Source organism: Staurois parvus, unplaced genomic scaffold, assembly GCF_062004578.1.
Source record: "Staurois parvus isolate SC_StPar_1 unplaced genomic scaffold, SC_StPar_1.0 ptg000449l, whole genome shotgun sequence".
Lineage (NCBI taxonomy): Eukaryota > Metazoa > Chordata > Amphibia > Anura > Ranidae > Staurois > Staurois parvus.
The window spans coordinates 2243307-2304254 of NW_028318245.1; the positions used below are offsets into that span (position 1 = coordinate 2243307).

Below are 60948 nucleotides of genomic sequence, written 5' to 3' on the forward strand. Positions count from 1 at the left end.
GAGCACACCTGTCAGTGGTAGGGGTGTTCGCCAGGGGCTCCAACCAGGGAGAGCCAGATGTGAGGAGGTCGGGTGACCCCGATGGGATGGCTGAGCAAGTGCGAAGTCAGACGGGCCGAGTTGGTAACGTAGAGGACGGTATGGTACAAGGGAGCGGACAGAGAATAGTCGGGTCACACGCCAGGTCAGAAACAGCAGGTCAGATCTAATGAGGGGCATTCAGAAGAGAGGTCAGGCAAAGCAAGGGTCTGGGCAGGAGAAATCAGCAGGTCAAGAGCAATCCGGGTCAAATAACTTACTAGGCACAGGTTCAGATTCGCAGGATACAGGTAGGACCAGAAGGCACTGAATGACAGCTCAGGGACATTTAAATATCCCGCCCTGCGCTGCCATTGGTGCCCAGCGGGTGGCCGCGACTTCTACTGCGCATGCGTGAACTCGAACGCCGCGGCCGGCCCGGACCTAGTGCCCGTGTCCCTGCACAGGGCGGTGCACTGCGCCTGCGCCGGGACCATTGCGGCGGGGATCGAGGGGATCCCTGACAGATGTATAAACAAAGATAAGGTGTCCCTGAGTTTTCTGTGTTCAGCCGATTCTCAGAAAGCTAGCAGAAACAGTTTATACTAGGAAATGTATATGTCATGTTTCATGTAGTCAGCTCACGATTGAAACGTACAAAGTTGCAGTTTTGAAACTCGCTCCTCCCCCTTTTTAATTCTGTTCTGTACTCTATATAACCTAAGTAATGTCTAATAAACTTTGAACATCTTTGAACAAAAGCTGCCTGCTATTATTCTGTGTTCATAGCGTGTTCCCAGAACTCTGCTGATAACCAAGAATCTCTCCACAGGTCGGGGGTCTCTGAGGGGCAGGGGCGGACTGACAACTCATGGGGCCCCCGGGCAATAGGGGATCATGGGGCCCCTGTGTCCTTGCCCAAACTCAAAAAAGCCTATGAAAAAGGTACCAGGGGCATCTCATGGGGCCCCCTACTGACCCCGGGCCTCGGGCAGTGCCCAAGTTTCCAAATGGTCAGTCCGCCCCTGCTGAGGGGATAAAGAAAATCGATCCTTTCACCTAGATACTCAATGACATCATGGCTCTGGAGGCTCTAGTAGCAGAAAACAGCGCTGATCCTGAAAAAGTTCGCACGACTTGAAATTATTGGTGGGCTATTGGCCTAACGCATCAACCGCAACCTGCATAGACGTGAACCTAAAGAGATATTCGACTGAAAAATTCAATCAATGATTCTGTATGTATTTATAATCATAAATCCCCAACGCCAAAGAAATATGTGTACCCAATTAATAAAATTAAATGCTGCTGCACATAAGTGCAAAATACACAAAAAAATATATGAACATCATAAACTGCGCAAATAATTAAATCATATAAAAATCATCTAAAAATTAAATGTATATATAAACAAATAGCCCCACGCCAAAACTTGTGTACAATTATAAAAAATATAAAGTGCCAAAAAATATATAAACAGGAAAAGACCTTGTTCCAAAGAAGTGTACTTCCACCATAACACAGTGCTTCAACCAACATATACTGCACTCACCAGATTCAGGTGAAATATACGTCTTTTAGGTATTTTAGGGATCCCAGACCCTGCTGATCAGCCTCCAGACCTCCACTCCACCACATGGGACCTTTATTCAAACTTTCAACTTCTCCACTAGGTCCCACGTGGTGGAGTGGAGGTCTGGAGGCTGATCAGCAGGGTCTAGGATCCCTAAAAGGCGTCTATTTCACCAGGATCTGGTGAGTGCAGTATATGTTGGTTGAAGCACTGTGTTATGGTGGAAGCGCACTTCTTTGGAACAAGGACTTTTTTTGTTTATATATTTTTTGGTACTTTATATTTTTTTATAATTTTACACGAGTTTTGGAGTGGGACTATTTGTTTATATATATATATATTTAATTTTGATATGATTTAATTATTTGCGCCGTTTATGATGTTTATAAATGATTCTGTATGAACTGAACGCATTCCAATCACCAATCATCTACAACGCTGTAACAATTATTACAAAAAAAAAAAAAAAGAAAAAGAAAAAAGAAAAAGGGACTCAACAGAATACTGTCAGACGTAGAGCTTTCTTTTTTATTTTAGAGATGCGGACTGATTGACATACAACAAAACAGGCCAAGTTGAAATCAAATCTTGTACAAAAAGGACATCAAATTTATTATACATTGGCTGGACCAATGAAAACCCAGCAGAACAAAAATATATATAAATAAAATAAGAACAATGACATGCAGCAACTTATAAAAAAAATGTTCATTGTTTAAAGACAATTCCTGATTGGATTGGATATTCCACAATTTTCTTGACTAGGCAATCCTGCCACTGCATGTTGGTACGGTTGTCCATGTATTGTCATGACAACTAGCATGCTACCGATCTTCGATGGACACCTCCACAGTTTAGTGCGGTTGTCTTACTAACATTTCATCCCAAGTGGCCCATAACATGCTCTAAAAAATGTCAATTTTTTTTCACACCCCTAATACCCCGGAGGTAGTAAGCACACCATCAGGGTCTATCCTCCCCCCTAGAGGATCTGAGGATTGTGGGATTACAAAGGTTCCCTGGTATCCTATCTCCAGAGTTCCTGGCTCTACAATGTTGGCAGATATAAAGATGGGAACTGTAGTAGACAGATGTCACCAACGGAATCTCCAAGAAGAAAAAAAAAGGATCTAGCAGGAAACTCCTACCTCCAGGGTTCTTGGGGGCTACATACCCATATGAGGGCTACCGCCTCCAGCAGAAGACTCACCCCAAAGGATGCCAATTGTAGCCAGCGCGAGGCTCAACCCAATGGACTCCACCTGTAACCAGCACGAGGCTCAACCCACTGGGCTCCACCTGTAGCCAGCACGAGGCTCCACCTGTAGCCAGCACAAGACTCAACCCAATGGACTCCACCTGTAGCCAGCACGAGACTCAACCCAATGGACTCCACCTGTAGCCAGCACGAGACTCATCCCAATGGACTCCACCTGTAGCCAGCACGAGACTCAACCCAATGGACTCCACCTGTAGCCAGCACGAGACTCAACCCAATGGACTCCACCTGTAGCCAGCACGAGACTCAACCCAATGGACTCCACCTGTAGCCAGCACGAGGCTCAACCCAATGGACTCCACCTGTAGCCAGCACGAGATGCAACCCACTGGGCTCCACCTGTAGCCATCAGGAGACTCAACCCACTGGGCTCCACCTGTAGCCAGCACGAGGCTCAACCCAATGGACTCCACCTGTAGCCAGCACGAGATGCAACCCACTGGGCTCCACCTGTAGCCAGCACGAGATGCAACCCACTGGGCTCCATCTGTAGCCATCAGGAGACTCAACCCACTGGGCTCCATCTGTAGCCATCAGGAGACTCAACCCACTGGGCTCCACCTGTAGCCATCAGGAGACTCAACCCAATGGACTCCACCTGTAGCCAGCACGAGATGCAACCCACTGGGCTCCATCTGTAGCCATCAGGAGACTCAACCCACTGGGCTCCACCTGTAGCCATCAGGAGACTCAACCCAATGGACTCCACCTGTAGCCAGCAGAAGACTGAACCCACTGCAGGACCTCACCTGTAGCCATCAGGAAACTGAACCCAATGGACTCCACCTGCAGTCAGCATGAAACTCAACCCAATGGACTCTACCTGTAGCCATCAGGAGACTCAACCCAATGGGCTCCACCTGTATCCATCAGGAGTCTCAACCAAATGGACTCTACCTGTAACCAGCAGGAGACTCAACCCAATGGACTCTACCTGTAGTCAGCAGGAGACTCAACCCAATGGACTCCACCTGTAGCCATCAGGAGTCTCAACCCAATGGACTCCACCTGTAACCAGCACGAGGCTCAACCCAATGGACTCCACCTGTAGCCAGCACGAGATGTAACCCACTGGGCTCCACCTGTAGCCATCAGGAGACTCAACCCACTGGGCTCCACCTGTAGCCAGCACGAGGCTCAACCCAATGGACTCCACCTGTAGCCAGCACGAGGCTCAACCCAATGGACTCCACTTGTAGCCAGCACGAGATGCATCCCACTGGGCTCCACCTGTAGCCATCAGGAGACTCAACCCAATGGACTCCACCTGTAGCCAGCAGAAGACTGAACCCACTGCAGGACCTCACCTGTAGCCATCAGGAAACTGAACCCAATGGACTCCGCCTGCAGTCAGCATGAAACTCAACCCAATGGACTCCACCTGTAGCCATCAGGAGTCTCAACCCAATGGACTCCACCTGTAGCCAGCAGAAGACTGAACCCACTACAGGACCTCACCTGTAGCCATCAGGAAACTGAACTCAATGGACTCCACCTGCAGTCAGCATGAAACTCAACCCAATGGACTCCACCTGTAGCCATCAGGAGTCTCAACCCAATGGACTCCACCTGTAGCCAGCAGAAGACTGAACCCACTGCAGGACCTCACCTGTAGCCATCAGGAAACTGAACCCAATGGACTCCACCTGCAGTCAGCATGAAACTCAACCCAATGGACTCCACCTGTAGCCATCAGGAGTCTCAACCCAATGGACTCCACCTGTAGCCATCAGGAGTCTCAACCCAATGGACTCCACCTGTAGCCATCAGGAGTCTCAACCCAATGGACTCCACCTGTAGCCATCAGGAGTCTCAACCCAATGGACTCCACCTGTAGCCAGCAGAAGACTGAACCCACTACAGGACCTCACCTGTAGCCATCAGGAAACTGAACCCAATGGACTCCACCTGCAGTCAGCATGAAACTCAACCCAATGGACTCCACCTGTAGCCATCAGGAGTCTCAACCCAATGGACTCCACCTGTAGCCAGCAGAAGACTGAACCCACTGCAGGACCTCACCTGTAGCCATCAGGAAACTGAACCCAATGGACTCCACCTGCAGTCAGCATGAAACTCAACCCAATGGACTCCACCTGTAGCCATCAGGAGTCTCAACCCAATGGACTCCACCTGTAGCCATCAGGAGTCTCAACCCAATGGACTCCACCTGTAGCCATCAGGAGTCTCAACCCAATGGGCTCCACCTGTAGCCATCAGGAGTCTCAACCCAATGGGCTCCACCTGTAGCCATCAGGAGTCTCAACCCAATGGACTCTACTTGTAACCAGCAGGAGACTCAACCCAAAGGACTCCACCTGCAGTCAGCATAAAACTCAACCCAATGGACTCCACCTGCAGTCAGCATGAAACTCAACCCAATGGACTCTACCTGTAGCCAGCAGAAGACACCACCCACTGCAGGACCTCACCTGTAGCCATCAGGAGACTGAACCCAATGGACTCCACCTGCAGTCAGCATGAAACTCAACCCAATGGACTCCACCTGTAGCCAGCAAGAGACTCATCCCACTGCAGAACTCCACCTATAGTTCTCTGATGTCTAAGTAGATTTCTTTCAGGTGTAACACATTTCCCACACTCTGAACTAAAAGCTCTTTCCTTGGTGTCCAACAAGGCTTTCTTTCAAGTCAAATCTTTTCCACACTCGGAACATGGAAAATGGCGTTAGCCAGTGTTAATGATCTCATATTTATGAAGAGGAAGGACGCTCCTCCATGCGACTTCTCTACTGCAACAAGTGTATTTTCATAGAGAGACACTTCCCACACTCTGAACATAAATAATTACACTCACCAGCAGGAATTTTCAGGTTTGTAAAAAGTTTACTTTTCTGGTTAAACATTTCAAACACTCTGGACATGAATAAGGACGCTGACCTGTATTAACCCTCAGGTGTGTATAAAAGTCTTCTTTGGAAATAGAACATTTCCCGCACATGAGAATGCATGCACACCTGTGTGACTTGAAGTAACACTTGTTTCCTATAGATCGACATTTCCCACACTCTAAAGATGCTCGCCCTTATGAATTTCCTGGTGTACAAGTAACTGTTGTTTATAAATGAAACATTTCCCACACCCTGACCACGAATAAGGTCTGTCGCCCATGTGAATTTTCTGTTCGTGAAGTTCTGTCTGAACAATATATTCCCTTCATCCTTCAAACGAATTAGGATTCTCACCCAAGTGAATTTTCCGGTGTTTAACTAGATTTCTTTTATCAGTGAAACCTTTCCCGCACTCTGAACAAGGAAAAGGACGCTCGCCCATGTGACTTCTCTGGTGTCTAAGAAGGTTCGATTTCTGAGTGAAACGTTTCCCGCACTCCGGGCACGAATAAGGATGTTCACCCGTGTGAATTCTCTCATGGGTAATTAAGTGTTGTTTCATAGTGAAAGATTTCCCGCACACTAAACATGAAAAAGGACGCTCACGCGTGTGAATTTTCTGGTGGGTTAGAAGGTCTTCTTGCTGAACGAAACATTTCTCACACTCTGAGCACGAATATGGTTTTTCGCCAGTGTGAATATTCTGGTGTAGGAGGAGTCCTTCTTTGTGACTGAAAAATTTCCCACACTCTGAGCATGAATAAGGATACTCCCCCGTGTGAGTTTTTTGGTGCTTAAGAAGATTTCTTTTATCGGTGAAACGTTTCCCGCACTCTGAACACGAGAAAGGGCGCACGCCCAGGTGACTTCTCTGGTGTCTATAAAGGTTCGATTTCTGATTGAAACGTTTCCCGCACTCTGGGCATGAATAAGGATGCTCCCCCGTGTGAATTATCTCATGTGTAAGTAAGTGTTGCTTCATGGTGAAAGTTTTCCCGCACTCTGAACACGAAAAAGGACGCACGCCCGTGTGGATTCTCTGGTGGGTAATAAGGTCTCCCTTCTGAATGAAACTTTTCTCGCACTCCGAGCACGGATAAGGCCTGTCCCCTGTGTGAATTTTCTGGTGTATAAGAAGCCCTTCTTTCTGACTGAAACGTTTCCCGCACTCTGAGCAGGAATAGGGACTCTCCCCTGTGTGAAGTTTCTGATGCTTCTGAAGTTGTTTTAGCCGAACAAAACATTTCCCGCACTCTGAACATAAATAAGGACGCTCGCCCGTGTGGATCCTCAGGTGATTAAGAAGGCTTGTTTTCTGAGTGAAACATTTCCCGCACTCTGAACACGAAAAAGGGCGCTCACCCGTGTGAACTCTCTGGTGTGAAAGAAGGTGTGAATTCTTCGTAAAACTTTTTCCGCACACCGAACACGAAAAGGGACGCTCGCCTGTGTGAATTCTCTGGTGTTTATGAAGTTCTTCTATCCGAGGAAAACATTTCCCGCACTCCGAACATGAATACGGACGCTCCCCAGTATGAACTTTTTGGTGTTTAAGGAGACTTCTTTTATTAGTGAAACATTTCTCGCACTGTGAACACGAAAAAGGGCGCAAACCTGCGTGACTTCTCTGGTGTCTAAGGAGGTTCGATTTCTGAGTGAAACGTTTCCCGCACTCTGGGCACGAGTAAGGATGCTCACCCGTGTGAATCCTCTCGTGGATAGTTAAGTGTTGTTTCGTCGCAAAACCTTTCCCGCACACTGAACATGAAAAAGGACGAGGACCTTTGTGACTTTTTTGGTGGGCAAGAAATTTTCTTTTCTTGATAAAAGTTTTCCCGCACTCCAAGCACGAATAAACCACTTCGGCTTTGTGAATTTTCTGGTGCGTAAGGAGGTTTTCTTTCTGGCGGAAACCTTTCCCGCACTCCGAGCATGAAAAAGGACGCTTGGCCGTGTGAATTTTCTGGTGTGTGAGAAGGTGCGCCTTCTGAGTGAAACATTTCCCGCACATTGAACACGAAAAGGGGCGTTCGCCCCTGTGGGTTCTGTGATGTTTGAGAAGGTCTTGGTTTTTAGCAAAACATTTCCCGCACATTGAACAAGACAATGAACTCTCTCCGGTTTCATGGCCTAGGGAAGAATCCTGGGGATTCGGCGGATCTGTTGAGGTCTCCGTGCAGGACTCTGGAGTTACCGTATGCGATTTATCAGGCGACTCCTGACGCTTGGCGGGATCTGTAGATCTCTGTGTATTCTGAATGATGAAATTGACCCCTGGAACAGGTTTTGTGAGGTTCCTATAATTCGCATTGGAATCAACTGAAATAGGACGATCCTCCGAGACGTAGCGACCACCTGGAGGGGAACAACGTTACACTGAATAGTACAGAAATCAGATGACAACACAACTAAACGGTGTCATGGAACAATCATACCACACACACACACTTTACTGCCCGAAGTATTGGCCCCGCCCTCCATATCATGTGATTCCGGTGTGCCAATCCCCTCCATATCATGTGATTCAGGTGTTCCAATCCCCTCCATATGTATTTTTTTATTTCAGGCACTTATATAGCGCTGTCAATTTATGCAGTGCTTTACATATATATTGTACATTCACATCAGTCCCTAACCCTCAAGGGGCGTACAATCTAAGGTCCCTAACTCACACTTATACATACACATACTAGGGCCAATTTAGACAGGAGCCAATTCACCTACCAGCATGTGGAAGGAAACCAGAGTACCCGGAGGAAACCCACGCAGGCACAGGGAGCACATGCAAACTCCATGCAGGAGGCGCCATGGTCGGGAATCGAACCCATGACCCATTTACTGTAAGGCAGACGTGCTAACCAGGTGTATACAATCAAGCCCCTAGGCATGCAGACTGCTTCTACAAACATTGGTGAAAGAATGGGTCGCTCTCAGGAGCTCAGTGACTCCAAGCGTGGTCCCGTGATAGGTGGCCACCTGTGCAATAAGTCCATCCGTGACATTTCCTGGCTACTAAATATTCCACGCTCAACTGTTAGTGGGATTATAACAAAGTGGAAGCAACTGGGAACAACAGCCACTCAGCCACCAAGTGGTAGGCCACGTCACATGACAGAGCGGGGTCAGCGCATGCTGAAGCGCACAGTGCGCAGAAGTCGGCAACTGTCTGCAGAGTCAATAGCTAAAGACCTCCAAACTTGGTGTGGCCTTCAGATGAGCCCAACATCAGTGCATAGAGAGCTTCATGGAATGGGTTTCCATGGCCGAGCAGCTGCATCCAAGCCTTACATCACCAAGTGCAATGCAAAGCGTTGGATGCCGTGGTGTATGGGGTGGTTTTTTCTGGAGAAGGTAGGATATACTATAGATTATGTATATTGGGATGGAGAGTATCCAGGACCAGGGCCAGAAAAGGGCTGCTTAGACAGTCTCCTTACGGCACTAGGATAGGGGAAACGATAAAATCTGAATCTCCAGCCACTTGCTGGGGACTCAGATTTTTACTGTCTTACCTGTCTTCCATTCCCAAATGCTGCACCCTCCTCCTCATTTGTTGGGAACATGACGTTATATTGAGGAATGGAGATGGACCTTTCATATGGTGTCCAGTATCTCCTCCTCATTTGTTGGGAACATGACGTTATATTGAGGAATGGAGATGGACCTTTCATATGGTGTCCAGTATCTCCTCCTCATTTGTTGGGAACATGACGTTATATTGAGGAATGGAGATGGACCTTTCATATGGTGTCCAGTATCTCCTCCTCATTTGTTGGGAACATGACGTTATATTGAGGAATGGAGATGGACCTTTCATATGGTGTCCAGTATCTCCTCCTCATTTGTTGGGGACAGGACGTTATATTGAGAAATGGAGATGGACCTTCCATATGGTGTCCAGTATCTCCTCATTTGTTGGGAACATGACGTTATATTGAGGAATGGAGATGGACCTTTCATATGGTGTCCAGTATCTCCTCCTCATTTGTTGGGAACATGACGTTATATTGAGGAATGGAGATGGACCTTTCATATGGTGTCCAGTATCTCCTCCTCATTTGTTGGGAACATGATGTTATATTGAGGAATGGAGATGGACCTTTCATATGGTGTCCAGTATCTCCTCATTTGTTGGGAACATGACGTTATATTGAGGAATGGAGATTTCATATGCTGTGGAGATGGATATTTCATATACCATAAGGCATACTTTTCCTCCACTTCATTTGTTGGGAAAGATGGTGGAGTAGTTATATTGATGATGATCTTGCTACCAATGGTCAGGGGTACTGATTCTTTCTCACACGTGGAGATCTCTATCTTGAACAAAGACAGCACATGTTTTAGCTGATTGGAAGATCATTTACTACTTGTAGGAAGAATCATTGTAGAATTATGATCTGGAGAGTTATCCGATTCTTTGAATTCCTGTAAAAAACTGGATCAAACTTTATGTTGCTTTTCTGCCCTTATCTAGATGAACTACCACTTTGGATTTTATAGGCGACCTCAATGGGCATATCTCATATTTTAACCCATGTAACAATGTAAATACATACTTTATCTTTATAGACGTTATATGGAAATGTGAACCATTTTTGTATTTAGTATTTTTGTACTCACTTGTATCAATATAAAGAGAAGAATCGTCCTTTTTACTTCCATTATTCATCTCCTCCTCCTCCGCAGACTCTTCATCTTCACTCACCGATGTCTCTTCTTCTTCCTCTTTATCCTCAACTTTAATGTCTTTTATATCTTCACCCTAAGCCCAAAAGATGGCAGAATAGATTTGTATAAAGGAACAAGAGATTACATAGAAGAATGTCCTTTTCATAGCTTAGAAGACATTTTTAGGTCTACATGTTCCGTCCCACCTACCGAATGATGATGAGGGATGGTGTGATCTTCCTGTGTGGAATCCCGGGAATACAGAGGACGGGGGCATGTCTCTGGTGGGTTCCCATGACTGGATCCATCTACCTGATGATGGTGAGGGATGGTGTGATCTTCCTGTGTGGAATCCCGGGAATACAGAGGACAGGGGCATGTCTCTGGTGGGTTCCCATGACTGGATCCATCTGTAGGAAACACACACACTGACTGAATCCATTGTTGCTATGTGTTTATCAGATGATGGGGATCTAGGTCAATAGGGGATCCCTCATCACCGGGTAAGTCTCCTCTTACCCGGTGATGTGGGGTTTTTAGACATTTGTCTTTTTTACAACTCAAACAACAATGTAAAGACATACTTTATAGTCACGGAAGTAAAAGTAAATTGTGAACTGTTTCTGTATTTATTGTTTATGACTTACTCATGTCCATATGTAGAGAAGGTTCCTCCGGTTTACTTTCCATATTCATCTCCCCCTCCTCCATAGACTGCTGATCTCCACTCACCAACCTCTCTTCTTCTTCCTCCTTAATCTCAATTTTGATATCTTTCAGTTCATCCTAAATTGCAAAGATGGCAGAATCCATTTATAAGAAGTGACACCGAAGAATGCCGTCCCATAGCTTACAATATATTTCTGTATCATCCATTGAGGGACAAAGGAAAAGTAGAAATCATAAACACCTGGGTTATACAGCCGCCTTCAGGAGCTGTAGACAATCGCAAAACAAAAATGTTACCCCTCCCCCTGTAAACTCCACTTCCTGTATAACCCCACCCCCTGTATAACCCCCCCCCCACCCCACCCCCGTAAAACCCCACCTCCAACCATCATGACCCAATTTTAATTTCTGTCCTGGGAGGTTGGACACTTGCTCTGTAGTTTATGGATTTTTTTTCTCTACAGTCGAGAGGTTTGCTAAACTGTTTGGACTAATCTCTACACAGCTAGCCAGATTGCCTAATCCTTCGCGCTGCCTCAGAAGCCGTACCCAGACCCTAGTGAACCAAAGATTGCTAGGCCTGGCTGTAATAGGACCCCGGGTGTGCTGGGCTGGGGATTATGGTGTGGGGTTGTTTTTCAGGGGTTGGGCTTGGCCCCCTAGTTCCAGTGAAGGGAACTCTTAAGGCAACATTTTGGACAATTTCATGATCCCAACTTTGTGGGAAGAATTTGGGGATGGCCCCTTCCTGTTCCAACATGACTGCGCACCAGTGCACAAAGCAAGGTCCATAAAGACATGGAGGAGCCAGTTTGGGGTGGAGGAACTTGACTGGCCTGCACAGAGACCTGACCTCAACCCCACAGAACCCCTTTGGGATAAATTAGAGCAGAGACTGTGAGCCAGGCCTCCTCCCCCGACATCAGTGCCTGACCTGACAAATGTGCTTCTGGAAGAATGGTCCAACCTTCCCATAGACACCCTCCTAAACCTTGTGGACGGCCTTCCCAGAAGAGTTGAAGCTGTTATAGCTGCAAAGGGCGGGGCCAACTCAATATTGAACCCTACGGACTAAGACTGGGAGGCCATTAAAGGTCATGTGCGTGGAAAGGCAGGCAGCCCAATACCGGAAATAACAGACGTGTTAATGCACATGGTCAGAATAGCACCAGTTGCACAGTTCCCGCTGTACACAGAACGATGTCTTTTGGCACACTGACTTATGAATGTCGGTGAACCCTGTGACTGTGTGTGCAGCCTTTTGCTGCCACCTGTTGGCATGATACAAAACTAGTTTAGAAATGTTTAGAAACCACCTTGTATTTTCCTGTGATGATTTACCTCTGGATATAATATCCTATCGGTCCTTTGGTCTTTGTCCATGCTTCTTGATTTGGCCATGTGATTCAACTAGGACACTTCTCTCTGTCAACAAATAGTAAAGCCATCAGTATTTGCACTGTAATGAGGTGAAGAATATCTCCATTGTGTTCCCCCATAGGTAGGCAGGTTCGGTGAACTTTACCAAGGTTCAGATGCCGAACCTGAACCCCATATGTGGGCATGACCATAATTGGTCAGTGATGTATCGGGGAGGTTCCTGGAGACCCCCACGTGCCTCTTCTTCTGATTTTTCTGACAAGATAGATGGTACAACTATCAACCTGTCCCTGAAAGCCAGGGGTAACCCTGGATTCTAAACTATCCTTCCTGGCCCACATCCTGTAATTGTCCAAATCACACCGCCTCAACCTCCGCAACATCTCCAGAATAGGCCCCTTCCTAACCAATGACACCACAAACTTCTAATTTACTCCCTGGTCATCTCTCATCTGGACTACTGCAACTGTCTCCTGATTGGCTTACCTTTACATAGGCTATCCCCCCTCCAGTCCATCATGAATGGTGCCACCGGACTCATCCACCTTACCAACTGCTCAATGTCTGCCACCACTCTCTGCCAATCCCTCCACTGGCTTTGATTCAGTGTCCTCCACCCTTCTCTGCCAATCCCTCCACTGGCCTCCATTTAGTGTCCTCCACCCCTCTCTGCCAATCTCTCCATTGGCCTCCATTCAGTGTCCTCCACCCCTCTCTGCCAATGCGTCCACTGGACTCCATGCGGTGTTGTCCATCCCTCTCTACCAATACCTCTACTGGTTTACACTTGCCCAACAAATTAAATTAAAAATACTAACAACTTCCTTAGCCAGCCACAACTCAGCCCTGAGCTACATGTGCAGGGAGAGAGGATGGACGCCGCTCATACCCATCCTGAGGAGTCCTGTGAAGACACTGTGATGTGGATGTGCTCAGTTATCACTCCGGTCACACCCTCTCTTGTCCATCTTTGAGCGGCGCCATATTCTTACTACATGGTTCTGCCCTGAGATACATCACTAACCTGGTCTCAAAATATCAACCAAATTGCTCTCTTCGGTCCTCCCAAGGACTTCTGCTCTCTAGTTCCCGTGTCATCTCCTCCCATGCTTGCCTCCAGGACTTCAAATGGTTCTATATTTAGGACGTATCCGGTCTATAAACCAGAGGCTCTGGATGGACGGTTGGATAAATGGCTCTATATATAGGATGTATCCGGTCTATAAACCAGAGCCTCCGGATGGACGGTTGGATAAATGGTTCTATATTTAGGATGTATCCGGTCTATAAACCAGAGGCTCAGGATGGACGGTTGGATAAATGGTTCTATATTTAGGACGTATCCGGTCTATAAACCAGAGGCTCTGGATGGACGGTTGGATAAATGGTTCTATATTTAGGATGTATCCGGTCTATAAACCAGAGGCTCTGGATGGACGGTTGGATAAATGGTTCTATATTTAGGACGTATACGGTCTATAAACCAGAGGCTCTGGAAGGACGGTTGGATAAATGGTTCTATATTTAGGACGTATCCAGTCTATAAACCAGAGGCTCTGGATGGACGGTTGGATAAATGGTTCTATATTTAGGATGTATCCGGTCTATAAACCAGAGGCTCCGGATGGACGGTTGGATAAATGGTTCTATATTTAGGACGTATCCGGTCTATAAACCAGAGGCTCCGGATGGACGGTTGGATAAATGGTTCTATATTTAGGACGTATCCGGTCTATAAACCAGAGGCTCCGGATGGACGGTTGGATAAATGGTTCTATATTTAGGACGTATCCAGTCTATAAACCATAGAAGACGGTGACTATGGAGGAAGAGGACGGACATGACGGGGGGGTTACTGGGTTTAAATAGAAAATACCTTATTACCACCTCTGCTGCCAGTTCCAGTAACGTCTCCCCTCCGCCTCCTCCAGACTGGCCTCTGACCCGGATCTTCCTGTCTGGAGGCCATCACTGCCATTCTTTGTTTGGTATCATTTCCCTTCTCTGTGTTCTCTGAACAATAACTGACACCGCCACCTTGTGGGCTTTTTTCAGAACCGCAGCCTGTAGTTTTTAATACACTGTCAGCGTCTTTTTGCAGCATTCTTTTTGCATATTTTACTGCCTCGTTAATACTGAAAAGGTATAATAGAAAACAAAATTCTATGCGCTTTTCAATTTATAAATTGACACTATAGATGCAAAAACAAACAACATAAAAGTTTCATTAAATCCAAAAGCAAACTTTTAATATATTGGCAGAAGTATTGGGCTGCCAGCCTTTCCAAGGAAGGAGTTGGAGAATGGTCCACCTTTATTCTTCACCAAAACAATGTTTCCTGTGATGTTCGACTGTGTTGTCTCCTTTATCATGCTTTTATAGATACACTATATTGCCCCAAGTATTGGGTCTCCGGCCTTTCCACGCACATGACCTTTAATAGCCCCCCAGTCTTAGTCCGTAGGGTTCAATATTGAGTTGGCCCCGCCCTTTCCACACACATGACCTTTAATGGCCCCCCAGTCTTAGTCCGTAGGGTTCAATATTGAGTTGGCCCCGCCCTTTCAGCTATAACAGCTTCAACTCTTCTGGGAAGGCCGTCCACAAGGTTTAGGAGGGTGTCTATGGGAAGGTTGGACCATTCTTCCAGAAGCACATTTGTCAGGTCAGGCACTGATGTCGGGGGGGGAGGCCTGGCTCGCAGCCTCCGCTCTAATTCATCCCAAAGGTGTTCTATGGGGTTGAGGTCAGGACTCTGTGCAGGACAGTCAAGTTCCTCCACCCCAAACTGGCTCCTCCATGTCTTTATGGACATTGCTTTGTGCACTGGTGGGCAGTCATGTTTGGACAGGAAGGGGCCATCCCCAAACTCTTCCCACAAAGTTGGGAGCATGAAATTGTCCAAAATGTCGCCTTAACCACTTCCTGTCCGGACACTTTCACCCCCTTCCTGTCCAGGGCAATTTTCAGCTTTCGGCGCTATCACACATTGAATGACAATTGCGCGGTCATGCAACACTGTACCCATATGAATTTTTACCATTTTTTTGAGACAGATAAAGCTTTATTTTGGTGGTATTTATTCACCGCTGGGATTTTTATTTTTTTTTGCTATGTAAATGAAAATGTCCAAAAATTTTGAAAAAAAGTGTTATTCTTATAAAATTTTGCAAATGAATAATCTTTCATCATAAATCTTGGCCGAACATTTTTATTTTATTTTTTTATATTATTATTTATGTTTGTTTTTTTACATACTGTCACCCTAGCAGTACAGTGTCACCATGGTGACACTGTACTACTTGTGGGGGGTGATGAAGATTTTTTTTTTTACAGTGATTGTTTTTACACCCATATAGGAAGTAAAAGCAATCATTTCTCCTTCTCTCTGTCTGCATTCTTGCAGCCATTGAGAAATACTGAGTGAACTGTGATTGGTCACAGCTTGTCACATGGTACAAGGCTGTTGTGAATAGCCCTATACCATGTGACCTCTGTGATCATTCACAGATTTCACACGTAGTAAGCAATGAGATCACAAGTGACATCTTGCTTACTACTTTGCATGTGATCACTGATAGGCCTATCAGTGATCACATGATCGGGACCTCGTACAGAGGTCCCGTCCGACGATCGGTGTTTCACTGTGTCTGGAGGACACAGCAGGCACCGGATCGCGGTGCTGCGCGCTCCCAGGGAGCGCACACAGCTAGAAATGGCGGGTGCCGTTTATAAACGGCAACCCGCCCCTGGAGTGCCACCATCATGCCGTTTATAAACAGCAGGCGGACGGCAAGTGGTTACGAGTTCCCTTCACTGGAACTTGGGGGCCAAGCCCAACCCCTGAAAAACACCCCCACACCATAATCCCCCCCCTACCAAACTTTACAGTAGGCACAATACAGTCAGGTAAGTACCATTCTCCTGGCAACCGCCAAACCCAGACACATCCATTGGATTACCAGACAGAGAAGGCGTGATTTGGTCCCTCCAGAGAACACGTCTCCACTGTGCTAGAGTCCAGTGGCGGCGTGCTTTACACCTCGACATCTGACGCTTTGCATTGCACTTGGTGATGTAAGGCTTGGATACAGCTGCTTGGCCATGGAAACCCATTCCATGAAGCTCTCTACGCATTGTTGTTGTGCTAATCTGAAGGCCACACCAAGTTTGGAGGTCTTCAACTATATAGCCAGTTGACGACTTCTGTGCACAGCATGCGCTGACCCCGCCCTGTCATGTGACATGGCCTACCACTTGGTGGCTGAGTTGCTGTTGTTCCCAGTTGCTTCCATTTTGTTATAATCCCTTACTCTCATTTGGATAGCAGAATACTCTCTCTGATTGCCAGGGGCGGACTGACCATTTGGAAACTCGGGCACCGCCTGAGGGCCTGGGGTCAGTAGGGGGCCCCATGAGATGCCCCTGGTACCTTTTTCATAGGCTTTTTTGAGTTTGGGCAAGGACACAGGGGCCCTATGATCCCCTATTGCCCAGGGGGCCCCATGAGTTGTCAGTCCGCCCCTGTACCCATCCTTACTCTCACTTGGACATTGTATTACTCTCTCTGATTGCTGCTTCCTGCCTGACTCTCACTTGGATAATGGAAACTTTGCTGACTGCTGCCTGCCCTGATCTTTGCTTGGATAATGAATTCTCCCCAGCCTCCTGCCGGACAGTCCTGACCACTGCGTGCTTGGCATCCTACCAGTGACTAGTCCTGGACTCTCCTGCATACAGTGACGGCCTGGTAAATCTCTCACTTCTTGAAGCTCTCTGACCCGATACATGAACTCTCTTTCTCTGAGGATTGCTGGGGAGCGTTCTGGTCCTCAAAATATATCTCTGCACCTTAAAGTATATTTCCACTTTTTACAGCCGAATTGGGACAATACCTACTTTATTATTTGTTACATTGTTTTTCTGATCTCGTCTGTAATGTGCTGGCAGATCTCATTATCATTTGTAGACCAGATATGAACAGTATCTATCCCAAGAAAGGGTTAATGATTCAAAAGCTGGCCTCCTGCCTCGTAGGTTCATGAGAAGAGACTCAAGACTGTATTTAGTCTTTCCATTGGACTGACTCACTCAGAAATGCTTGAAGCCTACCATGACTCCTTCTCCTGAGAAACATCTACAAGGTAAGAAGTCTTTTCAAAAAAGTTTTAGGTATGCTGGGTAAATGAGAACATATAGTGGCTTTTTTTCCTCAGATTTGATTGCGAAAAGTGAAAACACGATGTCCTGGAGCCATCTAAGTACTGGTCCTTACGTCAGGGATGTCAAACTCAATTCCATTTCAGGCCACATCAGCATTATGGTTTCCCCTTAAAGGGCCAGTTCCATCTATAAAACTATATGTCCATTGCACCCCACTCCAAACAGAAAGGTCCATTGGTGAAATGAGTTCAGCAGCCTACAGTAACTTACAGAAAAGTCCACTGGTGAAATGGGTTCAGCAACCTACAGAAAGCTCCATTGGTGAAGTGGGTTCAGCAACCTACAGAAAGGTCCATTGGTGAAATGGGTTCAGCAACCTACAGAACTTTCCATTGGTGAAATGAGTTCAGCAGCCTACAGTAACCTACAGAAAAGTCCATTGGTGAAATGAGTTCAGCAGCCTACAGTAACCTACAGAACGGTCCATTGGTGAAATTGTGCCAGAGCTCTGTCCTCGGCAGAGGTGTTAGGAAACCTGGCACCCCTGCCAGTACCTTGCATGGCCGCAGAAGTTCACATCGGCTCCAATTTGGCGCCAAACGGCTTTTATAAGGAAGCCCTGCACTACTCTCAGGTGCTGGTTGATCTCTGGCTTCCCAGTACCTTGTTCCTGTGCTATTGTGATCTGTGATTTCCTGATACTGACTCGGCTTGCTCTTGGACCTGTCTTCTCTGCTTAACCCCTGATCTGACCTCAGCTTGGCTAATGGATATTCCCTCTCGCTCCTCTGTGTATGACCTCAGCTATCCCATCTGCCTACGTCTGCTCTGATCTCCACCTGGTACCTGACCTCGGCTTTGAACTGGCTATCCTTTGATCCTCTGTTTCCCGGAAGGCTTGCATACCTCGCACAGGCGCCACCTGTCTGCAGACCCCATCTCAGTGCATCAGCTGTGCCCCTGGGTGGACCACCAACGAGCACTCCTACAGGCGACCTGTGCCACTTTGGGCCTGACTCCTGCTGTCCCACTCTCAGGGGAGTCTGGAATTTAGCCGCAAGGGAAGCCCTCTTTCCATTGGCCTCTAACATCAGGTACGTGATAAATGGGTTCAGCAACCTACAGTAAGCTACAGACAGGTCCATTGGTGAAATGGGTTCAGCAGCCTACAGTAACCTACGGAAAGTTCCATTGGTGAAATGGGTTCAGCAACCTACAGAAAGGTCCATTGGTGAAATTAATTCAGCAGCCTACAGTAACCTACGGAAAGGTCCATTGGTGAAATGGGTTCAGCAACCTACAGAAAGGTCCATTGGTGGAATGAGTTCAGCAGCCTACAGTAACCTACAGAAAGGTCCATTGGTGAAATGGGTTCAGCAGGTCAAGCGCTTTCCCCACCATCAGAAGTCAAGAGTCCCCCATCCTCCCTTACATCACGGTGCACCCCTCTTACCTTGTGCTGCTGCTGCTGGGAAGAAGCTGGGGGCAGAGCAGGGAAGTAGAAAGTGGAAGGTCAGGAGGAGGACCAGAGAAGGGCTGGAGGCAGCTGCTAGGGTCTGCTGAATGCTGAGACAAGGGGGTGCTGCGGCTGCACAGAGCAGCTCAGGACCTGTAGGAGCAGTGCTGTCCTCCTCTCTGCTGCTGACTGCTGAGACAAGGTGTGGGCATAAACAAGGGGGTGCCGCAACTGTAGGAGAGGTACAAGGACCACATGAAAGGGCCCGTGGGCCTTGTGTTTTATATATGTGCCCCAAGGGAAAGGCAGCTGCTGTAGATGAAACTGCGTGTAAGTCTCACTATTTTTGGAGAACAGACATAAACCTGGTGAGCTCTTACTTGTCCCCTGAAGGCGTCCCATTGTAGACGAAACGTCTTGGGCGGGGCTAGCTGCCTGCGACATCACCATGCTTGCTGGAGTACAACGGATCATTTCTAAAATAAATTGGACTGAGAACAAAATATTGTAAAGTGCAGCGCTTTCTTGTTTATTTTACAAACTCGCGATACATGATTAACATACAGTAAAATTAAGCTTTAGCTGTCTATTTTATCAACCTTTTCACCAGAGATTCACCCAGCTTACAGATTTTTAAACACAATTAATATTACCAACTTACAAAGCCATCTACAATGCTACATTATCAACCTCTCCAAATATTACCCAAAGCAACTACTTTGCTCTTCTCCAGGCCTCCTGCTCTCTAACTCCCTTGTTATCTCCTGCCATGGTCATTTCCAGGACTTCTCAATGGAAGTTCCCATCCTCTGGAACTTCCTACTCCAAACTGTCCAGCCTTCTCCAATGCTGCTTTTAGGCGATCTCTGAAAACTAATTTCTTCCCAACTCCGCCTCACCTTTGAACTTTTTACTTTCTCGATTATCTCATCCCCCCACAGTGATAACCTTTTTGTATCACTCCCCATTTCCTTTAGATTGTAAGCTCTCCGGAACAGGGCCTCCTAGCTCTTTTCTATTGAATTGTATTGTCTTGCTTTGTATTGTACAGCGATGCACCGTTTGTGCTATATAAATCCTGTATCATAATAATAATAATTATTATTCATTTGAAGAATATGTGAACCTTAGGTGAAAGGTATATAGCAATTTTATGAATTCTACATTAGCTGGATCAATACAAAGCCAGTTTCCTCGGTAAAGGAAGAGCAGTGATGGGCAGCGGCCTATTCATAAACCAAGTTACTCTTGCGCAATATGGCGCATTGGGCATTAAGTGCTTTCCATCGGATTCTGACAGTTGTGGCCAGTTCAGCCTCATGTCATGGGACCCCAATGGCTTTTGGGTCTGCTTTAAAAGGTGGACCGCCAGCTTGTCCATAGTCTTCCTTGTTTCTACTTTTTTCTAGGTGGTGGCATCCAGCATATTTTGGGTATGCGGTGATCGGGTAGCCTGCGATCGGTGACAATATTACCACTGTGTTTCAAGATTTCCTCGTTTGTGATACGGTCTCTGTATGCGATGCCCTGAACTTTCTGTAGACATCTCTGGTGAAATAATTATAGTTGCCTATATCAACCTATAATAAGGTCCACTGGTGAAATGGGTTCACCAGCCTACAGCAACCTACAGAACGAGTTCAGCAGCCTACAGCAACCTAAAGAAAGGGTTCAGCAGCCTACAGTAACCTACAGAAAGGTCCATTGGTGAAATGGGTTCAGCAGTCTACAGAAAAAAACAAAAGTGGATTGTAGTGAGCGCTCTTGTATAAACACAGCAGCTAGAACACCTAAGGCAACCACAATGCCTTTAAATGCAAAATGTAAACGAGGGTAGTATGGTGCAGCACTAAAGAAATTAAACTGAAAACAGTCAGAAGTCAGTGTAATATTATCCGTGGTTTCTTATAGAAGGGTGCAAACTTCCAAAGCTCTTGCGGCCTCAAATATTAGCAATGCACACTCACCAGAAACGCATGGGTTATGCGCATGTAGGAATAATCATTCCAGATGTCAGATCCTCCAAAATTCAGATGGCAGGCATCCCTCTCACGGTGGGTCACCGAAGACTCAAAAACCGGATCCTGAGGTCCCCTTTAAGGTCAATCAGGCACTCCACACTGGTGGTGAGACTCTCTCCTCTGAATAGTACAGGCACCTTCTCTGTGGGGGTAACAGCTCCACAAAGGAGCCCCAGAAAAAACACAGGTGCCAGAGATAGTGTAGTATGTTTAGGAAAATTTATTTGCCTCAGCATAGAATACAGGGTAGCATGCAGATCCAGACCCATAAAAGGTTAAAATTAAGGATTAGGAAGGTAGCAATACTGACCCTAGTAAAGATGTCCGCCGAGCCTCCTCGTGGCTCCGGCGGTCCGAATGACGTCACGCTCTGCACAGCTCCTCCTTAGGCCTTTCGTGCTATAAGCACATCATCAGAGGGGAGGCTGTCTGTGTTTTTTCTGGGGCTCCTTTGTGGAGCTGTTACCCCCACAGAGAAGGTGCCTGTACCATTCAGAGGAGAGAGTCTCACCACCAGTGTGGAGTGCCTGATTGACCTTAAAGGGGACCTCAGGATCCGGTTTTTGAGTCTTCGGTGACCCACCGTGAGAGGGATGCCTACCATCTGAATTTTGGAGGATCTGACATCTGGAATGATTATTCCTACATGCGCATAACCCATGCGTTTCTGGTGAGTGCGCATTGCTATTATTTGAGGCCGCAAGAGCTTTGGAAGTTTGCACCCTTCTATAAGAAACCACGGATAATATTACACTGACTTCTGACTGTTTTCAGTTTAATTTCTTTAGCGCTGCACCATACTACCCTAGTCTACAGAAAAGTCCATTGGTGAAATGGGCTCAGCAAGCTATAGAAAACTCCATTTGTGAAATGGGTTCAGCAACTTAGAGAAAAGTCCACTAGTGAAATGGGCTCAGCAACCTACAGAAAGGCCCATTGGTGAAATGGGTTCAGCAACATACAGAAAGGCCCATTGGTGAAATGGGTTCAGCAACCTACAGAAAAGTCCATTGGTGAAAGGGGTTCAGCAACCTACAGAAAAGTCCATTGGTGAAATGGGCTCAGCAACCTACAGAAAGGCCCATTGGTGAAATGGGTTCAGCAACCTACAGAAAAGTCCATTGGTGAAATGGGCTCAGCAACCTACAGAAAGGCCCATTGGTGAAATGGGTTCAGCAACCTACAGAAAGGCCCATTGGTGAAATGGGCTCAGCAGCCTACAGAAAAGTCCAGTGGTGAAATGGGTTCAACAGCCTATAACAACCTACAGAAAAGTTCATTGGTGAAATGGGTTCAGCAGCCTATAGCAGCCTCTAGAAAGGTCCATAGGTGCAGGAGAAACTCTGATTTGAAGTTTCTGCACTTTTATGATGCCACTGCTTGTGTCTTGCCTGAGTATCGGTATATTTGCCCCATTTATGGTCATGATTCCCAGGGTGTTACTCACCTTTGATGCCCACCTGCTGTCACATGTTGCCATTTTGCCCATGGTAATCCCATTTTCATGTTGTTGAATTGTCTGTGTGATTGCGTTGTCTAGGTGAGTGAGGGACCATAGAACTACAACATCTACAAGCGGAACTAAACCCATCAATTTAACAGTTCCAAATAATCAGTTACATTCCCAGGAATGCCAACTATCATATTTGCTTGGGCTCTCAACCAAACTGGTCGGTGTCATAATTGATCGCACGTGCAGCACCATGGCAGTTGCAGAGCAAACAGAGGCCAAGATGGCTGCCTCCTTGGCTGAATAGGATAAGGGAGGTTTAGTTTCACTTTCAACTCAGACCTAAGAATATCAAACCATACCCCCCCATGCTTGACTTTCTGAGCCAAGATTAGCTCTTCCTCAGCCTGCACTCTCAGCGTGAGTTGCCGGACCTGTACAGGTAGAAGCCTGGAGTTGCACCCTTAATGTTTGGTGTGGGTTTATAGTGGCATAGTATACCAATGGCCCTATCTGACCCTTCTCCTTGAAAATCTGAGGCTTGCAGAGTTAAGCAAAGTCCCCTGGTACATATACACTATATTGCCCGTAGTATTGGGCCGCCGGCCTTTCCACGCACATGAACTTTAATGGCCTCCCAGTCTTAGTCTGTAGGGTTCAATATTGCGTTGGCCCCGCCCTTTGCAGCTATAACAGCTTCAACTCTTCTGGGAAGGCCGTCCACAAGGTTTAGGAGGGTGTCTATGGGAAGGTTGGACCATTCTTCCAGAAGCACATTTGTCAGGTCAGGCACTGATGTCGGGGGAGGAGGCCTGGCTCGCAGTCTCCGCTCTAATTCATCCCAAAGGTGTTCTATGGGGTTGAGGTCAGGACTCTGTGCAGGACAGTCAAGTTCCTCCACCCCAAACTGGCTCCTTCATGTCTTTATGGACCTTGCTTTGTGAACTGGTGGGCAGTCATGTTGGGACAGGAAGGGGCCATCCCCAAACTCTTCCCACAAAGTTGGGATCATGAAATTATCAAAAATGTCGCCTTAAGAGTTCCCTTCACTTGAACTAGGGGGCCAACCCCTGAAAAACAACCCCACACCATAATCCCCCCTCCACCAAACTTTACACTTGGCACAATGCAATCAGGCAAGTACCGTTCTCCTAGCAACCGCCAAACCCAGACATGTCCATCGGATTGCCAGACAGGGAAGTGTGATTGGTCCCTCCAGAGAACACCCCCCCCCCACTGCTCTAGAGTCCAGTGGCGGCATGCTTTACACTACGGCATTCGACGCTTTGCATTGCACTTGGTGATGGAAGGCTTGGATGCAGCTGCTCGGCCAAGGAAACCCATTCCATGAAGCTCTCTACACACTGTTGTTGATCTCATCTGAAGGCCACACCAAGTTTGGAGGTCTTTAGCTATTGACTCTGCAGACAGTTGGTGACTTCTGCGCACTGTGCGCTTCAGCATGCGCTGACCCCGCTCTGTCATGTGACGTGGCCTACCACTTGGTGGCTGAGTGGCTGTTGTTCCCAGTTGCTTCCACTTTGTTATAATCCCACTAACAGTTGAGCGTAGAATATTTAGTAGCCAGGAAATGTCATGGATGGACTTATTGCACAGGTGGCCACCTATCACGGGACCACGCTTGGAGTCACTGAGCTCCTGAGAGCGACCCATTCTTTCACCAATGTTTGTAGAAGCTGTCCGCATGCCTAGGGGCTTGATTGTATACACCTGTGTCCATGGAGGGGATTGGAACACCTGAATCACATGATATGGAGGAGATTGGAGCACCTGAATCACATGATATGGAGGGGATTGGAGCACCTGAATCACATGATATGGATGGGATTGGAACACCTGAATCACATGATATGGAGGGGATTGGAGCACCTGAATCACGGTATGGAGGGTATTGGAACACCTGAATCACATGATATGGAGGGGATTGGAGCACCTAAATCACATGATATGGAGGGCAGGGCAAATACTTTTGGCAATATAGTGTGTATATCTCTTCAGTTCCCAGGTCTGCATTCCTGGCACGGGAGATTCTGGATTGAACCTCTGCACACGGCTATACACACTTACATACTTCTGTCAATCTATGTTTCTACATGCCCAGTACAAGGGGCTCCCACTCTCCCTGCTATTTTTTTCTATAGTATGAAAACCCCAAAACGAAGTATGAGAACAGCCCAATGTGGGCAGTAAGGCAGCTAAGTCAGGTCAGTAGAAGGCAGTAATAAGTAAAACATTTCCCACACTCTGAACATTAAAAATGGCTTTCTTTGACAAGGCTACCTTTCAGGTGAAATTTTTCCTATGGTCCGAAACAGGCGCTAGCCCGTGTGAACACGCTGGTGTTTAACAAGGTCTCCTCTTTGAATGAAACCTTTCCCACACTCTGAACACCTAAAAGGCCGCTCGCCAGTGTGAATTCTCTGGTGTTTAATAAGGCTTGCTTTCTCACTGAAACATTTCCCGCACTCCGAACATGAATAAGGGCGCTCACCTGTGTGACTTCCCTGATGTCTAAGAAGGCTTCCCTTTTCAACGAAACACTTCCCGCACTCTGAACATGGATAGGGGCGCTCACCTGTGTGAATCCTCTGATGTCTAACAAGCCCGTCTTTCACGTTGAAACATTTCCCGCATACTAAACAGGAATAAGGACGCACACCAGTATGAATTCTCTGGTGTGTCAGAAGTGATTTTTTCACAGCGAAACATTTTCCACACTCTGAACATGAATAAGGAAGCTCGCCCGTGTGAATTCTCTGGTGCAAAAGGAATGTTGTTTTCTCAGTCAAACATTTCCCACACACTGAGCATATATAAGGACGCTCACCTGTGTGAATCCTCTGGTGTCTAACAAGTCCATATTTCACAATGAAACTTTTCCCGCATTCCGAACACGAATAGGGACGCTCACCAGTGTGACTCCTCTGGTGCTTAAGAAAGTTTCCTTTCTGAATAAAACTTTTCCCGCACTCTGAACATGAATAAGGACGCTCACCCGTGTGAATTCTTTGGTGTTTTTGAAGCAACTGTTTCTCAGTGAAACACTTCCCACACTCTGAACATAAATAGGGGCGTTCACCTGTGTGAATTCTTTGGTGCGTAAGAAGTTTTCCTTTTTCGAAGAATCTTTTCCCGCACTCCGAACATGAATGAGGACGCTCGCCTGTGTGAATTCTCTGGTGTCTGTAAAGTGTGCTGGGCTCGGCGAATGATTTCCCACACACTGAACAGGACAAGGAACTGTCTCCTGAGTGCATTCCTTTATGGCTCAGAGAAGATTTCTTGGAATTTGATTGTCCTTTTGATCTGTGAGATGTTTTAGAGATATCTGAAGAAACAATATGTGATTGGTTAGATGATTCTCGAGGATTGGAGGGATCCATTGATCCCTCCGATTGGGAAGGTCTTTGATGTATAGTTAGAGTATTAGGATTTTTTCCAGAAGAATATTTAGTGTTTCCATCATAATCTGGAGATCCAGTAGGATGTCCCTCAGAGATGTTCCAGACATAGCGTCCATCTGTTGGAAAACAATGTTTAAATACCATCAAAATGTTGAGAATTCTTCAACAGTTTGTCAGAGTTCTTCCATGAATTGGGTGCAGTCAGAAAAATGTGAATATAAACCAGATAAAGGGTACAATCAATCAAAAGCATTCAAGAGTATTTGTGCATTGAACGTGATCACTGTGAGAATGGAGATGGACCTTCCTCCACCTCATTTCTTGGAAGAGTGACAACAACCTGAAGAATGGAGATGGCCCTTCTTCCACCTCATTTCTCGGAAGAGTGACAACAACCTGAAGAATGGAGATGTGACTCTTCCAAGAAATAAGGTGGAAGAAGGTCCATCTCCATTCTTCAGGTAGTTGTCACTCTTCCAAGAAATGAGGTGGAGGAAGGTCCAACAACCTGAAGAATGGAGATGGACCTTCTTACACCTTATTTCTTGGAAGAGTCACAACAACCTGAAGAATGGAGATGGACCTTCTTCCACCTTATTTCTTGCAAGAGTCACAACAACCTGAAGAATGAAAATGGACCTTCCAACACCTCATATCTTGGAAGAGTGACAACAACCCGAAGAATGGAGATGGACCTTCTTCCACTTTATTTCTTGGAAGAGTCACAACAACCTGAAGGATGGAGATGGACCTTCCTCCAAATCATTTCTTGGAAACATGACAAGATGAAGAAAAGAGGTGGACCTTTCATAGGGTGTACAGCAGTGAGAGTGGGGGCAGACAAGGGGGGGACAGGCATGTCTATTGACATCACAAATAGTCCCACATGCTATTTAGAGGAACACTTGGAATACATATGTTGAATTCATAAAAGTAAAATGAAAATGTGAATCATTTCGCCATTTAGAGTTTATGACTTACCTGTGTCTATATGTACTGAAGATTCCTCCGGTTTACTTTCCATAGTCCTCTCCCCCTCCTCCATAGATTGCCGATCTCCACTCACCAACGTCTCTTCTTCTTCCTCTTTAACCTCAACTTTGATGTCTTTCAGTTCTTCACCCTAAAGCCCCAAAGATGAGAGAAAAGATTTGTAGAAAGGAGCATACTGTGGAAGAACGTAATCTCAAATTATAAAATAGTTTTGGAGTCGTTGTTGGAGGTCTTTGGCTTAGTCCCATCTACCTCATCATGGTGTCTGGAATCCAGGGAACACAGATGACCACCCTCTTCCACAGACCGCTGATCTTCCATTGCTGATGACTTTTCTTTTTCATCTTTAACCTCAATTTTGACATCTTTCAGTTCTTCACCCTAAACCCCAAAAGTTATAGAATGAAATAATATAGAGGATTGTCATCTCATTGCTTAGGATACATTTTCAGGTCTACATGCTCAGCTCCATCTACCTGATGATGGTGGGGGATGGTGTGACCTTCCTGTGTGGAATCCCGGGAATACAGAGGACGAGGACATCTCTCTGGTGGGTTCCCATTACTGGATCCATCTGTAGGAAACACACACACTGACTGAATCCATTGTTTCTATGTGTTTATCAGATGATGGGGGATCTAGGTGGAGCCTCCGTACTGCTCTCTCCTTTACAATAAAGTCTCCTCTTACCCGGTGATGTGAGGGGCGGCTGATTGTCCATCATGACGTCCTTGTAGAGGTCCTTGTGTCCTTCTAAATACTCCCACTCCTCCATGGAGAAATATACAGTGACATCCTGACACCTTATAGTAACCTGACACACACAATGAGACAGTCACCATCCAGACACATCCCTTGTCTGTTACTGGAGAATGTCCCAGAATTCCCGGCACCGCTCACCTCTCCTGTCAGCAGCTCATCGAGCCTTTCTTGATGACCTCTAGAATCTTGTCCTGTGAAGGTAGCAGCGTGGTGTGAGCTTGCCCACACCCGTCACAAAGCCAGCGATCCTCCACTAACATACTGTGAGGTGCAGAATTGTAGCATCACTTCCATCAAATCACAAAACTCAGGAGAGTTATCTTTTGTATTTACTGTAGAACCTGGTCTATAAACCAGAGGCTCTGGATGGACGGTTGGATAAATGGTTCTATATTTAGGACGTATCCAGTCTATAAACCAGAGGCTCTGGATGGACGGTTGGATAAATGGTTCTATATTTAGGATGTATCCGGTCTATAAACCAGAGGCTCTGGATGGACGGTTGGATAAATGGCTCTATATTTAGGACGTATCCGGTCTATAAACCAGAGGCTCTGGATGGATGGTTGGATAAATGGTTCTATATTTAGGATGTATCCGGTCTATAAACCAGAGGCTCTGGATGGACGGTTGGATAAATGGCTCTATATTTAGGACGTATCCGGTCTATAAACCAGAGGCTCTGGATGGACGGTTGGATAAATGGCTCTATATTTAGGACGTATCCGGTCTATAAACCAGAGGCTCTGGATGGACGGTTGGATAAATGGTTGTATATTTAGGACGTATCCGGTCTATAAACCAGAGGCTCTGGATGGACGGTTGGATAAATGGTTCTATATTTAGGACGTATCCGGTCTATAAACCAGAGGCTCTGGATGGACGGTTGGATAAATGATTATATATTTAGGACGTATCCGGTCTATAAACCAGAGGCTCTGGATGGACGGTTGGATAAATGGTTGTATATTTAGGACGTATCCGGTCTATAAACCAGAGGCTCTGGATGGACGGTTGGATAAATGGTTCTATATTTAGGACGTATCCGGTCTATAAACCAGAGGCTCTGGATGGACGGTTGGATAAATGGTTCTATATTTAGGACGTATCCGGTCTATAAACCAGAGGCTCTGGATGGACGGTTGGATAAATGGCTCTATATTTAGGACGTATCCGGTCTGTAAACCATAAAAGATGTCACAGTGACTATGGAGGAAGAAGACAGACACGACAATGGAAGAGGAAGGACATGATGATGGAAGAAGAGGATGGACATGACGGGGGGGTTACTGGTGTAAATATAAAATAAGATCTTATTACCTCCTCTGCTGCCAGTTCCAGCAATGTCTCCTCTATACTTCCTCCGGACTTACCTCTCACCCGGAACTTCCTTTCTGCGTCTTCACTTCCTATTTATAAGGGACATCACTTCCTGTCTGTATGTTTCAAGGACAATAAGTGAGAACACCATCTTGTGGAGGATACAAAAACATCATCCTTTTTTTTTTTTTAAATTACTTTAAAAACTGTTTGTTAGAACTTTCTTAAAATTCTTTGTATATATTATATGGTCAAAACCCAAAAGAATGAAGTTATAGAATGAAAATAACAGATTATTATATTTAAATAAAAGATACATGAAATTATTATTATTATTATATCCAAGGACTTAACCACACCCCCCAAACAAATGTAAAGCCCCCACGTACACGCACATACAGTATAAATGTAAACATATGCATCCAGGAGCCTAACGTCCATGATGTCTATACCTGTTCGGTATCATCTCACACGTTGAAATGAAAGCAGTAATTTTAGGGCCATTATTTGTGGATGAATATAAATGGATGGCCTCTAAAGGCTTTTAAACCATGAAAAAACTACTGTAACAAAGTTTGAGGACATCTCACCAGCGTTCAGTTCTAAGATTCAACGTATTTGGCATCTAGCATCTTGGCACAACCTCAAAATTTATGTGTGCCCTCAAATTTCCTTGAGTGCATTGTTTATGTAAAATATGGGTTTGATAAACCGCGGAACTCATAAAGAAATCTTATATTTGTGTAGCCCTTTTCCGTGGACCCTGGGAGCTACACAACCTTGGCATCATCAGGATGTTTCATGGCCCTGCTGGTCTGTTCCCTGACGATTATGGTCAGGCCAGAAAGGGAAAGTATGTGACTGGCCACAAGGTCCCCCCACAGCGATAGAAGGACAGAGGCATGCCAAGGGAGGAATGAAGAGGGTGTGAATATGCTGCTGAGGGGTGATAGACCCACTAGACAGCAGGGAAAGTGAGAGTGCAAGGTCACTCAATTCCCCATGGCCTCCCTGTGTGGGACCTGTTGCACAGAAAACCCATGGGAAAGGAAGGATTCAAGAAGAATCTTCCCGCAGCATTGTGACCTAATCTTCATCTGGACCACAGTAAAGTTTTTCAGAGGACAGGTGCACTATTGATGGAGGTCAGTTGACTTCTTGCAGAGAAGCTCCATTGGAGAGGAGCGATTCAGGAGGAAATCTACGAGCAGCATTGTTGCCTAATCTTCATCTGCCTCCACCTGGGTCCCAGTAAAGTTTTTCAGAGGACAGGTGGACCATTGATGGAGGTCAGTTGACTTCTTGCAGAGAAGCTCCATGGGAGAGGAGCAATTAAGGAGGAAATCTACGAGCAGCATTGTTGCCTAACCTTCATCTGCCTCCATCTGGGTCCCAGTAAAGCTTTTCAGAGGACAGGTGGACCATTAATGGAGGTCAATTGACTTTTTGCAAAGAAGACCAATGAGAGAGGAAGGATTCTGTAAGAATCTGCTAGCAGCATTGTGGCCTAACCTTCATCTGCCTCCATCAGGGCCCCAGTTAGGGTTGCCACCTCATCCCTTTAAAACCGAACACATATTGATTACACAGGTTCTGTGGCTGATTAAGAAGATAATTAAACTCACTGAGTGCCTTCTGTGCAATAAATTAGCCTCAGAACCTGTGTATTTAATATTTGTTCGATTTTAAAGGGATGAGGTGGCAACCTTAGCCCCAGTAAAGGTTTTCAGAGGACAGGTGGAACATTGATGGAGGTCACTTGACTTCTTTCAGAGAAGACCCATGGGGGAGGAGCAATTCAGGGGGAAACCTACCAGCAGCACTGTTGCCTAATCTTCATCTGTCTATATCTGGGTCTCAGTAAAGTTTTTCAGAGGACAGGTGGACCATTGATGAAGGTCAGTTGACTTTTTGCAGAGAAGACACATAGGTGAGGAAGGATTCAAGAGAAAATCTACCAGCAGCACAGTAGCCTAACCTTCATCTGCCTCCAGTAAAGGTTTTTAGAGGACAGGTGGACCATTGACAGAGGTCAGTTGACTTTTTTTCCAGAAAAGACACATGGGGAGGAAAGATTCAGGAGGAAATCACCCACAGCACTGTAGCCTAACCTTCACGTTTCCATCTGGGCCCCAGTACACGTTCTCATAGGACAGGTGGACCATTGGTGAAAGTCAGTTGACATCTTGCAGAGAAGACACATGGGTGAGAAAGGATTCATGAGGAAACCTACGAGCAGCACAGTAGCCTAACCATCTGCTTCCAGTAAAGGTTTTTATAGGACAGGTGGACCATTGGTGAAAGTCAGCTGACTTTTTTCCAGAGAAGACACATAGGTGAGCAAGGATTCAGGATGAAATCTACCAGCAGTACAGTAGCCTAACCCTCATCTGCCTCCAGTAAAGGTTATTAGAGGACAGGTGGACCATTGACAGAGGTCAGTTGACTTCTTGCAGAGACGACCGATGGGAGCGGAAGGATTCATGATGAAATCTACCAGAAGCACTGTAGTCTAACTTCCATCTATCTCCATGTGGGTCCCAGTAAAGGTTTCCAGAGCAAAGGTGGACTGTTGACGGAGGTTAATTGACTTGCAGAAAAGAAGATGGATTCAGGAGCAATCTTCCAGCAGGACTGCAGCCTAACCTTCATCTACTTCTATCTGGGCAACAGTAAAGGCTTTCAGAGGACAGGTGGACAATTGACAGAGGTCAGTTGAAGAGAGGCTCTTTGGCCATCCTCCTGTGCACTGAATGCTGCCTGTCAGGGCTCCGGGTATGACCAGAGGTGTGTGGACTGACACAGGGAAACGCAGGCTTCAGATATAGTATAAACAATATAATTTATTTAAGACTAAACAATACATAAACTCAGTGCAAGACTAAACATAAACACAGTGCAAACAAACCAAACCAAAACCCCCAACAGATAACAAAAGAACAATACTAAGCGTAGTCGGGCAGGCCGGGTCGGTAGCAAACGGGCAGGCAAGGTACAAAGGAGCAGGCAGAGCGTAGTCAGACGGGCCAGGTCAGGAACAATCAGGCAGACAAGGTACCAAAGGAGCAGACAGGAGAGTGGTCAGGAATAGCAGAGGTCAGGACAGGCGGAGTTCAATCAGAGTCAGGGATCAAGCAGAATCAGACAGGAAGCAGACAGGATGCAGGTACAGGGGCTCTTGGGAAACATACACCAAGGCCCTGATTGCAAGTCTGGCCATTCCTTATATGCACCTCCTGCAATCAGCCTCAGGTGTTTTGGCTGACTGCAGGAGTGAGCCTCTGGTTGCTGAGAGCACCCGCTGGCCAGTCCTGGTACTGCAACCCACAAGGCAGGTGAGTCCCACCACTATTGGCAAGTCCATTCCTGACAGTACCCCTCCCTCAAGGAGCGGCCTCAGGACGCTTCAAACCGTCCTAAATGGGCAAAATGTTCCACCGCCTGGATCCGGTAATTGGCGGGTTATCAAGGAGTGGTACATCGGGCTGGGCACCGGGCAGAGGCACATCAGGCTGGGCACCGGACAGAGGCGGAGCAGCAGGCATCGGACAGAGGCACATCAGGCTGGGCACCGGACAGAGGCGGAGCAGCGGGCACCGGACAGAGGCACATCAGGCTGGGCACCGGACAGAGGTACATCAGGCTGGGCACCGGACAGAGGCACATCGGGCTGGACTCCGGACAGAGGCACATCGGGCTGGACTCCGGACAGAGGCACATCGGGCTGGACTCCGGACAGAGGCACATCGGGCTGGACTCCGGACAGAGGCACATCGGGCTGGACTCCGGACAGAGGCACATCGGGCTGGACTCCGGACAGAGGCACATCAGGCTGGACTCCGGACAGAGGCACATCAGGCTGGACACTGGACAGAGGCACATCAGGCTGGACACCGGACAGAGGCGGAGCAGCGGGCACCGGGCCACCAGGTAGAGCAGCGGGCACCAGGCGGAGCAGCAGGCACCGAGTCATCTGGCAAGACAGCGGGCTCCGAGTCATCTGGCAAGACCACGGGCACCGAGTCATCTGGCAAGACCGTGGGCATCGGGTCTTTAAGCTCGACAGCGGGCACCGAGTCATCTGGCAAGACTGCGGGCGCCGAGTCATCTGGTAAGACAGCGGGCACCGAGTCATCTGGCAAGACAGCGGGCACCGAGTCATCTGGCAAGACAGCTGGCACCGAGTCATCTGGCAAAACAGCGGGCATCGGGTCATCTGGCAAGACAGCGGGCGCCGAGTCATTTGGCAAGACTGCGGGCGCCGAGTCATCTGGCAAAACAGCGGGCACCAAGTCATCTGGCAAGACAGCGGGCACCGGGTCATCTGGCAAGACTGCGGGCGCCGAGTCATCTGGACAGCGGGCACCGAGTCATCTGGCAAAACAGCGGGCATCGGGTCGTCAAGCTCGACAGCGGGCACCGAGTCATCTGGCAAGACTGCGGGCACCGAGTCATCTGGCAAGAATGCAGGCACCGAGTCATCTGGCAAGACAGCGGGCACCGGGTCATCTGGCAAGACTGCGGGCGCCGAGTCATCTGGCAAGACTGCAGGCGCCGAGTCATCTGGCAAGACTGCAGGCGCCGAGTCATCTGGCAAGACTGCAGGCGCCGAGTCATCTGGCAAGACTGCAGGCGCCGAGTCATCTGGCAAGACTGCGGGCATCGAGTCATCTGGCAAGACCGCGGGCACCGAGTCATCTGGCAAGACCGTGGGCATCGGGTCTTTAAGCTCGACAGCGGGCATCGAGTCATCTGGCAAGACTGCGGGCATCGAGTCATCTGGCAAGACCGCGGGCACCGAGTCATCTGGCAAGACCGTGGGCATCGGGTCTTTAAGCTCGACAGCGGGCTCCGAGTCATCTGGCAAGACTGCGGGCATCGAGTCATCTGGCAAGACCGCGGGCACCGAGTCATCTGGCAAGACCGTGGGCATCGGGTCTTTAAGCTCGACAGCGGGCACCGAGTCATCTGGCAAGACTGCGGGCGCTGAGTCATCTGGTAAGACAGCGGGCACCGAGTCATCTGGCAAGACAGCTGGCACCGAGTCATCTGGCAAAACAGCGGGCATCGGGTCATCTGGCAAGACTGCGGGCACCGAGTCATCTGGCAAGACAGCGGGCACCGGGTCATCTGGCAAGACTGCGGGCGCCGAGTCATCTGGCAAGACTGCAGGTGCCGAGTCATCTGGCAAGACTGCGGGCGCCGAGTCATCTGGCAAGACTGCGGGCGCCGAGTCATCTGGCAAGACAGCGGGCACCGAGTCATCTGGCAAAACAGCGGGCATCGGGTCGTCAAGCTCGACAGCGGGCACCGAGTCATCTGGCAAGACTGCGGGCACCGAGTCATCTGGCAAAACTGCGGGCACCAGGTCATCTGGCAAGACTGCGGGCACCGAGTCATCTGGCAAGACTGCTGGTGTCACGGATCCACGGTCACTGCCACCAACAGGCAACAATCGCACGACCACGACTAACAGTAATATGTCACGCCCACGGCGTCAGACCCCAGACCTTCTCACCAAACTCGTGACTGAAGGACTGGCCGATCTAAAACCGCGATGTGACGCACGTAACAAGGCTGCACCCTGCACAGCGATTGTCCAGCTAATGGGCTACAATCTGTGCCTGCAGCCTGAATGCGCTTGTTACTGGGTCAGGTTAATTACGCAACTAACTCTCTGTCTGCCACCACCGTCTCTTGTAATACCGAGAAGACGGAAACTCTTATCAAAATACACTATAGTGGTTGAAATATGGGTCTATATAGCACGGCCTGCGGACCTGCTATACAGAGATATAACAAACAGTAGCGTCTCTTCCAAAGGCAGGAATTCGTGAATTGCAGGTAAGCTCTTAAAAACAGTTTAACACTTTCAGAAAGAAAGATTTATTACTAAAAGAGTCAAACAGGTGCAACAAAATATTTACAAAGAGATGTCACAAAAATATATATATATGTATACAAAGACACAGTAAACAGAGAATAGCAAGGAAATTACAGGGTTAAGTTACTTGCCTTGCCTTGGTTTTTCAGACTCAAGCGGCAGAGCAGGGTGATTCGTGGTCTCCTTTTGTTACGATGTTCAGCTGAGGAGACCCTGTTAAAACTCTGACACTCTCTAGTCTTGTCTGCCTGTCTCTCTTAAAAGACCCTCTCAAAGGGGAGGGGGGGGGGGCTCTGACTACACGTTTTGGGAGTGGTCATTGGGGAACTCAGTTAAAACTAAGGCTTCATAATCCATGACATGAAACATACAGTTGACCTGAGGAATGTGCAATTACTCTGGTCAGTTTTGATAATGTGTGGGCTTACATAGTTTTGGGTGACAAAAGTTACACTTCAGCAGACGGCCTGGCTCCAATCTCAAGTCTTAACCTGGTTGTCCCACACCATCTGTCAGGAGATAACGTTTGCCTCTTAGGACTGGAAAGGGGGGATGTGAGGAATGATTCGAGGAATACCTCAAATAAACAGAAAGGAAAAGAAGAACTCCGCTTCCAGCTCGGATGAGCTAGTTTGTTACACAAAAAGAAGGTTGAAGGAGAACTCCGCTCCAACTCGGATGAGCTAGTTTGTTACAGCCGGTACCGGGTCATCTGGCAACAGGTCATCTGGCTCGATCAGTTCAACAGGCTGGGTAGGAACATCAGGCTGGGTAGAACCATCAGGCTGGGTAGAACCATCAGCCTGGGTAGCGTACACTGGGTCATCAGGCATCAGGGTATCAGGCTGAATTGCGGGTGCCGGGGCACCAGGCTGAACCACGGAAGGCGGGTTCTCAGACGGCAGGCTGACCGGTTTGGATACTGGCAGAATGGTACTGGTTGGAAAGAATTTTCGCTTTTTCCTGGTTTTAGTTACTGGAGCACAGGAAGTAAGCGCAGGTTTGTAAGTGGATAGAGCAGCTGTAGGCAGAGAAGAGCCGGGGGATGGAACAAAGGAGGGAGCAGTTGCTACAGAGGACTTCTTTACAGGGTTAAAGAAAGGATAGGTGCAACGAGTGGGAGCAGGGAACTGATATGTGGTAGTTAGCAGAGTATACTGGGCTGTCACTGGGGGTGCTGTCGGGGATGCAGGAAGAATGCCTTGAGCAGAGGAACGACGTTGCAAGCTGACTGAGGCTGGGTGCAACAAGTCTGACCATGTCTGCAGTATGGGTTGAACAAAGCTCAGCTTACACAAAGCCTGTCTGGTCAAAGACTGCACTGCGTTTATACAGTCTCTTAGTACCTGTTGTGAACATGCAGAATAACGCTCCAGAAAGTAATCCACATCATCCTCCAATAACCATACCAGGGACTCTACCTGGTTGGCACTAAATGGCGGCAAAAATTCATCCCTGCTTTCGGGGGTACCAGATGAAACCAACTCTGCACAAACCTGAATCAATGGTTGCACCTCAGAGAACTCTGTGCCCTGATCCACTAGGCAATGAGCGATCCTTATGCACTCTAGTAGTTGATCCCTGTTATACTCCTTCAGAGTCTGATAAGCATAATCCCTGTCATCAAACACTAGTAGAGACAAATACACCACCTCATCAAGATCCATCCTTCCCAGCAACAATAAGCCAAGATGGCTTCCCTGTGCAGCCACTTCTGGTCAGGATTGGCCTTGGTGTAATGTCAGGGCTCTGGGTATGACCAGAGGTGTGTGGACTGACACAGGGAAACGCAGGCTTCAGATATAGTATAAACAATATAATTTATTTAAGACTAAACAATACATAAACGCAGTGCAAGACTAAACATAAACACAGTGCAAACAAACCAAACCAAAACCCCCCAACAGATAACAAAAGAACAATACTAAGCGTAGTCGGGCAGGCCGGGTCGGTAGCAAATGGGCAGGCAAGGTGCAAAGAAGCAGGCAGAGCGTAGTCAGACGGGCCGGGTCAGGAACAATCAGGCAGACAAGGTACCAAAGGAGCAGACTGGAGAGTGGTCAGGAATAGCAGAGGTCAGGACAGGCGGAGTTCAATCAGAGTCAGGGATCAAGCAGGATCAGACAGGAAGCAGACAGGATGCAGGTACAGGGGCTCTTGGGAAACATACACCAAGGCCCTGATTGCAAGTCTTGCCATTCCTTATATGCACCTCCTGCAATCAGCCTCAGGTGTTTTGGCTGACTGCAGTCCTGGTACTGCAACCCACAAGGCAGGTGAGTCCCACCACTATTGGCAAGTCCAATCCTGACACTGCCTGTAAAGATCTGAGGGCAGTACTGCTGGATGGATCCTTAGTAAATGGGATATCCTCCCCTTATTGCCAAAACTGTATTGGGACACTTGGGGAAGACACAATTACCCTTTCTGACTTGTATGATGAGTGCACCTCTTGGGTAGACTCTGTGGTAGTCTTACCCACTGGCCAGTATTAGGGATACTATACAGTCATTAGTACCAGGTGGTTAGATGTTCCAGTGTATTATATACTTTTGTATTTGTACTGTTTTATTGCTACTTACAGAGTTGTTCCTTACTCATCTGATGCATTTGAGACCAAGCCTCTTCACAGGTGGCAAAGGAACTGCCCCCAAATTGGTTTCACTATCTTGTGGTATGTCAGTGTTCTATTGGGTCCGGGCACAGGGCAGGTCCTCGCTGGAAACAGTAGGAGAACCCAACATTTCCAAAGGCTCCTTCAGGGTGACCATAGGAAGCTTGGGGTGCCGCTCCGGATAACCATCCAAAGCTCTGGTGATGTCCACTCACGGGGGCCGACAAATAGAGAGCCCGTCCTGGCCCTGTAAACACACTATGGGGGGAAGAAAGCAAAACTGCCGCACACCAACCCAGCCTGAAGTATGGAATCAACAAATACGGCTTCAACCTAGTTCCATCCAAGCCAGGAGCCAGGCTGAAGCCGTATTTGTTGCATACTTCAGGCCTGGCTGGTGGGCAGCATTTTTTCTTTCGGCTCCTTCAGGGGGTCATAGCTACATTTGTAACACAACCATTCTGAATCGATAAATGATTACACCCAAGATGGCGATCATCTCATTGGGAAAACCAAATTGGTGAAAGTATCTCCTGTAGCCAAGAGAGTGATCCAACATTGAAGAGTCTCAGTGGTCTAAGATACTGTAGATCCTCCACATCTTAGTAACCCGGTTTGTCAAAAGCTCAGGTCCAGGATGACACACGTGTGGAAGTGGACCTTCTGGACAATTAAAACACCAATGGATGACTCTCTATGAACTGAGCACATTCCAATCAGCAATCATCTAAGAATTATGGTCATTTGTAACAACAACAAAAAATTGTGAAGTGAAGAGCTCATTAATTAACTTAATAATAAAGAAGTTTATTGAAGAAGTTCACCGGTGATAAAACCAACGCGTTTCAGGGGAACCGCCTCCCCCTTTCATCGGGGCTGTCACAGTGGATGAGGTTAGAAGAGTGTCTGGAACTGGGGAACAACTACAAGTATGACCGTTTTGGAGATCGTCATGCCGCTTCTCGATGTTTCTACATTACTGAAATGCCGTAGTTCACCAATTTCAGGTCCGCTTCTGACCACATTCACCGTGACAACCCTGATGAGGGGGGAGGCAGGTCCCCTGGAATGCGTTGACTTGATTAGTTCACCTGTGAGCTTACGTCTTCAATAAACCTCTTTAAACTGTTACTAAACCCCGGACCCCACATTCATTATATATACCCACTCTCCCCGGACCCTGCATTCACTATATCCGCTCTCCCCGGACCCCGCATTCACTATATCCACTCTCCCCGGACCCCGTATTCACTATATCCATTCTCCCCGGACCCCGTATTCACTCTCTTCAGCAGTATATAGCAGTCTTGTGACGTCTATCAGTGTCCAGCAGAGCACTGGTTAAATCTTATAGGAGTTTTCATTTTGCTCTAGGAGGATGCAGAACCCCTCACCTCTGTCTGGACAGTGCTGATTGGCCCTGTGCTGATTACATGGACCCTCCCCCCTAATAAAAATGCCTCTAGCAATACACACCAAGCTGAGCATGTGCAGAGTGACTCCACATGATATATCTTATCAGGGGATAAGAGGGGGACACTGGAAGGGGAGGATCAGAGAAGACGGGATCAAACAGCCTTTTTACACAATGTAAAGGATTAACCCCCTAGGTTCCACAGTGAGTATAACAAAACACCCCCATCAATATCAGCAGGGCCGGTGCTACCACTAGGCAGCTGCCTAGAGCACCATGCCGCTTAGGGGCGCAGCCACAGCCTCTGGTTTCCCTACTCTACACCATGGGAAGATCTAGGGGGTGCTGGGATAGGCTTTGAGTAAGGTGGGAGGGTTATATGCTGGGAAGGGTAATTTGGAAGGGGTCTAGTTAGAAGGGGGATTTGTCCTAGGTGGGGGGATTGGAGGGATTTGTGCTTGAAGGGGGACTGGGGGGGTTGCTAAAAGGGAGGATTGGGGGTGTGCACTAGGAGAAGAGATTTTTTGGGGGAATATGTGCTAGGAGAGGGGGATGGGGGGGTTGCGTTAGGAGGGGGATTGGGGTGGGAAACTGTGCTGGGGGGGGGGGGGGGGGGTATGTTGGGAGCGGATGTGCCAGGAGGGGAGGATTTGGATTTTGGTGGGAAGGGTCATTTGTAGGGGGTTTAACTAGAAGAGGGATTTGGGAGAATTTGTCCTAGGTGGGGGGGATTAAAGGAAGAACAGTGATGCTGACAGGGGGGATTTGTGCTAGGAGGCAGGATTGGGAGCAGATGTGCTAGGAGGGGGGTATTTGTGCTCGAAGAGAGCATTGGGGGGTATTTGTGTTAGGAGAGGATATTGGCGGGGGAGGGGGTTGTGCTAGAAGGGAGGATTGGGGGATTTGTGCTAGAAGAGATTTTTTTTCTTAGGGGGGGGGATTTGTGCTAGGAAAGGGGGATGGGAGGGTTGTGCTAGGAGGGGGATTGGGGTGGGAAATTGTGCTAGGAGTCGAAAGGCAGGATTGGAAGCAGATGTACGGGGGGAGGGATTTGTGCTAGGAGAGGGGATGGGGAGGGGGGGGGGGTTGTGCTATGAGGGAAGATTGGGGGGATTTGTGCTAGGAGAGGAGAGTGGAAGCGGATGTGCTAGGAGTGGGGGGGATTTGTGCCAGGAGGGGGGATTGGGGGGGTTGTGTTAGAAGGGAGGATTGGGGTGGGAAATTGTGCTAGGAGGGGGGATTGGGAGCGGATGTGCTAGGAGGGGGGGATTTGTGCTAGGAGAGGATATTGGAGGGGGGGGTTGTGCTAGAAGGGAGGATTGGGGGAGTTGTGCCAGGAGGGGGGGGGATTTGTGCCAGGAGGGGGGATTGGGGGGGTTGTGTTAGAAAGGAGGATTGGGGTGGGAAATTGTGCTAGGAGGGGGAATTGGGAGCGGATGTGCTAGGAGGGGGGGGGGATTTGTGCTAGGAGAGGATATTGGAGGGGGGGGTTGTGCTAGAAGGGAGGATTGGGGGATTTGTGCTAGGAGGGGGGATTGGGGGGGATTTGTGTTAGGAGAGGATAGTGGAGGGGGTTGTGCTAGAAGGGAGGATTGGGGGATTTGTGCTAGAGGAGGAGATTTTTTTTCTTAGGGGGGATTTGTGCTAGGAAAGGGGGATGGGAGGGTTGTGCTAGGAGGGGGATTGGGGTGGGAAATTGTGCTAGGAGTCGAAGGCAGGATTGGAAGCGGATGTACGGGGGGATTTGTGCTAGGAGAGGGGATGGGGAGGGGGGGGGGGGGTTGTGCTATGAGGGAGGATTGGGGGGATTTGTGCTAGGAGAGGGGAGTGGAAGCGGATGTGCTAGGAGTGGGGGGGATTTGTGCCAGGAGGGGGGATTGGGGGGGTTGTGTTAGAAGGGAGGATTGGGGTGGGAAATTGTGCTAGGAGGGGGGATTGAGAGCGGATGTGCTGGGGGGGGGGGATTTGTGCTAGGAGCGGATATTGGAGGGGGGGGGGTTGCGCTAGAAGGGAGGATTGGGGGATTTGTGCTAGGAGAGGGATTGGAGGTGTGTGCTAGGAGAGGTTTTGGGGGGGGATTTGTGCTAGGAGAGGGGGATGGGTTGTGTTAGGAGGGGGATTGGGGTGGGAAATTATGATAGGGGGGGGGGTGGGGGGGAGATTTGTGCTGGTAAGGGTAAATTGGAGGGGGTTGTGCTAGGCGGTGGGGGGATTTATGCTAGGAGGGGGGATTGAGGGGAAAGAAGATTAGTGCTAGGAGGGGTGAAGCAGGTAATTTTTTTTTGGTTTTTTTTGGGGGGGGGGGCTGGTCTTGCCTAGGGCGCAGAAGAGTCCAGCAGTGGCCCCGGATATCACAGCACACGCGGGTCCAGCGCAGTCCTGTATACACATGGGATGGAGACCTGGAATAACGAATGGACGTGTAAATCCTGTACAGATGCAGTAAAGAGATCAATCGATTTAATATACATCAGCTCAACCCATCAATAACCCAGTATTCCAGTAAGGCATAACAACAACTACAAAAAAAATATTAAAAAACAACATTGCTATTCAGCAGCTAATAACAAAATACAGAAATGTTCCTGGATGAAAGACAGCTCCTCATTGGATGGGATTTTCTGGCATTTGGTTGGCTGGATTCCGTTGTGGTGCGTCGGTAGGGTTGTCCATGTATCAAGTGTCAGTCTTCCTCCTCCTCGCAGTTCCCGCCTCTGATCACACTTCAGTTGTTTTACTAGAAGGTCATCCAATCGGGTCTATAAGTATCACCCAAACCCTGAAATATGATGTTCCTTTTATTTTTCCGCACCCCCAATAGTCTGAGGCAACCAGGAGCACCCCCCACTCTGGTCAACCTCCCTCCCTACAGAATCTGAGGCTTGTGGGACCACAAACATTCCCTGGTATCCTTCTATCTTCAGAGTTCCAGGATCCACAGTCACACCATTATGAGGGCCCCAACGTAGCCGCCTGGATTTTTACTGTCCATCATGGAGAAAGCACCTTCAGGTGTAAAACATTTCCCGCACTTTGAATATAAAAATTGTCTGCTTCCCTGCTGTCCAACAAGCCGTTCTTGTTTTCCATAGTTTGAACATGGTATAGGGCATGAGCTTTGTTGTTTGAGAAGGTGAATTAAACATTTTCCGCACTCTGAGAAAGGTTGCTCATCTGTTTAACATCTCTGGTGTCTAGGTCTTGTTTCAAAAAGAAACATTTCCCACACTCACACATGAAAATGGAAGTTCACTTTTGTTTTTTTCTGAATAAAACATTTTCCACACCCTAACTAAGGTCTGTATGCTGTGTGAATTTTCTGGTATCGAAGAAGGATTCCTTTCTCAGTGAAACATTTCCCAAACTTTGGACATAACTAAGGTCTGTATGCTGTGTGAATTTTCTGGTTTTGAAGGTTTTCTTTCTCAGTGAAACATTTCCCACACTTCGGACATAACTAAGGTCTGTATGCTGTTTCAATTTTCTGGTATCGAAGGAGGATTCCTTTTGCAGGGAAACATTTCCCACACTCTGGACCTAACTAAGGTCTGTACGCTGTGTGAATTTTCTGGTGTCAAAGAAGGTTTCCTTTCTCAGTGAAACATTTCCCACACTCTGGACATAACTAAGGTCTGTACTCTGTGTGAATTTTCTGGTGTCGAAGGAGGTTTCCTTTCTCAGTGAAATGTTTCCCACACTCTGAACATGGATAGGGACGTTCACCACTATGAATTCTCTGATGACTATGAAGTTGTTCTATCCGGATAAAGCGTTTCCCGCACTCTGAACATGAATAAGGTTGTACACCTGTGTGAATTCTTTGGTGTATAAGAAGTACTTTTTTTTCAGTGTAACATTTCCCGCACTCTGTACATAAATAGGGACGCTCCCCTGTGTGACTTCTCTGGTGTTTACGAAGGTCTCCTTTCCTGATAAAACCCTTCCCACACTCTGGACATGAATAAGGCCTTTCATCTGTGTGACTTTTCTGGTGCCTGAGGAGCTTTCCTTTCTCACTGAAACGTTTCCCGCACTCTGGACACGAAAAGGGGCGCTCACCCGTGTGACTTCTCAGATGTCTATGAAGTCCTTCTATCCGAACAAAACGTTTCCCGCATTCCGAGCATGAATAAGGATGTGCCCCTGTGTGAATTCTTTGGTGAATAAAAAGTGTTTTTTTCTCAGTGAAACATTTCCCGCACTCTGAACATAAATAGGGACGCTCCCCTGTGTGACATCTCTGGTGCGAAAGAAGGTCTGCTTTCCGACGAAAACCCCTCCCACACTCCGGACATGGAAAAGGTCTGTCATCGGTGTGATTTTTCTGGTGCCTATCAAATATTGCTTTCTCGGCGAAACATTTCCCGCACTCTAAACACGAATATGGACGCTCGCCCGTGTGGCTTTTCTGATGTCTCAGAAGTTGTCCTTTGTGAATGAAACATTTCTCGCACTCTAAACATGAATAAGGGCGCTCACCCTTGTGGATTTTCTGGTGACTAACAAGGCCTCCTCTCTGCCTGAAACATTTCCCGCACTCTGAGCACGAATAGGGTCGCTCGCCTGTGTGAATTCTCTGATGTATTACAAGTTTTCCTTTTTGAATGAAACATTTCCCACATTCTGAACATGAATAAGGACGCTCGCCCGTGTGAATTTTCTGGTGCGCATCAAGGCTTTCTTTACGAGAAAAGGATTTCCCGCACTCTGGACAGGAATAGGGACGCTCGCCTGTGTGAATTCTCTGGTGTTTGATGAAGTCTCCTTTGTGAGTGAAGGATTTCCCGCACTCTGGACAGAACATGAAACTCTCTCTTGAGTTAACACCGCGATGGCCTGAGGAAGATTCCCAGGGGTTAGATGGATCTGGTGATCTCCCCACACGCAACGTTAGATTTGATTCCTTCATTGATCTCCGGATGTCACCAGCTCCTGGCAGGTAGGGGGCAATGTCATAATCCGAAGATGAAACCTGAAGCCCCTCAGGGATATCCCACCCACTGCATCCAACTGTCGGGCAAAAAGAGGATTTTATTAGCCGATGTAAATGGATGTAAGCAGACAAAGAAGGGGATGAAAACAGATGTGAATGGACAAAAACGGACTTACAAGGGATGTAAATGGATGAAAACTGATGTAAACAGACAAAAAAGGGATAAAAATGGATGTAAACAGATGAAAACGGATGTAAACAGACAAAAAAAGGATGAAAACTGATGTAAAGGAAGGAAAATCGGATGTAAATGGAAAAAAACTGATATAAAACTGACATAAAAAGGGATGTAAATGCATGTGAAACGGATGTAAACGGATGAAAAAGGGATGTAGTGGATGAAAACTGATGTAAACAGACAAAAAAACTGATGAAAAAACAGATGAAAAACGGAAATAAATGGATAAAAAAAGGATGTAAACAGAGAAAAAGGATGAAAATGGATGGAAAGTGAAGAAAATCAGATGGAAAACTGACTTAAAAAGGGATGTAAATGGATGAAAAACAGATGTAAACGGACAAAAAAGGGATGTAAATGGATGAAAACAAAAAAAAAAAACCAGATGAAAAAACGGAAGTAAATGGATAAAAAAACGGATGTAAACTGATTGAAACTATCAAATTCCTCCCACTGACACCATCAAATGGGCACTATTCCTCCCATTGACACCAATGGGGCACTATTCCTCCCACTGACACCAATGGGGCACTATTCCTCCCACTGACACCAATGGGGCACTATTCCCCCCACTGACACCATCAATGGGGCACTATTCCTCCCACTGACACCAATGATGGGGCACTATTCCTCCCACTGACACCATCGATGTGGCACTATTCCTCCCATTGACACCATCAAGGGGGCACTATACATCCCACTGACACCAATGGGGCACTATTCCTCCCACTGACACCATCAATGGAACACTATTCCTCCTACTGATACCATCAATGGGGCACTGTTCCTCGTACTGACACCACCGATGGGGCACTACTCCTCCAACTGACACCATCGATGGGGCACTATTCCTCCCATTGACACCATCGATGGGGCACTATTCCTCCCATTGACACCATCAATGGGGCACTATTCCTCCCATTGACACCATCAATGGGGCACTATTCCTCCCACTGACACCATCAATGGGGCACTATTCCTCCCACTGACACCATCAATGGGGCACTATTCCTCCCACTGACACCATCAATGGGGCACTATTCCTCCCACTGACACCATCAATGGGGCACTATTCCTCCCACTGACACCATCAATGGGGCACTATTCCTCCCACTGACACCATCAATGGGGCACTATTCCTCCCACTGACACCATCAATGGGGCACTATTCCTCCCAATGGGGCACTATTCCTCCCACTGACACCATCAATGGGGCACTATTCCTCCCACTGACACCATCAATGGGACACTATTCCTCCCACTGACACCATCAATGGGGCACTATACATCCTACTGACACCATCAATGGGACACTATTTTTCCCACTGACACCATCAAGGGGGCACTATTCCTCCCACTGACACCATCAAGGGGGCACTATTCCTCCCACTGACACCATCAAGGGGGCACTATTCCCCCCACTGACACCATCAAGGGGGCACTATACATCCTACTGACACCATCAATGGGACACTATTTCTCCCACTGACACCATCAATGGGAAATACACTTTATACTCATGGAAGTAATATGAACATGTGATCCGTTTCTGGTTCTGAAGTTCGTTACTCACTTGTGCCCGTATGTAGAGAAGGTGCCTCCAGTTTACTTTCCATAATCCTCTCCCCCTCCTCCATAGACTGCTGATCTCCACTCACCAACGTCTCTTCTTCTTCCTCTTTATCCTCAACTTTGATGTCTTTCCATTCCTCACCCTAAACCCCGAAGATGACAAAGTCTAACATCTGGAATTGGTATTGCCAACGAGAGATTACATAAGAACTGTATCTCATGGAGTTTTTTTGAAGCCTTTTTGCCCAGTCCCACCTACCTGATGATGGCGGGGGATGGTGTTACGTTCCTGGGTGGAATCCCGGGAATCCAGAGGACCACCCTCCTCCATAGACTGCTGATCTCCACTCACCAACGTCTCTTCTTCTTCCTCTTTCATTTCAGCTTTGATGTCTTTAAGTTCTTCACTCTAAAGCCCAAAGATGATACATTTAAAAAAAAACTGAAGAGGAGATGACGCAGAAGAAGGTACTCGTATCTTTCCTCCAATCTGATCTGGATAACCATTTGGCTTTGTGGAACATCAAGGGTCTAATCTTGGCATTGACATTGTGGACTCTCACCATGGTTTTGTACATCCTTCAAACGAAGAGGAGAGATGGACAGAGGGACTTTGTTCCAAATAAGGGACAAACGAGGAGAGAGGGACAGAGCGACTTTGTTCCAAATGAGGAGGAGAGAGAGAAAGAGAGACTTGTTCCAAATAAGGAGGAGAGAAGTAGATGGACTTTGTTCCAAATTAGGGACAAATAAGGAGGTGAGAGGGACAAAGGGACTTTGTTCCAAATGAGGAGGTGAGAGGGACTTTGTTCCAAATGAGGGACAAATGAGGAGAGAGGGACAGAGGAACTTTGTTCCAAATGAGGGACAAACGAGGAGGAGAGGGGGACAGAGGGACTTTGTTCCAAATGAGGAAGTGAGAGGGACTTTGTTCCAAATGAGGGACGAATGAGGAGAGAGGGACAGAGGAACTTTGTTCCAAATGAGGGACGAATGAGGAGAGAGGGACTTTGTTCCAAATGAGGGACAAACAAGGAGTAAATGGTGACAGACTTCAGCACCCAATATTTTCTATATGTGACGCTTCAAAAGCCCGTACAGGTCATCGGTTTTGCGTTCAGGAGGAGATCTGGTGATAGAATTGTTGCTCTCACGCCAGCGTGTGCGGGACTTTGTTCTAAATGAAGGACAAATAAGAAGGAGAGAGGGACAGAGGGACTTTGTTCCAAATGAGGGACAAATGACGAGGAAAGAGGGACAGAGGGACTTTGTTCCAAATGAAAGACAAATGAGGAGGAGAGAGGGACAGAGGAACTTTGTTCCAAATGAAAGACAAATAAGGAGGAGAGAGGGACAGAGGGACTTGTTCCAAATAAGGAGGAGAGAAGTACAGATGGACTTTGTTCCAAATTAGGGACAAATAAGGAGGTGAGAGGGACAGAGGGACTTTGTTCCAAATGAGGAGGAGAGAGGGACAGAGGGACTTTGTTCCAAATGAAAGACAATTGAGGAGGAGAGAGGAACAGAGTGACTTTGTTCCAAATGAGGAGGTGAGAGGGACTTTGTTCCAAATGAGGGACAAATGACGAGGAAAGAGGGACAGAGGGACTTTGTTCCAAATGAAAGCCAAATGAGGAGGAGAGAGGGACAGAGGGACTTTGTTCCAAATGAAAGACAAATGAGGAGGAGAGAGGGACAGAGGGACTTTGTTCCAAATGAGGGACAAATGACGAGGAAAGAGGGACAGAGGGACTTTGTTCCAAATGAAAGCCAAATGAGGAGGAGAGAGGGACAGAGGGACTTTGTTCCAAATGAAAGACAAATGAGGAGGAGAGAGGGACAGAGGGACTTTGTTCCAAATGAGGGACAAACGAGGAGGAGAGAGGGACAGAGGGACTTTGTTCCAAATGAGGAGGTGAGAGGGACTTTGTTCCAAATGAGGGCCGAATGAGGAGAGAGGGACAGAGGGACTTTGTTCCAAATGAGGGACAAACAAGGAGTAAATGGTGACAGACTTAAGCACCCAATATTTTCTATATGTGACGCTTCAAAAGCCCCTACAGGTCATCGGTTTTGCGTTCAGGAGGAGATCTGGTGATAGAATTGTTGCTACCACGCCGGCGTGTGCGGGACTTTGTTCTAAATGAAGGACAAATAAGAAGGAGAGAGGGACAGAGGGACTTTGTTCCAAATGAGGGACAAATGAGGAGGAGAGAGGAACAGAGCGACTTTGTTCCAAATGAGGGACGAATGAGGAGGAGAGAGGGACAGAGGAACTTTGTTGCAAATCAGAAGGAGAGAGGGACAGAGGAACTTTGTTCCAAATGAGGAGGAGAAAGGGACAGAGGGACTTTGTTCCAAATGAGGGACGAATGAGGAGGAGAGAGGGACAGAGGAACTTTGTTCCAACGGGAAGGAGAGAGGGACAGAGGGACTTTATTCCAAATGAGGGATGAATGAGGAGAGAGGGACAGAGGCACTTTGTTCCAAATGAGGAAGAGAGAGGGACAGAGGGACTTTGTTCCAAATGAGGGACGAATGAGGAGAGAGGAACACAGGGGCTTTGTTCCAAATGAGGAGGAGAGAGGGATTTTGTTCCAAATGAAAGACAAATGAGGAGGAGAGAAGTACAGAGGGACTTTGTTCCAAATGAGAAGAGAGGGACAGAGGGACTTTGTTCCAAATGAGGGACAAACGAGGTGGAGAGAGGGACTTTGTTCCAAATGAGGGACAAACAAGGAGTAAATGGTGACAGACTTCAGCACCCGATATGTTCTATATTTGGCGCTTCAAAAGCCCCTACAGGTCACCAGTTTTGCGTTCAGGAGGAGATCTGGTGATAGAATTGTTGCTCTCACTCCGGCGATATGTAACGTGTATCGCAATCAACGTTTTCATGTGTAGGCTCCTGGACATTTGTGTTTATGTGCGTATATGCGTATGTGCGGGGGGCCTCAACATTTTTTGGGGGGTGGGATGTTATGTGCTTGAGTGTATCTTTATTTTTTTGCAATAAATTTTATTTTTTTTTTCACATAGGGGACACAAGGTCTCTTATGTGATGATTTTCAGGTGACAGGTTCTCTTTATTGAGACATGCAGAGTCTAAAAGATACTGCATGTCTCCTCCAGGCTCCACTCCATCTCTCCCCGGCTGTGATAGTGAAAGTGAAAAGCGATGACCTAGAAGTGAAGTCATACAAGTCGCCTTCCGGGTCACAGAAAAAAGCCAGCAGCCGCCATGGCGCTCCCTGGGCCCGCAGATGAGCAAGCAGAGCCCGGATACATGGTGGGGGCGAGTGCGGGGGGCACCGATTGCTGTGGAAGCAATCGGGTGGCAGAGCAGGAATACAGAGGACCACCCTCCTCCATAGACTGCAGATCTCCACTCACCAACGTCTCCTCTTCTTCCTCTTTAACCTCAACTTTGATAACTTCCAGATCTTCTTCCTAAAATCCAAAGGTGACAGACTAACATCTCATAGCTTAAAATACATTTTTAGGTCTTCGTGCTCAGTACCACCTACCTGATGATGGTGAGGGATGGTGTGACCTTCCTGTGCGGAATCCCGGGAATACAGAGGTCGGGGACATCTCTCTGGTGGGTTCCTATTACTGGATCCATCTACCTGATGATGGTGAGGGATGGTGTGACCTTCCTGTGTGGAATCCTGGGGATACAGAGGACGGGGACATCTCTCTGGTGGGTTCCCATGACTGGATCCATCTGTAGGAAACACACACGCTCACTGAATCCATTGTTTCTATGTGTTTATCAGATGATGGGGGATCTAGGTGGACCCTCCGTACTGCTCTTTCTTTTCCAATAAAGTCTCCTCTTACCCGGTGATGTGAGGGGCGGCTGATTGTCCATCATGACTTCCTTGTAGAGATCCTTGTGTCCTTCTAAATACTCCCACTCCTCCATGGAGAAATAGACAGTGACACCCTGACACCTTATAGGAACCTGACACACACAATGATACAGTCACTATCCAGACACATCCCTTGTCTGTTACTGGAGAATGTCCCAGAATTCCCGGCACCGCTCACCTCTCCTGTCAGCAGATCAATGATCTTCTGGGTGACTTCTAGAATCTTCTTAATGCTGGTTGGCTTTATTCCCGATTATTATTGCTGTAGGATTTTAGTTGCTTCTGCAGACTTTATAACAGGTGCTAACGTTTACTTCGTTCTTCTGTATATCCTGCTCCAGAAAAGACAAGGGGGCATATTAATTAATATTCTTTATGTAGTGATTACAAATAAAAAATCAAATAAAAAATAGTGCATCCACAACTGTGATTTGATTCTGTGACAGAAGAGTACATGAATCTAAGATGGGAAAAAAATGCATATGCGTTATTAAATATCCTCCAGTGCTTCCTTATCTCACTATGGTGAGAGCCAACAACCCAAAGATTTTATGAAAGATGGATAAATGGTTCTATATTTAGGACGTATCCGGTCTATAAACCAGAGGCTCTGGATGGACGGTTGGATAAATCGTTCTATATTTAGGACGTATCCGGTCTATAAACCAGAGGCTCCGGATGGACGGTTGGATAAATGGTTCTATATTTAGGACGTATCCGGTCTATAAACCAGAGGCTCTGGATGGACGGTTGGATAAATCGTTCTATATTTAGGACGTATCCGGTCTATAAACCAGAGGCTCCGGATGGACGGTTGGATAAATGGTTCTATATTTAGGACGTATCCGGTCTATAAACCAGAGGCTCTGGATGGACAGTTGGATAAATGGTTCTATATTTAGGATGTATCCGGTCTATAAACCAGAGGCTCTGGATGGACAGTTGGATAAATGGTTCTATATTTAGGACGTATCCGGTCTATAAACCAGAGGCTCTGGATGGACGGTTGGATAAATGGTTCTATATTTAGGACGTATCCGGTCTATAAACCAGAGGCTCTGGATGGACGGTTGGATAAATGGTTCTATATTTAGGACGTATCCGGTCTATAAACCAGAGGCTCTGGATGGACGGTTGGATAAATGGTTCTATATTTAGGACGTATCCGGTCTATAAACCATAAAAGACATCACAGTGACATTGGAGGAAGAGGACGGACATGATGGGGGGGGGTTACTGGGTGTAAATATAGAATAAGATTTTATTACCTCCTCTGCTGCCAGTTCCAGCAATGTCTCCTCTCTACTTCCTCCTGACTCACCTCTGACCCGGAACTTCCTGTTTATGCCCCTATGTCATTTTCTGTCTACTTCCTGATTGCGCCTGGCATCATTTCCTGACTGTGTAGTTCACTCACACATGCAATATACAGTATATATATATCTCTATCACACAACTTGCATATTTCTATCTCATTATGTAGCCTCAGCCAATACAACATACAGCGCCATGTTCCCACTGTGGGATGGAGACTTCCTGTCCGATTCCTGGAACAAACGTGTCTGGCCATTCATAGGAAGCCTTGTATCTTTATGAATGAATACAAGGCTTCCTCTGATTGGCTGAAGTGGAAATCAAGACATTATCCACCCATTTCTCCACCTCAGCCAATCAGAGAAAGCCTCCTTCTGGGCTTTTCTTTCCCAAACTAACTATTCTAAGTATCACAAAACCTGGATTTAGGCTTCATTCCCAACAGGCGTATCGTTATGTGGCCAGGTTAGCACTTCTGCCTGGCAGTACTAGGGCGGAGTTGGTTCGAATCCCAATTATGGCATTACCTGCTTGCAGTTTGCATGTTCTCCCTGTGCCTGTGTGGGTTTCCTCTGGGTACTCCGGTTTTCTCCCACACTCCAAAGACATGCTGGGAGGTTAACTGGATACCGTCTAAATTGGCCCTAGTATGTGTATGTATGAATGGCCGCACTTACCCCGTGAGAGCCTCAGGTGGAACTGCTCATCCTTATTTTTTGTGTATTTTGTGCATGGCCCAAGATAATTTCTCTTCTTCTATTGTGGCTCAGAAAGGTCACAAGGTTGGAAATCCTTGATCTAAGTCATCTAATTGGGAAAACAAAGAATGTCAAAGTTTCCTCCATAGCTTAAAGCAGCCCTTTTTCAACCTATTTACACCATAAGAAGTCTTGGATTTTTTCCCCTCTACGGGAACCTTCCTTAAAACAATTTATTGGCAGTCAGGAAGTGGAGTGACATCCATACCGATATGTCACTTAGTAGGTTAGTGATGCGGGTGGAGACTGAAGGGGTGAGGTGAGGAGAGAGATAGATTTGTGTGTCATCAGCATAGAGATGGTACTTAAAGCCATGGGAGTTTATCAAGTGACCAAGGGAGGAGGTGTAGATGGAGAAGAGAAGGGGTCCGAGGACAGAACCTTGAGGGACCCCAACAGAGAGGGGGAGTGAAGAGGAGGAGCCAGAGTTATAGGTAACACTGAAGGAGCGCTGCGATAGGTAGGTGGAGAACCAGGAGACAGCAGAGTCTCGGAGGCCAAGAGAGTGGAGTTTTTTAAGGAAGAGGGGATGGTCAACCATATCAAAAGCCACAGAGAGGTCAAGTAGTAAGAGTATGGAGTAGAGACCATTGTTTGGGATGAGTATGGAGTAGAGACCATTGGTTGGGATGAGTATGGAGTAGTGGCCATTGGTTGGGATGAGTATGGAGTAGTGGCCATTGGTTGGGATGAGTATGGAGTAGTGGCCATTGGTTGGGATGAGTATGGAGTAGTGGCCATTGGTTGGGATGAGTATGGAGTAGTGGCCATTGGTTGGGATGAGTATGGAGTAGTGGCCATTGGTTGGGATGAGTATGGAGTAGTGGCCATTGGTTGGGATGAGTATGGAGTAGTGGCCATTGGTTTTAGCAGTTAGTAGATCATTCTTGAGTTTTAAAAGGTCTTAGTGTTGTAAAATATAGTCTCCATGTTCAAGTGACCTGGGTTTCAAACCTTTCATGTCCAAGGCAACCTCAGCCTACAGACCTGTGGAACTTTCCCTTTCCGGAGTTTCCTCTCCGCTAGTAAAATGGCAATGAATCACTCCACAGGAACCAAGCACATTCCAATCAGCAATCTTCCAAGGATATTTGTCTATTGTAAAAAAAACCCCTCATAAACAGTATATTGAAATGTGTAAAGTCTTGTTTATTTTGTATCAAATTTAGAATAACTGATTAACATACAATCTTGTCAAACTGAGGTACAAAGAGACCGCAAATTTATCATATGTCACCTGCACCAATGGAAGTTTCTCATTGCTTGCCTTATCTTTCACATGACATGGCTGGATATTTTCCGGACAAATCTTGTACACGGCTCAAAAATATGAAAGGAAAACTCTGTCATCAGAGTCTAGCTTCAAGTCCATGACACTCCCGGGATATTGATCTGGTCAGGTAAGTCGCAGAGTTCATCAGTTTCAGCTGCTTTGGTGTTCATGAAATTAACAACAGGTGCACTAGATGGGCAACATTGAGACAACACCCAAAACAAGAATGGTTTTACCACTGACATTTTTTCCCTACTCATCTTTTCTGACTGTTTTTCACCAGTTTTGCATTTGGCTAGGGTCAGTGTCACTGCTGGTAGCATGAGGCCATACCTGGACCCTACAGAAGTTACACAGGCAGTCCAACTCCTCCAGGATGGCACATCAATACGTGCCATTGCCAGGTTTGCTATGTCTCTCAATACTGTCTCAAGAGCATGGAGGAGATTCCAGGAGATAGGCAGTTACTCTAGGAGAGCTGGACAGGGCCGTAGAAGGTCCTTAACCCATCACCAGGACTGGTATCTGCTCCTTTGTGCAAGGAGGAACAGGATGAGCCCTGCCAGAGCCCTACAAAATGACTTCCAGCAGGCCAGTGGTAGTCTCACACCAAACAATCAGAAACAGACTTCATGAGGGTGGCCTGAGGGACTGACATCCTCTAGAGGGCCCTGTGCTCACTGCGGCGCCATAGAGCTGGATTGGCATTGGCAATTGAACCCCAGAATTGGCAGGTCCACCACTGGCACCCTGTGCTTTTCACAGATGACAGCAGGTTCACCCTGAGCACGTGACAGATGTGAAAGGGTCTGGAGAAGCCGTGGAGAACATTCTGCTGTCTGTAACATGGTTCACCATGACCGTTTTGGTGGTCCTTATATTCCTCACACATTACCCTGTCCACGCCAGTACAGAGATCCAGCAGGAGATTCCTCCCCATTGAGGTCTGATGGGTTTTCAAAGTCTTCCTTTCATTTTTTTGAGCCGTGTATACTAGCCGGACCCATGAGCCTCATTGCTGGCTTGTTGCACACGTATAGGGATGGCTGTCCATGCTTTGTCCTGGTAGCCATTGTGTTACCCACCTTCTTCTCACCATTGACAGCGCGGTGCCATGTTTGCCCGTACATAACCACAGTTCGGTGCTGTTGCCTTACTTAATTGATTCCCATGATTACCAAACCACACAAAAAATGAAGTCATCTTTGCTGAACCCCCAATACTTTGCGGCATGCATAGTACACCATTTTGGTCTATGTCTCCCCCAGAGAACCTGAGGCTTGTTGGACTACAAAAGGTATACTTCTATCTCTAGAGATACTGAAGAGAGAGAACTGCGCACCTCACCACCGGAGTCTCCAAGAAGACAGGAGGGTCTCCGGCCATCACTCTACCTGTGACTGAAACCAAAGGTTTGCCGGAACGTCATGAGCTCATGCACTTTAATAGCTCATTATCGTAGTCATGCATTTGTTGTGTGAACTGATCGTTCCACCTGTTAGATGCAGGGCTGGATTTAGGTTTTGTGCTGCCCTAGGACACAAAAATTGTGAACCCCCCCCAATGAGAGAGCGAGAGAGTTCAATGAGTGTGTGTATACATGATTCTCTCCCTCTTCCCCCTCTCTCTTCTCCCTTCTCTCTCTCTTCCTTCTCCCCTCTCCCTCCCCCTTCCCTCTCCATTCTCCCTCTCTCTTTCCTCTCCCCTCTCCCCCCCCTCTTCCCTCTCTCTCCTACCTCTCCCCCTCTCTCTTCCCTCTCCCTCTTCTCACTCTCTCTTCCATCTTCCTCTTCCTTCTCTCTCTCACTTTTCCCTCTCCCCACTCTCTTCCCTCTCCCTTCCCTCGCTCTTCTCTCTTTCCTCTCCCCTCTCTCTTCCCGCTCCCCTCTCCCTCCCTCCTCCCACTCTCTCTTCCCTCTCCCTCCCTCTTCCCACTCTCTCTTCCATCTTCCTCTCTCTTCCTTCTCTCTCTCTCACTTTTCCCTCTCCCCACTCTTCCCTCACTCTCTCACTCTTCTCTCTCAGTCTTCCCTCTCTCCCTAACTAGTACATATTCCCCCATTCCTCCTAGCAAATACCACCCCCCTTCCCAAAATCTGTATTACACGTGTGTGTGCAGAATGGACGAGTGTGTTCTGACAGGAGGGAGATCCTGGAGAACACAACACAGCCCACACCTCCTCCCACCTCTTTCCTCTCCACCACTTCTCCTCTCCCTGCTCCAGGCTTTCCCCTGGTTCTGGCTCTGAGTGCGGGCAGGGGAAGGAGCTCAGCAGCCACTCAGGAGCACCAGGGCACCCCCTCGGTCTGGCCAGGTCTGTCTCTCCCTCCAGCAGCAGAAAGCCTGTGGAGGGGGGGGGGGAGAAACCGAATTTCAGCTGCTGGAGAGAAAGAAACACAGGGCATCATTCTGCAACTGCCCTCCCCCACCAAACTGATCCTCCTGCTGTCCGGGCCACCTACAGGACTACCGGTGGTACCCCTCAGATGGGGGCCCTGCGTGGGTCTGCCCACCACTGCTCAACAGATCCCTTCTTCTGGGTGGGGCTGTGTCACCCCCCTAAAAATTGCTGCCCTAGGCAAACGCCTCATGGTAAATACACCGTATTGTTTGCCTCATGGTAAATACACCGCTGGCTAGACATACCATACATTTGTCAACAAAGTCACCAAGGGTGTGTTCTCTGATGCCCAATTACATTTCCTTCAGATGTAAAACATTTCCCACACTTTGAACATAAAAAGTGCTCCTCCCCTGGTGTTCTTTCCAAGTGAAAAGGTCCCCCCCCATAGTCTGAACATGGAAAAAGGTATTAATCTCTGTGCACTCTCTGGTGCTTAAGAAGGTCCCCTTTGTGAATATAACATTTTCCGCACTCTAAACATAAGAAAGGCCTCTCACCTGTGTGACTCCTCTGGTGTATAAGTAAGACTTGTTTGGTTGTGAAACATTTCCCGCACTCTGAACATGGAAAAGGACGCTCACCCGTGTGAATCCTCTGGTGTATATGCAATTGTTGTTTCTCCATAAAACATTTCCCGCACTCCGAACATGCATGAGGCCTGTCACCTGTGTGAATTTTCTGGTGTCTATGAAGTTGGCCTTTCTCAGTGAAACTTTTCCCGCACTCTGAACATGAATAAGGACGCTCCCCCACGTGTCTTCTCTGGTGTCTAAGAAGACTCCTTTTCTCAGTGAAACATTTCCCGCACTCTGAACATGAAAAGGGATTCTCCCCCGTGTGAATTCTCTCATGTTTCCGAAGTTCATCTATCCCAATAAAACACATCCCGCACTCTGAACATGAATAAGGACGCTCCCCTGTGTGAATTCTTTGGTGTCTGAGGAGTACTTTTTTCTCAGTGAAACATTTCCCACACTCCAAACATAAATAAGGACGTTCACCTGTGTGACCTCTCTGGTGTCTAAGGAGGCTTGCCTTTTGAGTGAAACATTTCTCGCACTCTGAGCATGAATAAGGACGTTCACCTGTGTGAATTTTCTGGTGCGTAAGAAGGTTTCCTTTCTCACTGAACCATTTCCCGCACTCTAAACATGGATAAGGACGCTCACCCGTGTGAATTTTATGATGTCTAAAAAGGTCTCTGTTTTTAGTGAAACATTTCCCACACACCAAACATGACAATGATTTCTGTCCCCTGTGAACTCCTTCAGAGCTTGAGGAAGTTTCTTTGGGATTGGATGGATCCTGTGATCTCTCCGTAGCATGAGATCCTACTAGATGTGTCTCTGGAGTTGCAGTATCTTCTAAATTGAATGACTCCTGATTAGAGTGACCCATTTTCTGATGTTTATGAAGTTCTTCTATTCGAATAAAACATTTTCCGCACTCTGAACATGAATATGGACGCTCCCCTGTATGAATTCTTTGGTGTATAATAAGTACTTTTTTCTCAGTGAAACACTTCCCGCACTCTGAACATGAATATGGACGCTCCCCTGTATGAATTCTTTGGTGTATAAGAAGTACTTTTTTCTCGGTGAAACACTTTCCGCAATCTGAGCACAAATAGGGGCGCTCACCCGTGTGACCTCTATGGTGTCTTACAAGGCTTGCTTTCTGACTGAAACATTTCCCACACTCTAGGCATGAATAAGGACGTTCACCCGTGTGAGTTTTCTGGTGTGTGAGGAGGTTTCCTATATGAGTGAAACATTTCCCGCACTCTGAACAGGAATAGGGCCGCTCACCTGTGTGACTCCTCTGGTGTATAACAAAATGTTGTCTATTTCTGAAACATTTGCCACACTCCAAACATGAAAATGGACGATTGGCTGTATGAATTCTGTAGTGTACGAGAAAGCTTTGTTTCGTATTATGACATTTCCCGCACTCGGTACACGAAAAGGGATTCTCATGCAAGGGACTGCTCTGCTGTGTAGTTAGTGGTCTGTTAGGGTGAGATTCTTCGCAATCCAATGCCGATAATGAACTCTCTCCCTTGTGATCTCCATCACATAAAGAGGTCTCCATGGGATTCGATCGATCTGTGGATCTATCCGCACCGTGAGGTCTCTGATGGACATCTGACGTCTTATTATGAGAATGGTCAGAGGATTCCTCGGGATTCGATGGATCTGCGAATCTATTCTCACCGTGAGGTCTCTGATGGACATCTGAGGTCTTATTATGAGAATGGTCAGAGGAATCCTCGGGATTCGATGGATCTGTGAATCTATTCTCACCGTGAGGTCTCTGATGGACATCTGAGGTCTTATTATGAGAATGGTCAGAGGATTCCTCGGGATTCGATGGATCTGTGAATCTATTCTCACCGTGAGGTCTCTGATGGACATCTGAGGTCTTATTATGAGAATGGTCAGAGGATTCCTCGGGATTCGATGGATCTGTGAATCTATTCTCACCGTGAGGTCTCTGATGGACATCTGAGGTCTTATTATGAGAATGGTCAGAGGATTCCTCAGGATAAGAGGGATCCATGGATCTCTCCAAGTGGTAAGGTCTGGGATGAGCACTGAGATGTCTTCCTGGAGAACCTCGTGTGACGTCATCATCTTCTGCCTTGTGGTCTTCAAACAAGATTGGGCCTCCTTCTGAGATACCTAGAACACGTTCACCTGTAGGAGAACACATTTTTTTTCATAAAAATTAAAGATACGTTTCAAATCTAATCAGTAGTGATATACATTGTGTTGGTGCAACGGTAAGAACAATCGGATGTGAAACTGGGTGCCACCGTCACACCAGAGGTGGGCCACCTCTAAGAGGTGGAGATCTACCTGAACAACGTGAGAGACATCAAAGATCACCGGGAACAGATTTAAACCTCTAATTGCCGTACTACCACCTCTCAAACCGCAACACATCAGTGTCAAAGCAGCCCTATACAGTGTATTGCTTCACCTTGACCTGAAGATCTCCTCCTTCCTGCTGGTGGCACCACTCTGGAGACCGCTAGCCAGGATAAGAGGTGGAGTATAGTTGGTATCACTCCGCATGGGACAGAGGAGCCATCGGCTTACGCAGCTCTTGCTCCCTACTACAGCTCCAACTTTACAGGTAGTCCCTCTGATGCTCTGGGGTGGAGGGTCAGTGAGCCCAGATCGAGATCTACTGGTTGCTGACCCCAAGCCTCACATGGGTTTATGTCTTCCTCTGAATCTCTTGTAGGTTTAAGATTTATTTTATTCTTTTGAGTTGAATACTTCATATTATATATCTCGTGTCAACCCAAGTAACAAAAGAAATATTCTTCATACTCATAGCAGTAAAAATGTTCGTTACTCACTTGTGTCCATATGTAGAGAAGGTTCCTCCGATTTACTTTCCATAATCATCTCCCCCTCCTCCATAGACTGCTGATCTCCACTCACCAACGTCTCTTCTTCTTCCTCTTGATCCTCAACTTTGACGTCTTTTACTTCTTCACTCTGTACCTGAAAATGATCAAAAAAACATCTGGAAAAATTAACTTTCAATAATAAAGGATTACATAGGAAAATTATTATCTCATAGTCTAGAACAGGGGTCTCCAAACTCCTAAACAAAGGACCAGTTTAGTGTCCTTCAGGCTTTAGGGGGCCAGACGGTGGGAGTAGACAATGTCCCAGCTTCAGTAAGAGTAAACAATGCCCCATCATTGGTTTTAACAGGAGAAATAATTCCCCATTGTTGGTTTTAACAGCAGGAATAGTGCCCCATTATTGGTGTCAGAGAGAGGAATCATGTCCTATTATTGGTATCAGTGGGAGGAATAGTGCCCCATTATTGGTGTCAGCTGGCGGAATAGTGCCCCATCATTGGTATCAGTGGGAGGAATAGTGCCCCATCATTGGTGTCAGTGGGAGGAATAGTGCCCCATCATTGGTGTCAGTGGGAGGAATAGTGCCCCATCACTGGCGTCAGTGGGGGGAATAGTGCCCCATCATTGGTGTCAGTGGGAGGAATAGTGCCTTATCATTGGTGTCAGTGGGAGGAATAGTGCCCCATCACTGGTGTCAGTGGGAGGAATAGTGCCCCATTGATGGTGTCAGTGGGAGGAATAGTGCCCCCTTGATGGTGTCAATGGGAGGAATAGTGTCCAATGGATGGTGTCAGTGGGAGGAATAGTGCCCCATCATTGGTGTCAATGGGAGGAATAGTGCCCCATCATTGGTATAATTGGGAGGAATCGTGCCCCATTATTGGTGTCAGTGGGAGGAATCGTGTCCCATCAACAGTGTCAGTGGGAGGAATCATGACCCATTATCAGTGTCAGTGGGAAGAATGGTGCCCCATTATTGGTGTCAGTGGGAGGAATAGTGCCCCATCATTGGTGTCAATGGGAGGAATAGTGCCCCATCATTGGTATTATTAGGAGGAATCGTGCCCCATTATTGGTGTCAGTGGGAGGAATCGTGTCCCATCAACAGTGTCAGTGGGAGGAATCATGACCCATTATCGGTGTCAGTGGGAAGAATGGTGCCCCATTATTGGTGTCAGTGGGAGGAATAGTGCCCCATCATTGGTATCAGTGGGAGGAATACTGCCCCATCTACAGTGTCAAAGGGAGGAATAGTGTCCCAAGGCCTGGATAGAGGCAATCAAAGGGATGCATCTGGCCCCCGGGCCGCAGTTTGGGGACCACTGGTGTAGATACTTGTAAGAGTGCTATAGCCCAATATTCTCTACCTGAACATGGAGAGTGATGCTTTGATGCCCCTGTGTTGAATCCCTGGAGTACAGAGGACCACGCTCCTCTATAGACTGCTGATCTCCACCCACCAACATCTCTTCTTCTTTTTCCTCAGCTTTGATGTCTTTCAGTTCTTCACCCTAAACCCCAAAGATGATGGAATATTTTTGTAAAAAGGAGTATGAACGTACAAAGAATAATGTTGTCCCATAATTTAGAGTACATTTTAAGGTGTCCATGCTCAGTCTCACCTACCTGATGATGGCGATGAATGGTGTGATCTTCCTGTGTGGAATCCCGGGAATACAGAGGACGGGGATATCGCTCTGGTGGGTTCCCATGACTGGATCCATCTACCTGATGATGGTGAGGGATGGTGTGATCTTCCTGTGTGGAATCCTGGGAATACAGAGGACAGGGACATCTCTCTGGTGGGTTCCCATTACTGGATTCATCTGTAGGAAACACACACACTGACTGAATCCATTGTTTCTATCTATTTATCAGATGATGGGGGATCTAGATGGACCCTCCGTACTGCTCTCTCCTTTACAATAAAGTCTCCTCTTACCCGGTGATGTGAGGGGCGGCTGATTGTCCATCATGACGTCCTTGTAGAGGTCCTTGTGTCCTTCTAAATACTCCCACTCCTCCATGGAGAAATAGACAGTGACACCCTGACACCTTATAGGAACCTGACACACACAATGATACAGTCACCATCCAGACACATCCCTTGTCTGTTACTGGAGAATGTCCCAGAATTCCTCTCACCTCTCCTGTTAGCAGATCAATGATCTTCTGGGTGACTTCTAGAATTTTCTTGGCACTGGTTCCCTCTGTTGTCAGGCAGTGAGGTGGAGGTACTATGATGGGTGATGTC

General features: G+C 47.3%; 3 protein-coding genes across 3 annotated transcripts; all 3 read right to left on the reverse strand.

Moving 5' to 3' along the window:
* Positions 1-2093: 2093 nt before the first annotated feature.
* Positions 2094-28287, reverse strand: LOC149453289 (uncharacterized). Its single transcript, XM_089688622.1, is given in 10 exon segments — positions 2094-8076; positions 10345-10486; positions 10603-10802; positions 11040-11178; positions 17555-17579; positions 24834-26073; positions 26939-27080; positions 27203-27331; positions 27427-27764; positions 27851-28287. Coding segments are annotated over 8 exon segments (3987 nt in total). The 5' UTR covers positions 27272-27331; positions 27427-27764; positions 27851-28287; the 3' UTR covers positions 2094-6046.
* A 13095-nt stretch (positions 28288-41382) lies between these two features.
* LOC149453290 (uncharacterized) lies at positions 41383-60532 on the reverse strand. Its single transcript, XM_089688580.1, has 5 exons — positions 60321-60532; positions 60062-60205; positions 58680-58827; positions 55736-58008; positions 41383-43604 (listed from the first exon to the last, which is right to left on the reverse strand). Exons 2-5 carry the CDS (start codon positions 60158-60160, stop codon positions 42570-42572), a joined length of 3555 nt encoding a protein of 1184 aa, XP_089544706.1. The 5' UTR covers positions 60161-60205; positions 60321-60532; the 3' UTR covers positions 41383-42569.
* LOC149453291 (uncharacterized) lies at positions 45740-50895 on the reverse strand. The gene is made up of 7 exons (XM_089688556.1): positions 50831-50895; positions 49741-49894; positions 49531-49654; positions 49215-49414; positions 49081-49137; positions 45947-46096; positions 45740-45860 (listed from the first exon to the last, which is right to left on the reverse strand). Exons 3-7 carry the CDS (start codon positions 49613-49615, stop codon positions 45831-45833), a joined length of 522 nt encoding a protein of 173 aa, XP_089544682.1. The 5' UTR covers positions 49616-49654; positions 49741-49894; positions 50831-50895; the 3' UTR covers positions 45740-45830.
* Positions 60533-60948: the final 416 nt, after the last annotated feature.

What these genes read in the sequence shown, in the direction of transcription:
- LOC149453291 (XM_089688556.1), bottom strand. Translation starts at nt 49,615, where the DNA reads ATGGAGGAGTGGGAGTATTTAGAAGGACACAAGGATCTCTACAAGGAA. An exon ending in GCCGCCCCTCACATCACCGG is followed by an intron (nt 49,415 to 49,530) that starts GTAAGAGGAGAC and finishes TGTTTCCTACAG; the next exon opens with ATGGATCCAGTCATGGGAAC. An exon ending in AGGAAGAAGAGGAGACGTTG is followed by an intron (nt 46,097 to 49,080) that starts GTGAGTGGAGAT and finishes TTTGGGCTTTAG; the next exon opens with AGTGAAGAACTTAAAGACAT.
- LOC149453290 (XM_089688580.1), bottom strand. Translation starts at nt 60,160, where the DNA reads ATGTTGGTGGGTGGAGATCAGCAGTCTATAGAGGAGCGTGGTCCTCTG. An exon ending in GCATCACTCTCCATGTTCAG is followed by an intron (nt 58,828 to 60,061) that starts GTAGAGAATATT and finishes GATCATTTTCAG; the next exon opens with GTACAGAGTGAAGAAGTAAA. An exon ending in ACCTTCTTAAGCACCAGAGA is followed by an intron (nt 43,605 to 55,735) that starts GTGCACAGAGAT and finishes GATGCGCACCAG; the next exon opens with AAAATTCACACGGGCGAGCG.